Source organism: Phyllobates terribilis, unplaced genomic scaffold (assembly GCF_046119375.1).
Source record: "Phyllobates terribilis strain yellow unplaced genomic scaffold, ASM4611937v1 Scaffold_205__1_contigs__length_3507201, whole genome shotgun sequence".
NCBI classification, from domain to species: Eukaryota; Metazoa; Chordata; class Amphibia; order Anura; family Dendrobatidae; genus Phyllobates; species Phyllobates terribilis.
Window position 1 is genome coordinate 724,576 of NW_027362965.1, and position 72,089 is coordinate 796,664.

Genomic DNA, 72,089 nt, shown 5'->3' on the forward strand with positions numbered 1-72,089 from the left:
TACCTTTGGGTTGTCGTGGTCAGACTGCAGTACGGTGTAGGGTTTCCTTTCCCACTGGTCGTCCAACTTATGTAGCCTTCTCTTCCGCTTCAGGACCTGCTCACCAGGTTCTAGGGGACCAGCAGGGGCGTGTTGGTTGAAGAGTCTTTCTTGCCTTTCTCTCACCTGGGCCAGGCTCTTCTCCACACTCTCCTGTACCTTCTTGTACTGCAGTTGCCTTTCCGTATCCCAATCCGCATCCGGAGAGGTGTCCTCAGGCGTTAGGACTCCCATCTCCAGGTCTATGGGCAGCTTACCTGGTCTGGCTCGCATCAGGCAAGCCGGGGTGCAGTTTGTAGCATTCACCGGGATATTGTTGTATAGGTCTATCAGGTCCGGCAGTTTTTCTGGCCACAGGCTGCGTTCCTCCAGGGGCAACGTCTTCAGGAGATCAATGACTATATTGTTCATCTTCTCACACATCCCGTTGGTTTGTGGGTGGTAAGGCGTTGTACGAATTTTCTTACAGCCATAGAGGTTGCAGAACTCCTGGAAGATTTCAGCCTCGAATGCTGGACCCTGGTCTGTCAGAACCTGTTCCGGATACCGGTGTGGACGGCAGAAGTATTGTTGGAAGGCTCTGGCCGTTGCTTGGGCTGTCAAGTCCTTTACCGGGACCACCACTAGAAAACGGGAATAGTGGTCCACGATTGTCAGGGCATAGATGTATCCTGACCGGCTGGGAGCCAATTTGACATGGTCCAGAGCTACCAGCTCAAGAGGCTGCGTGGTGACGATGGGCCTCAACGGTGTCTTCTGGCTGGCACGGTCCTTCCTCCTTAGGTGACAAGGGCCACAGTCTCTGCACCATTTTTCTACTGCTCCTCTCATGCCGACCCAAAAGAATCTTCCTCTTAGCAGGAACTCCAGTTTCTTCCAACCGAAGTGCCCTGCTCTGTCATGGTAAGCCCCCAGGACCATAGCTGCATCCCGCCTTGGGACCACGACTTGCCAGGTCAGCTCGTGCGTCCGGTGGTTGACAATCCTTCTGCACAACTTGCCTTCGTAGAGGAACAGCTTGCTCTTCTCCTTCCATAGCTGCTTGGCTTCCTCTGGGGCATCTGGATCTAAGCGGGCGTCTTCCCGGGTCAGCAGATCTTTCACCAGGCGGACTGCAGGGTCACTATCTTGGGTCTCGGCCCAGCTGTGGTGAGGTAGGGGATTGATCATCACGGTTGTTAGATCCTCCTCCTTCACGCGGTGGGAGTATTGAGCGGCTCCATACCGGTGAAACGCGGGGAGTTCTACCTCCTCCAGCTCTTCTGGGTCTTCGTCACCTTCAGGTAAATGAGGCATCCTCGATAGGGCATTAGCGTTGGCATTGGTTTTGCCGGCCCGGTACTTGATCACAAAGTCATAGTTGGAGAGACGGGCCATCCACCGCTGTTCCAGGGCACCCAGTCTTGCATTGTCCAGGTGTGTCAACGGGTTGTTGTCCGTGTACACGGTGAACTTTGCGGAATTCCAGGTAATGCTTGAAGCATTCCGTCACGGCCCACACCACCGCCAAGAATTCTAGCTTGAAGGAGCTGTAATTCTCCGGGTTCCTCTCGGTGCGCCTCAGCTTCCGACTGGCGTATGCTTTCACCCGTTCTCTGCCCTGTTGGTTTTGGGACAGTACGGCTCCCAGTCCCACATTACTGGCGTCTGTGTGGAGAATGAAAGGCTGGCCGTAATCAGGGTAGGCCAGGATCTCATCCCCCGTGAGGGCCATCTTTAGCTAGCGGAAGGACTCCTCTTCCGGTTTATCCCACTTGAAGGGTGGCTTTTGGCTCCTGGACTTAGACTGTCCGATTAGGAGGTCCTGCATAGGAGCTGCCATCTTAGTGAACCCGGGGATGAACCTTCGGTAGTAGCCTACCAACCCGAGAAACTGTCTCACCTCTTTGATGTTCAAGGGGCTTGGCCAGCTCTTGATTGCCGTGACCTTGTCAGGGTCGGGTGCCACTCCTTCCGCGCTTACCACGTGCCCTAGGTACTGGACCCTTGGTTTCAGCAGGTGACACTTCGATGGTTTCACCTTCAGGCCATAGCCTGCCAGGGCTTCGAACACCTCGGCCAGGTGCTTTAGGTGGTCCTCGTAGGTCTTCGAATAGACGATCACGTCGTCCAGGTAAAGGAGGACCGTCTCGAAGTTTCGGTGCCCTAGACAGCATTCCATCAGCCGCTGGAAGGTCCCTGGTGCGTTGCAGAGCCCGAAAGGCATACAGTTGAATTCGCTCAGTCCCATCGGGATGGTGAAGGCGGTCTTCTCCTTGTCAGCCTCTGCGACAGGAACCTGCCAGTACCCGCTAGTAAGGTCCAAAGTAGAAAAGAAGTTAGCAGATTTTAGTGCGGCTAAAGACTCCTGTTATGCACACGCCCGGACTGACTGGCGTGTGCGGGTGTTGTGGTTCCACTGGACCATGGACCGGAGAGTGCCTGGAGGGGCGTGACTAAGTATCTGGCCGATCCGACCAAGGTGGCACGACGGCATACGACGCCAGTGCACCAGGGGGAAACCGGGCAGAGGGACCAGGTGCTACTCCAGGTCAAACTCCGGACACGGGGGTTGACCCACACTGGGATTACTGGAACAGGCAGGTTAGGCTGGCACAGACTGGTGGATGTAAGCAAACACGGCAGGTATGCAGATGGGTGGATACAGGCGAGTATGCAGGCAGGGAGGTACTGGCCGAAAGGACGGGCTGGAGCACAGAAAGGTTAAGACCCAGTACAGACTGGGTCACAGAACCGCAGATGCGGTAGACAACCACAGCAGAGAGGGAACGCCCAAAGCGGTGGGCAAGAACAGAGCAGGACGGGGCTGCAGGAGCAGCGAGCACAAGCAGGGCAGGACAGGACTGCCGGAGCAGCGGGCAGAAGCAGGGCAGGACAGGACTGCCGGAGCAGCGGGCAGAAGCAGGGCAGGACAGGACTGCCGGAGCAGCGGGCAGAAGCAGGGCAGGACAGGACTGCCGGAGCAGCGGGCAGAAGCAGGGCAGGACAGGACTGCCGGAGCAGCGGGCAGAAGCAGGGCAGGACAGGACTGCCGGAGCAGCGGGCAGAAGCAGGGCAGGACAGGACTGCCGGAGCAGTGAACAAAAGGGTCAGAGCGGAGCAAGGCTGCCGGAGCAGTGAGCAAAAGGGTCAGAGCGGAGCAAGGCTGCCGGAGCAGTGAGCAAGGAGTCAGAGCAGGACGGACAGGGCTCTGTTCACACGGAACAGACAGGAAGGGAAAGGCAGAGCCAGATACCCACAGGGTATTTGCAGTGAAGTAGCAAGTGGACCACAAACTCACAAACGGGAGTACAGAGACAACAAGCAGGAGTTAGGTACGAGTTCAGACTCTGCAGAAAAAGGAAAGGAACGGACATAGAGGCAAAACAGGTAAAGGATAGGAGAGAGTTCAGACTGGAACTGAGTGTACGGAAGAGACCGACACTGCAGCGGGATACAGGAGCGGGTCTGGGAATACGGCCCCCAGAGAGGCGGGACAAACAGGCAAGGAGCGTGTTCAGACAGGACAGACAAGATACAGGAACGGATCTAGGTAATCGGCCCCTAGAAGGCGGGAGGAACAGGCTAGGAGCGTGTTCAGACAGGCCTGGAAATACAGCCTCCAGGAAAGGCAGCAGGCAAGAGTACACAGACAGGACTCAGTTCAGACACAGGAACTGATACCGCAAGGCAGGAGACATAGACAGGACTCAGTTCAGACAGGAACAGATACCGCAAGGCAGGGACACAAACAGGACTCTGTTCAGACGGGAACAGATACCACAAGGCAGAGACACAAACAGGACTCTGTTCAGACGGGAACAGATACCGCAAGGCACAGACAGGCAGATCTAGGAATACGGCCCTTAGAAGGCGAAAGAACAGGCAAGAAGCGTGTTCACAAGAACAGACCACAGTTCAGACACAGAACTGGAAAACAGGCAGGAAAACAGGATAGGACCTGGCATGTCAGAGACAAAAAGCCGACTGACAGGACACAATGCTCAGGCGCCATCTTGAGGAAGAAGGTGGTATAAATACCCAAAGATGGACAGCAATAGGCTGAAGGTGCAACAGGGGTGTGTCCGCAGCAGGTACAAGAAACAGGAAGTTCAGCGGGCGTAGCCCTATGCAGCCAAAACAGACAAACAGACAGCAAGGAGGGAAGCCAGAGAGACATTCTGGACTGGAGATCAAGTGCGCGCTCTTGCACAGTGGGAGATGGACCACCATGCAAGGACGCCGCCAGGTATGTTACAACTCCTCTATTCTAGGCAGCGGATATGCGTCTTTGTGGGTGATACGGTTGATTTGTCTATAGTCCATGCACATTCTCATGGTGCCGTCTTTCTTTTTCACCAGAACCAAGGGGGCTGCCCAGGGGCTACAGCTATCTCTAATGACCCCAGCTTCCTTCATTTCTCTTATCATGCCCTTTGCGTTCTGATAATGTGCAGGGGGTACAGGTCGGTGTCTTTCTTTTATCGGTGGGTGGCTCCCTATGGGGATGTGGTGTTCTATCCCTTTTACTCTGCCGAAGTCTAGCGGGTGCTTACTAAAGACTCTCTCGTACTCCTGTACCACCCGGTAGACTCCTTGTTTTTGGTGCAGGCGAGTGGAGTCAGCACCCACGTGGAGTTTCTGGCAACAGTCCTCCTTTTGTTTCTGGGAGCCATTACCCTCCGCCTGAGGAGATGGAGGCAAGGGTTCCACGGCCCTGATAGCTTTGTGTTCGACAACAAACAGTTTGGCGAGTGTAGCGTACCTGGGTAAGTGTACTTCCCTCTCCCCAATGTGGAGGATGCGGACGGGCACCCTCCCATGACGGACATCAACCACCCCCCGGGCTGTCAAAATGGTGGGCCTGCTGTCTGAGTACACGGGTTCTACCATGGCTTGGTAGTCTCTACCTCTCAACCCGATTGCAGTCCGACACCAGATCATCATTTCACTTTTGGGAGGCATGGAAATGGGGAATGGGTCACTCAGTCTTACGCTACCGATCTCACCACCAGACAGTTCTACCTGCTGCCATCTCATCAGGGCTTTTATCTCCTTGTTGAGGACTCTCTGTTGGCTGGAACTAGCATTCACCGCCACCTGTTGTAGAATTACAGTTACCTCTGAAAGACAATTTTCAATTACGTTAGTACCCACAGTTATTTTAGGGTGACTTTCACGACGGTCAATGTCCACAATAATCACTCCCTGTGCCGGTAGTTCAACTTTACCAATTTTAATGGTCATCTCCTTGAACCCCATCTGCGGCACGGGTAAGCCATTACTGGCGATGATGCTCAAATTACTGTCTGGATACCGTGTGATATCAGCATCAGTCCAATACTGGGTGAGTCAGCCTCTGGGGTGATCCTTATTGAGCACCGCTGCGGGTGACATGCACCCATGAGGATGACACCCATGTGAGTGAGTCAGCCTCTGGGGTGAACCTTCCTGAGCGCCGCTGCAGGTGACATGCACCTATGGGGATGACACCTCTCTGAGTGTGTCAGACTCTGGGGTGATCCTTACTGAGCACTGCCGCTGCGGTTGACATGCACCCGTGAGGATGACACCCCTGTGAGTGAGTCAGCCTCTGGGGTGATCCTTACTGAGCACTGCTGCAGGTGACATGCACCCTTGGGGATGACACCTCTCTGAGTGACTCTGCCTCTGGGGTGATCCTTTCTGAGCACCGCTGCAGGTGACATGCACCTGTTGGGATGACAACCCTGTGGGTGAGTCAGCCTCTGGGGTGACCCTTACTGAGTAGCGCTGCAGGTGACATCCACCCGTGGGGATGACACCCCTGTGCGTGAGTCAGTCTCTAGGGTGATCCTTACTGAGCACCGCTGCAGGTGACATGCACCCATGGGGATGACACCTCTGTGAGTGAGTCAGCCTCTGGGGTGATTCTTACTGAGCACCGCTGCAGGTGACATGCACCCATGGGGATGGCACCCCTGTGAGTGAGTCAGCCTCTGGGGTGATTCTTACTGAGCACCGCTGCAGGTGACATGCACCCATGGGGATGACACCTCTGTGAGTGAGTCAGCGTCTGAAGTGATCCTTACTGAGCATCGCTGCTGGTGACTTGCACCCATGGGGAAGACACCCCTGTGAGTGAGTCAGCCTCTGGGGTGATCCTTACTAAGCACCGCTGCAGGTGACATGCACCCGTGGGGATGACCACTCTGTGAGTGAGTCAGCCTCTGGTGTAATCCTTACTGAGCATCGCTGCTGGTGACTTGCACCCATGGGGAAGACACCCCTGTGAGTGAGTCAGCCTCTGGGGTGATCCTTACTAAGCACCGCTGCAGGTGACATGCATCCGTGGGGATGACACCTCTGTGGATGAATTAGCCTTTGGGGTGATCCTTACTGAGCATCGCTGCCGGTGACATGCACCCATGGGGATGTCATCTCTGTGAATGAGTCAGCCTCTGGGGTGATCCTTACTGAGCACCGCTGCAGACACCCATGGGGATGACACCCCTGTGAGTGAGACAGCCTCTGGGGTGATCCTTACTAAGCACCGCTGCAGGTAACATGCATCCATGGAGATGGCACCCCTGTGAGAAAGTTTGCCTCTGGGTTGATCCTTACTGAGCATCGCTGCAGGTGACATGCACCCATGGGGTTGACATCTCTGTGAGTGAGTCAGCCTCTGGGGTGATCCTTACTGAGCACCGCTGCAGGTGACATACACCCATGGGGATGACACCCCTGTGAGTGAGACAGCCTCTGGGGTGATCCTTACTAAGCATCGCTACCGGTGACATGCACCCATGAGGATGACACCCCTGTGAGTGAGTCAGCCTCTGAGGTGATCCTTACTGAGCACCGCTGCAGGTGACATACACCCATGGGGATGACACCCCTGTGAGTGAGTCAGCCTCTGAGGTGATGCTTACTGAGCACCGCTGCAGGTGACATACACCCATGGGGAAAACACCCTTGTCGTTGAGTCAGCCTCTGGGGTGATCTTTACTGAGCACCGCTGCAGGTGACATGCACTAGTGGGGATGACACTCCTGTGGGTGAGTCAGCCTCTGGGGTGATCCTTACTGAGCACCGCTGCAGGTGACTTGCACCCATGGGGATGACACCTCTGTGGGTGAGTCAGCCTCTGGGGTGATCCTTACTGACCACTGCTGCAGTTGACACGCACCTGTGTGGATGACACCCCTGTGAGTGAGTCAGCCTCTATGGTGATCCTTACTGAGCACCGCTGCAGGTGACATGCACCCATGGGGATGACAACCCTGTGGGTAAGTCAGCCTCTGGGGTGATCCTTACTGAGCACCGCTGCAGGCGACATGGGGATCACACCCCTGTGAGTGAGTCAGCCTCTGGGGTAATCCTTACTGAGCATCGCTGCTGGTGACTTGCACCCATGGGGATGACACCTCTGTGGGTGAGTCAAGCCTCTGGGGTGATCCTTTCTGAGCATCGCTGCCGGTGACATGCACTCATGGGGATGACATCTCTGTGAGTGAGTCAGCCTCTGGGGTGATCCTTACTGAGCACCGCTGCAGGTAACATACACCCATGGGGATGACACCCCTGTGAGTGAGTCAGCCTCTGAGGTGATCCTTACTGAGCACCGCTGCAGGTGACATACACCCATGAAGATGGCACCCCTGTGAGAAAGTTTGCCTCTGGGGTGAACCTTACTGAGCATCGCTGCAGGTGAAATGCACCCATGGGTATGACACCCCTGTGAGTGAGTCTGCCTCTGGGGTGATCCTTACTGAGCACCGCTGCAGGTAACATGCACCCATGAGGATGACACCCCTGTGAGTGAGTCAGCCTCTGGGGTGACCCTTTCTGAGCACCGCTGCAGGTGACATGCACCCTTGGGGATGACACCCCTGTGGGTGAGACAGCCTCTGGATTGATCCTTGCTGAGCACCGCTGCAGGTGACATGCACCCATGGGGATGACACCTCTGTGAGTGAGACAGCCTCTGGGGTGATCCTTACTGAGTACCGCTGCAGCTGACATGCACCCGTGGGGATGACCCCTCTGTGAGTGAGTCAGCCTCTGGGGTGATCCTTACTGAGCACCGCTGCAGTTTACGTGCTCCCATGAGGATGACACCCCTGTGAGTGAGTCAGCCTCTGGGGTGATCCTTACTGAGCACTGCTGCGGGTGACATGCACCCGTGGGGATGACACCCCTGTGAGTGAGTCAGCCTCTGGGGTGATCCTTACTGAGCACCGCTGCAGGTGACATGCACCTATGGGGATGACACCTCTCTGAGTGTGTCTGACTCTGGGGTGATCCTTACTGAGCACTGCCGCTGCGGGTGACATGCACCCGTGGGGATGACACCCCTGTGAGTGAGTCAGCCTCTGGTGTGATCCTTACTGAGCACTGCTGCAGGTGACATGCACCCGTGGGGATGACACCCCTGTGAGTGAGTCAGCCTCTGGAGTGATCCTTTCTGAGCACCGCTGCAGGTGACATGCACCTGTTGGGATGACACCCCTGTGGGTGAGTCAGCCTCTGGGGTGACCATTACTGAGCAGCGCTGCAGGTGACATGCACCCGTGGGGATGACACCCCTGTGCGTGAGTCAGTCTCTAGGGTGATCCTTACTGAGCACCGCTGCAGGTGACATGCACGCATGAGGATAACACCCCTGTGAGTGAGTCAGCCTCTGGGGTGATCCTTACTGAGCACCGCTGCGGGTGACATGCACCCATGAGGATGACACCCCTGTGAGTGAGTCAGCCTCTGGGGTGATCCTTACTGAGCACCGCTGCGGGTGACATGCACCCATGAGGATGACACCCCTGTGAGTGAGTCAGCCTCTGTGGTGAACCTTCCTGAGCGCCGCTGCAGGTGACATGCACCTATGGGGATGACACCTCTCTGAGTGTGTCAGACTCTGGGGTGATCCCTACTGAGCACTGCCGCTGCGGGTGACATGCACCCTTGGGGATGACACCTCTCTGAGTGACTCTGCCTCTGGGGTGATCCTTTCTGAGCACCGCTGCAGGTGACATGCACCTGTTGGGATGACAACCCTGTGGGTGAGTTAGCCTCTGGGGTGACCCTTACTGAGCAGCGCTGCAGGTGACATCCACCCGTGGGGATGACACCCCTGTGCGTGAGTCAGCCTCTGGGGTGATTCTTACTGAGCACCGCTGCAGGTGACATGCACCCATGGGGATGACACCTCTGTGAGTGAGTCAGCCTCTGGGGTAATCCTTACTGAGCATCGCTGCTGGTGACTTGCACCCATGGGGAAGACACCCCTGTGAGTGAGTCAGCCTCTGGGGTGATCCTTACTAAGCATCGCTGCAGGTGACATGCATCCGTGGGGATGACACCTCTGTGGGTGAGTTAGCCTCTGGGGTGATCCTTACTGAGCATCGCTGCCGGTGACATGCACCCATGGGGATGACATCTCTGTGAGTGAGTCAGCCTCTGGGGTGATCCTTACTAAGCACCGCTGCAGGTGACATGCATCTGTGGGGATGACACCTCTGTGGGTGAGTTAGCCTCTGGGGTGATCCTTTCTGAGCATCGCTGCCTGTGACATGCACCCATGGGGATGACATCTCTGTGAGTGAGTCAGCCTCTGGGGTGATCCTTACTGAGCACAGCTGCAGGTGACATGCAACCGTGGGAATGACACCTCTGTGGGTGAGTCAGCCTCTGGGGTGATCCTTACTGAGCACCGCTGCAGGTGACATGCACCCATGGGGATGACACCACTGTGAGTGTGTCAGCCTCTGGGGTGATTCTTACTGAGAACCGCTGCAGGTGACATGCACCCATGGTGATGACACCCCTGTGGGTGAGTCTGCCTCTGGGGTGATCCTTACTGAGAACCGCTGCAGGTGACATGCACCCATGGGGATCACACCCCTGTGAGTGAGTCAGCCTCTCGGGTGATCCTTACTGAGCACCGCTGCAGGTGACATGCACCCATGGGGATGACACCTCTGTGAGTGAGTCAGCTTCTGGGGTGATCCTTAATGAGCATCACTGCAGGTGACATGCACCCATGGAGATGACAAATCTGTGAGTGAGTCACCCTCTGGGGTGATCCTTACTGAGCACCGCTGCAGGTCGCATGCACCCATGGGGTTGACACCCCTGTGGGTGAGTCAGCCTCTGGGGTGATCCTTACTGAGCAATGCTGCAGGTGACATGCACCCATGGGGATGACACCTCTGTGAGTGAGTCAGTCTCTGGGGTGATCCTTACTGAGCACTGCTGCAAGTGACATGCACCCGTGGGGATGACACCCCTGTGAGTGAGTCAGCCTCTGGGGTGATCCTTACTGAGCACTGCTGCAGGTGACATGCACCAATGAGGATAACACCCCTGTGGGTGAGTCTGCCTCTGGGGTGATCCTTACTGAGCATCGCTGCAGGTGACATGCACCCATGGGGATGACACCTCTGTGGGTGAGTCAGCCTCTGGGGTGATCTTTACTGAGCACCGCTGCAGGAGACTTGCACCCATGGGGATCACACCCCTGTGAGTGAGTCAGCCTCTGGGGTGATCCTTACTGAGCTCCGCTGCAGCTTACATGCACCCGTGGGGATGACCCCTCTCTGAGTGAGTCAGCATCTGGGGTGATCCTTACTGAGCACCGCTACAGGTGACATGCACCCATGAGGATGACACCCCTGTGAGTGAGTGATCCTCTGGGGTGATCCTTCCTGAGCACTGCCGCTGCGGGTGACATGCACCCGTGGGAATGACATGCCTGTGTGTGAGTCAGCCTCTGGGGTGATCCTTACTGAGCACCGCTGCAGGTGACATGCACCCGTGGGGATGACACCCCTGTGAGTGAGTCAGCCTCTGGGGTGATCCTTACTGAGCACTGCTGCAGGTGACATGCACCCTTGGAGATGACACCCCTGTGCGTGAGTCAGTCTCTAGGGTGATCCTTACTGAGCACCGCTGCAGGTGACATGCACCCATGGGGATGACACCTCTGTGAGTGAGTCTGCCTCTAGGTTGATCCTTACTGAGCACCGCTGCAGGTGACATGCACCCATGGGGATGACACCCCTGTGAGTGAGTCAGCTTCTGGGGTGATCCTTACTGAGCACCGCTGCAGGTGACATGCACCCATGGGTATGACACCTCTGTGAGTGAGTCTGCCTCTGGGGTGATCCTTACTGAGCACTGCTGCAGGTGACATGCACCCCTGGGGATGACACCCTTGTGGGTGAGTCAGCCTCTGGGGTGATCCTTACTGAGCACCGCCGCAGGTGACATACAACCGTGGGGATGACACCCATGTGGGTGAGTCAGCCTCTGGGGTGATACTTACTGAGCACGGCTGCAGGGGACATGCACCCATGGGGATAACACCTCTGTGGATGAGTCAGCCTCTGGATTGATCCTTACTGAGCACCGCTGCAGGTGACAGGCGCACATGGGGATGACACCCTTGTGAGTGAGTTAGCCTCTGGGGTGATCCTTACTGAGCATCGCTGCAGGTGACATGCACCAGTGAGGATGACACCCCTGTGAGTGAGTCAGCCTCTGGGGTGATCCTTACTGAGCACCGCTGCAGGTGACATGCACCCATGAGGATTGCACCCCTGTGAGTGAGTCTGCCTCTGTGGTGATCCATACTGAGCACCGCTGCAGGTGACATGCACCCATGGGGATGACACCTCTGTGGGTGAGTCAGCCTCTGGGGTGATCCTTACTGAGCATGACTGCAGGTGACATGCACCCATGGGGATGACACCCTTGTGGGTGATTTAGTTTCTGGGGTGATCTTTACTGAGCATCCCTGCAGGTGACAAGCACCCATGGGGATGACACCTCTGTGGGTGAGTCAGCCTCTGGGGTCTCTGGGGTGAGCCTTACTGAGCACGACTGCAGGTGACATGCACCCATGGGGATGACACCCTTGTGGGTGATTTAGTTTCTGGGGTGATCCTTACTGAGCATCGCTGCAGGTGACATGCACCCATGGGGATGACACCCTTGTGGGTGATTTAGTTTCTGGGGTGATCTTTAGTGAGCATCCCTGCAGGTGACAAGCACCCATGGGGATGACACCTCTGTGGGTGAGTCAGCCTCTGGGGTGATCCTTACTGAGCACTGCTGCAGGCGACAAGCACCTGTGGGAATGACACCCCTGTGGGTGAGTCAGCCTCTTCTGTGATCCTTACTGAGCATCGCTGCAGGTGACATGCAACCATGGGAATGACACCTCTGTGGGTGAGTCAGCCTCTGGGGTGATTCTTACTGAGCACCGCTGCAGATGACAAGCACCCATGGGGATGACACCCCTGTGAGTGAGTCAGCCTCTGGGGTGATCCTTACTGAGCACCATTGCAGGTGACATGCACCCATGGGGATGACACCCCTGTGGGTGAGTTAGTTTCTGGGGTGATCCTTAGTGAGCACCGCTGCAAGTGACATGCAACCATGGGGATGACACCCCTGTGAGTGAGTCACCCTCTGGGGTGATTCTTACTGAGCACCGCTGCAGGTGACAAGCAACCATGGGGATGACACCCCTGTGAGTGAGTCAGCCTCTGGGGTGATCCTTACTGAGCACCGCTGCAGGTGACATGCATCCATGGGAATGACACCCCTGTGGGTGAGTCAGCCTCTGTGGTGATCCATACTGAGCACCGCTGCAGCTGACATGAACCCGTGGGGATGACACCTCTGTGGGTGAGTCAGCCTCTGGGGTGATCCTTACTAAGCACCGCTGTAGGTGACATGCACCCATGGGGATGACACCTCTGTGGGTGACTCAGCCTCTGGGGTGATCCTTACTCATCACCGCTGAAGGCGACAAGCACCTGTGGGAATGACACCCCTGTGGGTGAGTCAGCCTCTTCTGTGATCCTTACTGAGCACCATTGCAGGTGACAAGCACCCATGGGGATGACAACTCTGTGAGTGAGTTAGTTTCTGGGGTGATCCTTACTGAGCACCGCTGCAGGTGACATGCACCCATGGGGATGACACCTCTGTGGGTGAGTCAGCCTCTGGGGTGATCCTTACTGAGCACCGCTGCAGTTGATATGCAACCGTGGGAATGAAACCTCTGTGGGTGAGTCAGCCTCTGGGGTGATCCTTACTGAGCGCCGCTGCAGGTGACATGCACCCGTGGGGATGACCCCTCTGTGAGTGAGTCAGTATCTGGTGTGATCCTTACTGAGCACCGCTGCAGGTGACATGCACCCATGGGGATGACACCTCTGTGAGTGAGTCAGTATCTGGTGTGATCCTTACTGAGCACCGCTGCAGGTGACATGCACCTATGGGGATGACACCTCTGTGAGTGAGTCTGCCTCTGGGGTGATCCTTACTGAGCACCGCTGCAGGTGACATGCACCCATGGGTATGACACCCCTGTGAGTGAGTCAGCCTCTGGGGTGATACTTACTGAGCACGGCTGCAGGAGACATGCACCCATGGGGATGACACCTCTGTGGATGAGTCAGCCTCTGGATTGATCCTTACTGAGCACCGCTGCAGGTGACAGGCGCCCATGGGGATGACACCCCTGTGAGTGAGTTAGCCTCTGGGGTGATCCTTACTGAGCACCGCTGCAGGTGACAGGCGCCCATGGGGATGACACCTCTGTGAGTGAGTTAGCCTCTGGGGTGATCCTTACTGAGCACCGCTGCAGATGATATGCACCCATGGGGATGAAACCCCTGAGGGTGAGTCAGTCTCTGGGGTGATCTTTACTGAGCACCGATGCAGGTGACATGCACCAATGAGGATGACACCCCTGTGAGTGATTCAGCCTCTGGGGTGATCCTTACTGAGCACTGCTGCAGGTGACATGCACCCATGAGGATTGCACCCCTGTGAGTGAGTCTGCCTCTGTGGTGATCCATACTGAGCACCGCTGCAGGTGACATGCACCCATGGGGATGACACCCTTGTGGGTGATTTAGTTTCTGGGGTGATCTTTACTGAGCATGCCTGCAGGTGACAAGCACCCATGGGAATGACACCCCTGTGGGTGAGTCAGCCTCTGTGGTGATCCATACTGAGCACCGCTGCAGCTGACATGAGCCCGTGGGGATGACACCTCTGTGGGTGAGTCAGCCTCTGGGGTGATCCTTACTCAGCACCGCTGCAGGTGACATGCACCCATGGGGATGACACCTCTGTGGGTGAGTCAGCCTCTGGGGTGATCCTTACTCAGCACCGCTGCAGGCGACAAGCACCTGTGGGAATGACACCCCTGTGGGTGAGTCAGCCTCTTCTGTGATCCTTACTGAGCACCATTGCAGGTGACAAGCACCCATAGGGATGACAACTCTGTGAGTGAGTTAGTTTCTGGGGTGATCCTTACTGAGCACCGCTGCAGGTGACATGCACCCATGGGGATGACACCTCTTTGGGTGAGTCAGCCTCTGGGGTGATCCTTACTGAGCACCGCTGCAGGTGACATGCAACCGTGGGAATGAAACCTCTGTGGGTGAGTCAGCCTCTGGGGTGATCCTTACTGAGCGCCGCTGCAGGTGACATGCACCCATGGGGATGACACCTCTGTGGGTGAGTCAGCCTCTGGGGTGATCCTTACTGAGCACCACTGCAGGTGACATGCAAGCGTGGGAATGACACCTCTGTGGGTGAGTCAGCCTCTGGGGTGATCCTTACTGAGCACCACTGCAGGTGACATGCATGCGTGGGGATGACACCTCTGTGAGTGAGTCAGCCTCTGAGGTGATCCTTACTGAGCACCGCTGCAGGTGCCATGCATCCATGGGAATGACACCCCTGTGGGTGAGTCAGCCTCTTCTGTGATCCTTACTGAGCACCATTGCAGGTGACAAGCACCCATGGGGATGACACCCTTGTGAGTGAGTCAGCCTCTGAGGTGATCCTTACTGAGCACTGCTGCAGGTGACATGCACCCATGGGGATGACACCCTTGTGAGTGAGTCAGCCTCTGGGGTGATCCTTACTGAGCACCGCTGCAGGTGACATGCAACCGTGGGAATGACACCCCTGTGAGTGAGTCAGCCTCTGGGGTGATCCTTACTGAGCACCATTGCAGGTGACAAGCACCCATGGGGATGACACCCTTGTGAGTGAGTCAGCCTCTGAGGTGATCCTTACTGAGCAAAGCTGCAGGTGACATGCACCCATGGAGATGACACCCTTGTGGGTGAGTCAGCCTCTGGTGTGATCCTTACTGAGCACCGCTGCAGGTGACATGCACCCATGGGGATGACACCTCTGTGAGTGAGTCAGCCTCTGGGTGATCCTTACTGAGCACCACTGCAGGTGACATGCACCCGTGGGGATGACTCCCCTGTGAGTGAGTCAGCCTCTGGGTAATCCTTACTGAGCACTGCTGCAGGTGACATGCACCCATGGGGATGACACCTCTGTGAGTGAGTCAGCCTCTGGGGTGTTCCTTACTGAGCACCGCTGCAGGTGACATGCACCCATGGGGATCACAGCCCTGTCAGTGAGTCAGCCTCTGGGGTGATCCTTGCTGAGCACCGCTGCAGGTGACATGCACCCATGTGGATGACACCCCTGTGAGTGAGTCAGCCTCTGGGGTGATCCTTGCTGAGCACCGCTGCAGGTGACATGCACCCATGTGGATGACACCCCTGTGAGTGAGTCCGCCTCTGGGGTGATCCTTACTGAGCACCGCTGCAGGTGACATGCACCCATTGGGATGACACCCCTGTGGGTGAGACAGCTTCTGGGTTGATCCTTATAGAGCACCGCTGCAGATGACATGCACCCATGGGGATGACACCCTTGTGGGTGAGTTAGTTTCTGGGGTGATCCTTACTGAGCATCGCTGCAGGCGACAAGCACCAGTGGGAATGACACCCCTGTGGGTGAGTCAGCCTCTTCTGTGATCCTTACTGAGAACCATTGCAGATGACAAGCACCCATGGGGATGACAACTCTGTGAGTGAGTTAGTTTCTGGGGTGATCCTTACTGAGCACCGTTGCAGGTGACATGCACCCATGGGGATGACACCTCTGTGGGTGAGTCAGCCTCTGGGGTGATCCTTACTGAGCACCGCTGCAGTTGATATGCAACCGTGGGAATGAAACCTCAGTGGGTGAGTTTGACTCTGGGGTGATCCTTACTGAGTGCCGCTGCAGGTGACATGCACCCATGGGGATGACACCTCTGTGGGTGAGTCAGCCTCTGGGGTGATCCTTACTGAGCACCGCTGCAGTTGATATGCAACCGTGGGAATGAAACCTCAGTGGGTGAGTTTGCCTCTGGGGTGATCCTTACTGAGCACCACTGCAGGTGACATGCAAGCGTGGGAATGACACCTCTGTGGGTGAGTCAGCCTCTGGGGTGATCCTTACTGAGCACCACTGCAGGTGACATGCATGCGTGGGGATGACACCTCTGTGAGTGAGTCAGCCTCTGAGGTGATCCTTACTGAGCAAAGCTGCATATGACAAGCACCCATGCGGATGACACCTCTGTGAGCGAGTCAGCCTCTGGGGTGATCCTTACTGAGCAAAGCTGCAGATGACAAGCACCCATGGGGATGACACCTCTGTGAGTGAGTCGGCCTCTGGGGTGATCCTTACTGAGCACTGCTGCAGGTGACATGCACCCATGGGGATGACACCCTTGTGAGTGAGTCAGCCTCTGGGGTGATCCTTACTGAGCACCGCTGCAGGTGACATACAACCGTGGGAATGACACCCCTGTGAGTGAGTCAGCCTCTGGGGTGATCCTTACTGAGCAAAGCTGCAGGTGACATGCACCCATGTGGATGACACCCCTGTGAGTGAGTCAGCCTCTGGGGTGATCCTTACTGAGCACCGCTGCAGGTGACTTGCACCCATGTGGATGACACCCCTGTGAGTCAGCCTCTGGGGTGATCCTTAGTGAGCACCGCTGCAGGTGACATGCACCCATGGGGATGACACCCCTGTGGGTGAGACAGCTTCTGGGTTGATCCTTATAGAGCACCGCTGCATGTGACATGCACCCGTGGGGATGACACCCATGTTGGTGAGACAGCTTCTGGGTTAATACTTATAGAGCACCGCTGCATGTGACATGCACCCGTGGTGATGACACCCATGTGGGTGAGTCAGCCTCTGGGGTGAGCCTTACTGAGCACCGCTGCAGGTGACATGCACCCATGGGGATGACACCTCTGTGAGTGAGTCAGCCTCTGGGTGATCCTTACTGAGCACCGCTGTAGGTGACATGCACCCGTGGGGATGACTCCCCTGTGAGTGAGTCAGCCTCTGGGGTGATCCTTACTGAGCACCGCTGCAGGTGACATGCACCCATGGGGATGACAGCCCTGTCAGTGAGTTAGCCTCTGGGGTGATCCTTGCTAAGCACCGCTGCAGGTGACATGCACCCATGTGGATGACACCCCTGTGAGTGAGTCAGCCTCTGGGGTGATCCTTACTGAGCACCGCTGCAGGTGACATGCACCCGTGGGGATGACACCCCTGTGGTGAGACAGTTTGTGGGGTGATCCTTACTGAGCATCGCTGAAGGTGACATGCACCCATGGGGATGACACCTCTGTGGGTGAGTCAGCCTCTGGGGTGATCCTTACTGAGCACCGCTGCAGGTTACATGCACCCATGAGGATGACACCCCTGTGACTGAGTCAGCCTCTGGTGTAATCCTTACTGAGCATCGCTGAAGGTGACATGCACCCATGGGGATGACACCTCTGTGAGTGAGTCAGCCTCTGGGGTGATCCTTACTGAGCACTGCTGCAGGTGACATGCTCCCATGGAGATGACACCTCTGTGAGTGAGTCAGCCTCCGGGGTGATCCTTACTGAGCACCGCTGCAGGTGACATGCACCCATGGGGATGACACCCCTGTGAGTGAGTCAGCCTCTGGGGTGATCCTTACTGAGCACCGCTGCAGATGATATGCACCCATGGGGATGAAACCCCTGAGGGTGAGTCAGTGTCTGTGGTGATCTTTACTGAGCACCGCTGCAGGTGACATGCACCAATGAGGATGACACCCCTGTGAGTGAGTCAGCCTCTGGGGTGATCCTTACTGAGCACGACTGCAGGTGACATGCACCCATGGGGATGACACCCTTGTGGGTGAGTTAGTTTCTGGGGTGATCCTTACTGAGCATCGCTGCAGGTGACATGCACCCAGTCGATGAAACCCATGTGAGTGAGTCAGCCTCTGGAGTGATCCTTACTAAGCACAGCTGCAGGTGACATGCACCCATGGGGATGACACCTCTGTGGGTGAGTCAGCCTCTGGGGTGATCCTTACTGAGCACCGCTGCTGGCGACAAGCACCTGTGGGAATGACACCCTTGTGGGTGAGTCAGCCTCTTCTGTGATCCTTACTGAGCATCGCTGCAGGTGACATGCACCCATGTGGATGACAATTCTGTGAGTGAGTCAGCCTCTGGGGTGATCCTTACTGAGCACCGCTGCAGATGACAAGCACCCATGGGGATGACACCCCTGTGGGTGAGTTAGTTTCTGGGGTGATCCTTACTAAGCACCGCTGCAGGTGACAAGCACCCATGGGGATATGACACCCCTGTGAGTGAGTCATCCTCTAGGGTGATCCTTACTGAGCACCGTTGCAGATGACATGCACCCATGGGGATGACACCCCTGTGGGTGAGTTAGTTTCTGGGGTGATCCTTACTGAGCATCGCTGCAGGTGACATGCACCCGTGGGAATGACACCTCTGTGGGTGAGTCAGCCTCTGGGGTGATCCTTACTGAGTACCACTGCAGGTGACATGCACCCATGGGGATGACACCACTGTGAGTGAGTCAGCCTCTGAGGTGATCCTTACTGAGCACCGCTGCAGGTGACATGCACCCGTGGGGATGACACCCCTGTGAGTGAGTCAGCCTCTGAGGTGATCCTTACTGAGCACCGCTGCAGGTGACATGTACCCATGGGGATGACACCCCTGTGAGTGAGTCAGCTTCTGGGGTGATCCTTAATGAGCATCACTGCAGGTGACATGCACCCATGGAGATGACAAATCTGTGAGTGAGTCAGCTTCTGGGGTGATCCTTAATGAGCATCACTGCAGGTGACATGCACCCATGGAGATGACAAATCTGTGAGTGAGTCACCCTCTGGGGTGATCCTTACTGAGCACCGCTGCAGGTCGCATGCACCTGACGCGCCCCCTGGGACATATTCCTTTTTGAGGGGAATACCCGGCACCGGATCAGATGGGGGGTTGTAGTCTCCGAGCGGCTGGGACCCGGCCCGTGCCCAGGGCGTCAAGCTCAGTGTTATGTGGCAGTCCTACAGATGTTATTAAGAGTTCTTTTGTGTCGACTACGCCACCCGTTGTGATGCGGTCACTGTGGCCGCCGCTGCAGCAGGGTCCGCTGAGGCTGATGGTGGGTGCGCAGCTTGGTGGGATAACCCCCAACGGGAGGGGTAAAGCCTCAGGGGGGACAGGTGCAGAGGATGGGGGTTGTGGTGGTGCAGTGCAGCCGGCAATGAAGACAGAGTCGGGTTGTGCAGTTAAGGGTGTTTACTTACTGCAGATGTTGTACTGGTCACTCCAGCTTCGAGTGACCACCCGAGCCGTGCTGCGTCCACCAGGTCCTGGATCCAGCCAACCCCCAAACAAGTCCGGAGCGTGGCCCTGAGCTCTCCTTCTGTCCCGTTCTCTGGCCGTCCCCACCAGTGATCCACCTAGGTCCAGCTCCCTCGGGCCTTCTGTTGGGACACCCTTGGCCTTGGGTTCCCTGACCCTTCCTGTGGTGTGCCTTCGGGGTGGATGTGATGGGTGACCGTGACAAACGCTGCCCACGGTCTCCGGTCTCTGGCTGGGGTGTGTTTTGCCCCCCCACCAGCTTGGGTTCCGGTACCCTGTGCCGACTCTTCACCCGGGGATTTAAGTTGGGATCTTGGAGTCCTTTTCTGCTGTTTCCCCCTCTGGGTCTCTCTCTCTCTTCTCCTCTCTCACTCTGGGTCTTTCTTCTCTGCTCTCAGACTTCCTCTCCGCAACAGACTTGTTCTCTGCATCTGACCCTGTTCTTAGTTGGTGCCCACCTTATATACACCCTCTATGTGTGAGCTCAGGTGACCAGCACCCAATGAGCTCCTATCTTTACCCAGGCTGCTCCCCCTATCTGCCCCTACACTACTTGGGATGTACCACCCCCCTCCCACTCCAGCCAGGAACAGACTCGGTCGTACCTGCACATTTCTAAGTGGGAGTACCGTCGGTCTGCTCCTCGGAAATGGGATGTGTGTAGTGCATGCAGCCTACCGAGCTCAGTTCCACACTCCATCCTTACCCGGGAGTGGAATATCACACCTCTGGGTTGAGGTGCAATACCCCTGTAGCAGCCGAATCCTCAGGGTGCTACATTCCCCCCTGGTAAATCACAGCACGTCCTCGGGCTGTAAGACATAAATAACACCAAAAACATACATTTTTTTTTTTTTTTTTTTCATAAACATATAAAACAACATATATTAGCAAATAAAACATTCTCGTCGCCTCTGGCTCCTCCTCCGGTCACTGTGCAACGTGTGACCGGGTAAAGTGCGACAGTCTCTCTGGAAAACTGGTTTTCCTATAAAACCAGTAGGGGGCGCTTTAGGAAGCGCAACTATATACAGGGGAAGTTGGCCGCTCTCAGTCCTCGGCCAGATAAAGGGAAGGGAATGGCTGCTCACAGTCCTCAGCCTGGTATGGATTACGGAATAACGGGTGAAAAGTTCACTCATGCTGGTCCCAACGGGGACTATATATATGTAGCAACAGTTTCTTTGGTACCCGGTCGGGTAACTATTTACATCTACTGCTCTGCCGCACTCAACGGCGTCTTCCTCCTGCTCTTTGCTTGTAGCTGGTTGTAACTTCAGACCCGTCCGGGTCCTCTTGCTCCTCCTCCTCGCACCGCAACTCCTCCTCCGTCAGGCGGTGTACGTGGAGGGCATAAGGTCCTTTGGCACACTTGTGCCGGGTAAAGGTGACCTCGTCTCCGATGTAGAGGTCACGACCTCTGTGCCCCTCCGGCAGATGGGACTCCACGTCTCTGCGCGTGACAAAGACGTCGCCGGGGGTGTTGTTGTCTCGGATGAAGCCCCACCCATGCTGCTGGTTGAACTTGATCACTGTCCCGATGGTGCGGGGACAATGCGCTGCACGGGGGTCCCTCCTGGTCCGGCTCTTCTGCTCGGCGCTCCTTATTTGGGCCTGTTGTTCCCGGACCCGCCTCTCTCTCCGCTCCCTCGCAAACTCTTCGAGCTGCTGTCGGCAACACTCAGCGCGCTCTGCTGCAGCTGCCCTAGTTTCCTGAGTGAACCCCATTAGATCTTCTCCGGTGGGGTCCCACTCAAACTGTGCTTCCGCTAGCGGGGGCGAGATCCGTGCCACGGGCTTCGGAGCCGGAATCAGGGGTTCATCCAGGGGTCTTAGTCTCTGCTGCCGTTCCAGCTCATGGTATTCTTCGGGCCAGATGAAGGGCCGCCCGTCCGGCCATGTGAGCTGGCTGAACAAGTCCTCCCCCAGGTGTGGCACCCTTGGTTTTACGGGTGCGGGCGCGGTGGTGGTGGCGCCCGGGTTGCCCAGGCCTTGCGGCCAGGCCTGGGGCACCTGGAAGGTGAAGGGCACCGTTAGGACGGCGGCGCCCTGGGCTACCTGGCCCTGCGGCCAGGCCGGAGGCTCCGTGGAGGTAGGGGGCGCTGTTGGTGATGCGGCGCCCGGGGGTACTAGGCCTTGCGACCAGGCTGGTGGTATTTCCTGCTTTGTCACGCTCCGGGTCGAGGCGCGTGACGTCACAGGGGTCGCTGCGGCGGCTTCCGGTCGGGGCCTAGTCCATAGCGGTGACATGGCGGCTACGGGCACAGCAGGGGGACTTTCGGGCTCTGCGACGGGGAGCTGGGGCAGGTGGGCGGTTTCCCGGCTTGGGGTATAGGCGTCCCCTTTACCTGCCTCCATGCGTTCGGCTCCCTTCTCGGCGCCGTCTTCAGCCTTTGGTCCTCCCGCGCCATCCTCAGAGGCGGTCTGCTTCCTCTTCCAGGGTAGCGTGCTCCGTTGACTGGTCTCAGCTTGCTGGGCCATCTCCCGGCTCCATTCCGCCAATATCTCGCGCTGTACCCGGGCCATCCTCCGTGCGAGGCCCTCCAGGGCAGTCTGTGCACACTCCCGGTCTCGGGGGAGCTGTGCTAGGACCTCCACTAGGCCTAGTGGGGTCGTGGTGTCTAGCAGGCTCCTGACCAACGGGTCGGTGCTGCTCTGCTCTTCTTCCAGCAGGCTCCTGGCTAGCGGGCCGGTGCTGCTCTGCTCTCCTTCCTCGGTCTCTAGCAGACTCCTGGCCAGCGGGCCGGTGCTGTTCTGCTTTCTCTCCATATCCGGGTAAGCTCCTCCGCTACTCCTCGTTAGACTTCTTGCCTCCGGGTGCGCTCGCTCCAGACTGCTCCAGGCGGCACCCATCTTCGTTCTTTTCTTTCGTCTCCTCCCACTTAGAGGGCGGTCCCGGGGCAACTCGGTGACTGTCAGCTCCAGGGGCAGTTCTTTCACGCTGACAGACACCTCCAGCATCACAGTCTCTGTTGGTGGGGGCGGTTTCCACTTTTGGCGCCATTTTCTGTCCTGGCCCACGATGGGAGGTGGCCTCCTGCCCTCCTTTGGCACGCCCATAATGGCGTCCGCTGCTCTTCCAAGGCGGGAAATCTGCGGATTTGGCGGGAAGCGTCGCCCAGTGGCGGGAAACTCCGCAGATGGCGGGAACAAGCTGGAAATGGCGGACAATCGGCGGGAAACGACCTGTGATGGGGTCCGATGGCGTGGACCCTCCGGAACCGGCGGGAGACTTCTTTCTGAGGTAAACTTGCACTTTTCTTCAGGCACGCAGTACCCGGGTGTTGCGGGCACGTAATCCTGCCGACTACGCCAAAGTTGACGCGCCCCCTGGGACATATTCCTTTTTGAGGGGAATACCCGGCACCGGATCAGATGGGGGGTTGTAGTCTCCGAGCGGCTGGGACCCGGCCCGTGCCCAGGGCGTCAAGCTCAGTGTTATGTGGCAGTCCTACAGATGTTATTAAGAGTTCTTTTGTGTCGACTACGCCACCCGTTGTGATGCGGTCACTGTGGCCGCCGCTGCAGCAGGGTCCGCTGAGGCTGATGGTGGGTGCGCAGCTTGGTGGGATAACCCCCAACGGGAGGGGTAAAGCCTCAGGGGGGACAGGTGCAGAGGATGGGGGTTGTGGTGGTGCAGTGCAGCCGACAATGAAGACAGAGTCGGGTTGTGCAGTTAAGGGTGTTTACTTACTGCAGATGTTGTACTGGTCACTCCAGCTTCGAGTGACCACCCGAGCCGTGCTGCGTCCACCAGGTCCTGGATCCAGCCAACCCCCAAACAAGTCCGGAGCGTGGCCCTGAGCTCTCCTTCTGTCCCGTTCTCTGGCCGTCCCCACCAGTGATCCACCTAGGTCCAGCTCCCTCGGGCCTTCTGTTGGGACACCCTTGGCCTTGGGTTCCCTGACCCTTCCTGTGGTGTGCCTTCGGGGTGGATGTGATGGGTGACCGTGACAAACGCTGCCCACGGTCTCCGGTCTCTGGCTGGGGTGTGTTTTGCCCCCCCACCAGCTTGGGTTCCGGTACCCTGTGCCGACTCTTCACCCGGGGATTTAAGTTGGGATCTTGGAGTCCTTTTCTGCTGTTTCCCCCTCTGGGTCTCTCTCTCTCTTCTCCTCTCTCACTCTGGGTCTTTCTTCTCTGCTCTCAGACTTCCTCTCCGCAACAGACTTGTTCTCTGCATCTGACCCTGTTCTTAGTTGGTGCCCACCTTATATACACCCTCTATGTGTGAGCTCAGGTGACCAGCACCCAATGAGCTCCTATCTTTACCCAGGCTGCTCCCCCTATCTGCCCCTACACTACTTGGGATGTACCACCCCCCTCCCACTCCAGCCAGGAACAGACTCGGTCGTACCTGCACATTTCTAAGTGGGAGTACCGTCGGTCTGCTCCTCGGAAATGGGATGTGTGTAGTGCATGCAGCCTACCGAGCTCAGTTCCACACTCCATCCTTACCCGGGAGTGGAATATCACACCTCTGGGTTGAGGTGCAATACCCCTGTAGCAGCCGAATCCTCAGGGTGCTACACACCCATGGGGATGACACCCCTGTGGGTGAGTCAGCCTCTGTGGTGATCCTTGCTGAGCACCGCTGCAGGTGACATGCACCCTTGGGGATGACACCACTGTGAGTGAGTCAGCTTCTGGGGTGATCCTTACTGAGAACCGCTGCAGGTGACATGCACCCATGGGGATGACACCCCTGTGGGTGAGTCAGCCTCTGGGGTGATCCTTACTGAGCACTGCTGCAGGTGACATGCACCCATGGGGATGACACCCCTGTGGGTGAGTCAGCCTCTGGAGTGATCCTTACTGAGCACCGCTGCAGGTGACATGCACCCATGGGGATGACACCCCTGTGGGTGAGTCATCCTCTGGGGTGATCCTTACTGAGCACTGCTGCAGGTGACATGCACCCATGGGGATGACACCTCTGTGAGTGAGTCAGTCTCTGGGGTGATCCTTACTGAGCACTGCTGCAGGTGACATGCACCTGTGGGGATGACACCCCTGTGGGTGAGTCAGCCTCTGGGGTGATCCTTACTGAGCACCGCTGCAGGTGACATGCACCCGTGGGGATGACACCTCTGTGGGTGAGTCAGCCTCTGGGGTGATCCTTACTGAGCACCACTGTAGGTGACATGCAAGCGTGGGAATGACACCTCTGTGGGTGAGTCAGCCTCTGGGGTGATCCTTACTGAGCACCGCTGCAGGTGACATGTACCCAGTCGATGAAACCCATGTGAGTGAGTCAGCCTCTGGAGTGATCCTTACTAAGCACCGCTGCAGGTGACATGCACCCATGGGGATGACACCTCTGTGGGTGAGTCAGCCTCTGGGGTGATCCTTACTGAGCACCGCTGCAGGCGACAAGCACCTGTGGGAATGACACCCCTGTGGGTGAGTCAGCCTCTTCTGTGATCCTTAATGAGCATCGCTGCAGGTGACATGCACCCATGTGGATGACAACTCTGTGAGTGAGTCAGCCTCTGGGGTGATCCTTTCTGAGCACCGCTGCAGATGACAAGCACCCATGGGGATAACACCCCTGTGGGTGTGTCAGCCTCTGGGGTGATCCTTACTGAGAACCGCTGCAGGTGACATGCACCCATGGGGATGACACCTCTGTGGGTGAGTCACCCTCTGGGGTGATCCTTACTGAGAACCGCTGCAGGTGACATGCAGCCATGGGGATGACACCCCTGTGGGTGAGTTAGTTTCTGGGGTGATTCTTACTGAGCACTGCTGCAGGTGACATGCACCCATGGGGATGACACCCCTGTGGGTGTGTCAGCCTCTGGGGTGATCCTTACTGAGCACCATTGCAGGTGACATGCACCTATGGGGATGACACCCCTGTGGGTGAGTTAGTTTCTGGGGTGATCCTTACTGAGCACCGCTGCAGGTGACATGCAACCGTGGGAATGACACCTCTGTGGGTGAGTCCGCCTCTGGGGTGATCCTTACTGAGCACTGCTGCAGCTGACATGCACCCATGGGGATGACACCCCTGTGGGTGAGATAGCTTCTTGGGTGATCCTTACTGAGCACAGCTGCAGGTGACATGCAACCGTGGGAATGACACCCCTGTGGGTGAGTCAGCCTCTGGGGTGATCCTTACTGAGCACCGCTGCATGTGACATGCACCCGTGGGGATGACACCCCTGTGGGTGAGTCAGCCTCTGGGGTGATTCTTACTGAGCACCGCTTCAGGTGACAAGCACCCATGGGGATGACACCCCTGTGAGTGAGTCAACTCTGGTGTGATCCTTACTGAGCACCGCTGCAGGTGACATGCACCCATGGGGATGACACCCCTGTGAGTGAGTCAGCCTCTGTGGTGATCCTTACTGAGCACCGCTGCAGGTGACATGCACCCATGGGGATGACACCCCTGTGGGTGAGTCAGCCTCTGTGGTGATCCTTTCTGAGCACCGCTGCAGGTGACAAACACCTGTGAGAATGACACCCCTGTGAGTGAGTCAGCCTCTGGGGTGATCCTTTCTGAGCACCACTGCAGGTGACAAGCACCTGTGGGAATGACACCCCTGTGGGTGAGTCAGCCTCTGGGGTGATCCTTACTGAGTAATGCTGCAGGTGACAAGCACCTGTGGGTATGACACCCCTGTGAGTGAGTCATCCTCTGGGGTGATGCTTACTGAGTACCGTTGCAGGAGACATGACACCCCTATGGGTAAGTGAGCCTTGGGGTGATCCGTACTGTGCACCGCTGCAGGTGACATGCATCCATGGGGATGACAACCCTGTGCGTGAGTCAGCCTCTGGGGTGATCCTTACTGACCACTGCTGCAGGTGACACGCACCTGTGTGGATGACACCCCTGTGAGTGAGTCAGCCTCTGGGGTGATCCTTACTGAGCACTGCTGCATGTGACATGCAACCGTGGGGATGACACCCCTGTGGGTGATCCTTACTGAGCATCGCTGAAAGTGACATACACCCATGGGGATGACACCTCTGTGGTTGAGTCAGCCTCTCGGGTGATCCTTACTGAGCACCGCTGCAAGTGACATGCACCCATGGGGTGACACCCCTGTGAGTGAGTCAGCCTCTGGGGTGAACCTTCCTGAGCGCCGCTGCAGGTGACATGCACCTATGGGGATGAAACCTCTCTGAGTGTGTCAGACTCTGGGGTGATCCTTACTGAGCACTGCCGCTGCGGGTGACATGCACCCGTGGGGATGACACCCCTGTGAGTGAGTCAGCCTCTGGGGTGATCCTTTCTGAGCACCGCTGCAGGTGACATGCACCTGTTGGGATGACAACCCTGTGGGTGTGTCAGCCTCTGGGGTGACCCTTACTGAGCAGCTCTGCAGGTGACATGCACCCGTGGGGATGACACCAATGTGCGTGAGTCAGTCTCTAGGGTGATCCTTACTGAGCACCGCTGCAGGTGACATGCACCCATGGGGATGACACCTCTGTGAGTGAGTCTGCCTCTAGGGTGATCCTTACTGAGCACCGCTGCAGGTGACATACACCTATGAGGATGACACCCCTGTGAGTGAGTCAGCCTCTGGGGTGATCCTTACTGAGCACCGCTGCAGGTGACATGCACCCATGGGGATGACACCCTTGTGAGTGAGTCAGACTCTGGGGTAATCCTTACTGAGCATCGCTGCTGGTGACTTGCACCCATGGGGATGACACCCCTGTGAGTGATACAGCCTCTGGGGTGATCCTTACCAAGCACCGCTGCAGGTGACATGCATCCGTGCGGATGACACCTCTGTGGGTGAGTTAGCCTCTGGGGTGATCCTTACTGAGCATCGCTGCCGGTGACATGCACCCATGGGGATGACATCTCTGTGAGTGAGTCAGCCTCTGGGATGATCCTTACTAAGCACCGCAGCAGGTGACATGCACCCATGGGGATGACACCTCTGTGGGTGAGTCAGCCTCTGGGGTGATCCTTACAGAGCACCGCTGCAGGTGACATACACCCATGGGGATATGACACCCCTGTGAGTGAGTCAGCCTCTGGGATGATCCTTACTGAGCACCACTGCATGTGACATGCAAGCGTGCGGATGACACCTCTGTGGGTGAGTTAGCCTCTGGGGTGATCCTTGCTGAGCATCGCTGCAGGTGACATGCACCCATGGGGATGACACCTCTGTGGGTGAGTCAGCCTCTGGGGTGATCCTTACTGAGCACTGCTGCAGGTGACATGCACCCATGGGGATGACACCCTTGTGAGTGAGTCAGCCTCTGGGGTGATCCTTACTGAGCACCACTGCATGTGACATGCAAGCGTGGGAATGGCACCCCTGTGAGTGAGTCAGCCTCTGGGGTGATCCTTGCTGAGCATCGCTGCAGGTGACATGCACCCATGGGGATGACACCTCTGTGGGTGAGTCAGCCTCTGGGGTGATCCTTACTGAGCACTGCTGCAGGTGACATGCACCCATGGGGATGACACCCTTGTGAGTGAGTCAGCCTCTGGGGTGATCCTTACTGAGCACCGCTGCAGGTGACATGCAACCGTGGGAATGACACCCCTGTGAGTGAGTCAGCCTCTGGGGTGATCCTTACTGAGCAAAGCTGCAGGTGACATGCACCCATGGGGATGACACCTCTGTGAGTGAGTGAGCCTCTGGGTGATCCTTATTGATCAACGCTGCAGGTGACATGCACCCGTGGGGATGACTCCCCTGTGAGTGAGTCAGCCTCTGTGGTGATCCATACTGAGCACCGCTGCAGCTGACATGAACCCGTGGGGATGACACCTCTGTGGGTGAGTCAGCCTCTGGGGTCTCTGGGGTGATCCTTACTGAGCACGACTGCAGGTGACATGCACCCATGGGGATGACACCCTTGTGGGTGAGTTAGTTTCTGTTGTGATCTATACTGAGCATCGCTGCAGGTGACAAGCACCCATGGGGATGACACCTCTGTGGGTGAGTCAGCCTCTGGGGTGATCCTTACTGAGCACTGCTGCAGCTGACATGCACCCATGGGGATGACACCCCTGTGGGTGAGATAGCTTCTTGGGTGATCCTTACTGAGCACAGCTGCAGGTGACATGCAACCGTGGGAATGACACCCCTGTGGGTGAGTCAGCCTCTGGGGTGATCCTTACTGAGCACCGCTGCATGTGACATGCACCCGTGGGGATGACACCCCTGTGGGTGAGTCAGCCTCTGGGGTGATTCTTACTGAGCACCGCTTCAGGTGACAAGCACCCATGGGGATGACACCCCTGTGAGTGAGTCAACTCTGGTGTGATCTTTACTGAGCACCGCTGCAGGTGACATGCACCCATGGGGATGACACCCCTGTGAGTGAGTCAGCCTCTGTGGCGATCCTTACTGAGCACCGCTGCAGGTGACATGCACCCATGGGGATGACACCCCTGTGGGTGAGTCAGCCTCTGTGGTGATCCTTTCTGAGCACCGCTGCAGGTGACAAACACCTGTGAGAATGACACCCCTGTGAGTGAGTCAGCCTCTGGGGTGATCCTTTCTGAGCACCACTGCAGGTGACAAGCACCTGTGGGAATGACACCCCTGTGGGTGAGTCAGCCTCTGGGGTGATCCTTACTGAGTAACGCTGCAGGTGACAAGCACCTGTGGGTATGACACCCCTGTGAGTGAGTCATCCTCTGGGGTGATGCTTACTGAGTACCGTTGCAGGAGACATGACACCCCTATGGGTAAGTGAGCCTTGGGGTGATCCTTACTGTGCACCGCTGCAGGTGACATGCATCCATGGGGATGACAACCCTGTGCGTAAGTCAGCCTCTGGGGTGATCCTTACTGACCACTGCTGCAGGTGACACGCACCTGTGTGGATGACACCCCTGTGAGTGAGTCAGCCTCTGGGGTGATCCTTACTGAGCACTGCTGCATGTGACATGCAACCGTGGGGATGACACCCCTGTGGGTGATCCTTACTGAGCATCGCTGAAAGTGACATACACCCATGGGGATGACACCTCTGTGGTTGAGTCAGCCTCTCGGGTGATCCTTACTGAGCACCGCTGCAAGTGACATGCACCCATGGGGTGACACCCCTGTGAGTGAGTCAGCCTCTGGGGTGAACCTTCCTGAGCGCCGCTGCAGGTGACATGCACCTATGGGGATGAAACCTCTCTGAGTGTGTCAGACTCTGGGGTGATCCTTACTGAGCACTGCCGCTGCGGGTGACATGCACCCGTGGGGATGACACCCCTGTGAGTGAGTCAGCCTCTGGGGTGATCCTTTCTGAGCACCGCTGCAGGTGACATGCACCTGTTGGGATGACAACCCTGTGGGTGTGTCAGCCTCTGGGGTGACCCTTACTGAGCAGCTCTGCAGGTGACATGCACCCGTGGGGATGACACCCCTGTGCGTGAGTCAGTCTCTAGGGTGATCCTTACTGAGCACCGCTGCAGGTGACATGCACCCATGGGGATGACACCTCTGTGAGTGAGTCTGCCTCTAGGGTGATCCTTACTGAGCACCGCTGCAGGTGACATACACCTATGAGGATGACACCCCTGTGAGTGAGTCAGCCTCTGGGGTGATCCTTACTGAGCACCGCTGCAGGTGACATGCACCCATGGGGATGACACCCTTGTGAGTGAGTCAGACTCTGGGGTAATCCTTACTGAGCATCGCTGCTGGTGACTTGCACCCATGGGGATGACACCCCTGTGAGTGATACAGCCTCTGGGGTGATCCTTACCAAGCACCGCTGCAGGTGACATGCATCCGTGCGGATGACACCTCTGTGGGTGAGTTAGCCTCTGGGGTGATCCTTACTGAGCATCGCTGCCGGTGACATGCACCCATGGGGATGACATCTCTGTGAGTGAGTCAGCCTCTGGGATGATCCTTACTAAGCACCGCAGCAGGTGACATGCACCCATGGGGATGACACCTCTGTGGGTGAGTCAGCCTCTGGGGTGATCCTTACAGAGCACCGCTGCAGGTGACATACACCCATGGGGATATGACACCCCTGTGAGTGAGTCAGCCTCTGGGGTGATCCTTACTGAGCACCACTGCATGTGACATGCAAGCGTGGGAATGACACCCCTGTGAGTGAGTCAGCCTCTGGGGTGATCCTTGCTGAGCATCGCTGCAGGTGACATGCACCCATGGGGATGACACCTCTGTGGGTGAGTCAGCCTCTGGGGTGATCCTTACTGAGCACTGCTGCAGGTGACATGCACCCATGGGGATGACACCCTTGTGAGTGAGTCAGCCTCTGGGGTGATCCTTACTGAGCACCGCTGCAGGTGACATGCAACCGTGGGAATGACACCCCTGTGAGTGAGTCAGCCTCTGGGGTGATCCTTACTGAGCAAAGCTGCAGGTGACATGCACCCATGGGGATGACACCTCTGTGAGTGAGTGAGCCTCTGGGTGATCCTTATTGATCAACGCTGCAGGTGACATGCACCCGTGGGGATGACTCCCCTGTGAGTGAGTCAGCCTCTGTGGTGATCCATACTGAGCACCGCTGCAGCTGACATGAACCCGTGGGGATGACACCTCTGTGGGTGAGTCAGCCTCTGGGGTCTCTGGGGTGATCCTTACTGAGCACGACTGCAGGTGACATGCACCCATGGGGATGACACCCTTGTGGGTGAGTTAGTTTCTGTTGTGATCTATACTGAGCATCGCTGCAGGTGACAAGCACCCATGGGGATGACACCTCTGTGGGTGAGTCAGCCTCTGGGGTGATCCTTACTGAGCACTGCTGCAGGCGACAAGCACCTGTGGGAATGACACTCCTGTGGGTGAGTCAGCCTCTTCTGTGATCCTTACTGAGCATCGCTGCAGGTGACATGCAACCATGGGAATGACACCTCTGTGGGTGAGTCAGCCTCTGGGGTGATCCTTACTGAGCACCGCTGCAGGTGACATGCACCCATGTGAATGACACCTCTGTGAGTGAGTCAGCCTCTGGGGTGATTCTTACTGAGCACCGCTGCAGATGACAAGCACCCATGGGGATGACACCCCTGTGAGTGAGTCAGCCTCTGGGGTGATCCTTACTGAGCACCATTGCAGGTGACATGCACCCATGGGGATGACACCCCTGTGGGTGAGTTAGTTTCTGGGGTGATCCTTACTGAGCACCGCTGCAAGTGACATGCAACCATGGGAATGACACCCCTGTGGGTGAGTCACCCTCTGGGGTGATTCTTACTGAGCACCGCTGCAGGTGACATGCACCCATGGGGATGACACCCCTGTGAGTGAGTCAGCCTCTGGACTGATCCTTACTGAGCACCGCTGCAAGTGACATGCAACCATGGGAATGACACCCCTGTGAGTGAGTCAGCCTCTGGGGTGAACCTTCCTGAGCGCCGCTGCAGGTGACATGCACCCATGGGGATGACACCCTTGTTGGTGAGTTAGTTTCTGGGGTGATCCTTACTGAGCATCGCTGCAGGTGACAAGCACCCAGTCGATGAAACGCATGTGAGTGAGTCAGCCTCTGGAGTGATCCTTACTAAGCACCGCTGCAGGTGACATGCACCCATGGGGATGACACCTCTGTGGGTGAGTCAGCCTCTGGGGTGATCCTTACTCAGCACCGCTGCATGCGACAAGCACCTGTGGGAATGACACCCCTGTGGGTGAGTCAGCCTCTTCTGTGATCCTTATTGAGCACCATTGCAGGTGACAAGCACCCATGGGGATGACAACTCTGTGAGTGAGTTAGTTTCTCGGGAGATCCTTGCACCGCTGCAGGTGACATGCACCCATGGGGATGACACCTCTGTGGGTGAGTCAGCCTCTGGGGTGATCCTTTCTGAGCACCACTGCAGATGACAAGCACCCATGGGGATGACACCCCTGTGGGTGTGTCAGCCTCTGGGGTGATCCTTACTGAGCACCATTGCAGGTGACATGCACCCATGGGGATGACACCCCTGTGGGTGAATTAGTTTCTGGGGTGATCCTTACTGAGCACCGCTGCAAGTGACATGCAACCATAGGAATGACACCCCTGTGGGTGAGTCAGCCTCTGGGGTGATTCTTACTGAGCACCCCTGCAGGTGACATGCACCCAGTCGATGAAACCCATGTGAGTGAGTCAGCCTCTGGAGTGATCCTTACTAAGCACCGCTGCAGGTGACATGCACCCATGGGGATGACACCTTTGTGGGTGAGTCAGCCTCTGGGGTGATCCTTACTCAGCACCGCTGCAGGCGACAAGCACCTGTGGGAATGACACCCCTGTGGGTGAGTCAGCCTCTTCTGTGATCCTTACTGAGCACCATTGCAGGTGACAAGCACCCATGGGGATGACAACTCTGTGAGTGAGTTAGTTTCTGGGGTGATCCTTACTGAGCACCGCTGCAGGTGACATGCACCCATGGGGATGACACCTCTGTGGGTGAGTCAGCCTCTGGGGTGATCCTTACTGAGCATCGCTGCAGGTGACAAGCACCCAGTCGATGAAACCCATGTGAGTGAGTCAGCCTCTGGAATGATCCTTACTAAGCACCGCTGCAGGTGACATGCACCCATGGGGATGACACCTTTGTGGGTGAGTCAGCCTCTGGGGTGATCCTTACTCAGCACCGCTGCAGGCGACAAGCACCTGTGGGAATGACACCCCTGTGGGTGAGTCAGCCTCTTCTGTGTTCCTTACTGAGCACCATTGCAGGTGACAAGCACCCATGGGGATGACAACTCTGTGAGTGAGTTAGTTTCTGGGGTGATCCTTACTGAGCACCGCTGCAGGTGACATGCACCCATGGGGATGACACCTCTGTGGGTGAGTCAGCCTCTGGGGTGATCCTTTCTGAGCACCGCTGCAGATGACAAGCATCCATGGGGATGACACCCCTGTGGGTGTGTCAGCCTCTGGGGTGATCCTTACTGAGCACCATTGCAGGTGACATGCACCCATGGGGATGACACCCCTGTGGGTGAGTTAGTTTCTGGGGTGATCCTTACTGAGCACCGCTGCAAGTGACATGCAACCATAGGAATGACACCCCTGTGGGTGAGTCAGCCTCTGGGGTGATTCTTACTGAGCACCCCTGCAGGTGACATGCACCCATGGGGATCACAGCCCTGTCAGTGAGTTAGCCTCTGGGGTGATCCTTACTGAGCACTGCTGCAGGTGACATGCACCCATGGGGATGACACCTCTGTGGGTGAGTCAGCCTCTGGGGTGATCCTTACTGAGCGCCGCTGCAGGTGACATGCACCCATGGGGATTACACCTCTGTGGGTGAGTCAGCCCCTGGGGTGATGCTTACTGAACACTGCTGCAGGTGACATGCACCTATGGGGATCACAGCCCTGTCAGTGAGTTAGCCTCTGGGGTGATCCTTGCTGAGCACCGCTGCAGGTGACATGCACCCATGGGGATGACACCCCTGTGAGTGAGTCTGCCTCTGGGGTGATCCTTACTGTGCTCCGCTGCAGGTGACATGCAACCGTGGGAATGACTCCCCTGTGAGTGAGTTAGCCTCTGGGGTGATCCTTACTGAGCAAAGCTGCAGGTGACATGCACCCATGGAGATGACACCCCTGTGGGTGAGTCAGCCTCTGGTGTGATCCTTACTGAGCACCGCTGCAGGTGACATGCACCCATGGGGATGACACCACTGTGAGTGAGTCAGCCTCTGGGGTGATCCTTACTGAGCACCACTGCAGGTGACATGCACCCATGGGGATCACAGCCCTGTCAGTGAGTTAGCCTCTGGGGTGATCCTTGCTGAGCACCGCTGCAGGTGACATGCACCCATGGGGATGACACCCCTGTGAGTGAGTCTGCCTCTGGGGTGATCCTTACTGAGCACCGCTGCAGGTGACTTGCACCCATGGGGATGACACCTCTGTGAGTGAGACAGCTTCTGGGTTGATCCTTATAGAGCACCGCTGCATGTGACATGCACCCGTGGGGATGACACCCATGTGGGTGAGACAGCTTCTGGGTTAATCCTTATAGAGCACCGCTGCATGTGACATGCACCCGTGGGGATGACTCCCCTGTGAGTGAGTCAGCCTCTGGGGTGATCCTTACTGAGCACCGCTGCAGGTGACATGCACCCATGGGGATGACACCCTTGTGGGTGAGTCAGCCTCTGGGGTGATCCTTACTGAGCAACGCTGCAGGTGACAAGCACCCGTGGGGATGACTCCCCTTTGAGTGAGTCAGCCTCTGGGGTGATCCTTACTGAGCACCGCTGCAGATCACATGCACCCATGGGGATGAAACCCCTGAGGGTGAGTCAGCCTCTGGGGTGATCCTTACTGAGCACCGCTGCAGGTGACATACACTCTTGGGGATGACACCCCTGTGGGTGAGTCAGCCTCTGGGGTGATCCTTTCTGAGTACAGCTGCAGGTGACATGCACTCGTGGGGATGACACCCCTGTGGGTGAGTCTGCCTCTGTGGTGATCCATACTGAGCACCGCTGCAGCTGACATGAACCCGTGGGGATGACACCTCTGTGGGTGAGTCAGCCTCTGGGGTGATCCTTACTGAGCACGACTGCAGGTGACATGCACCCATGGGGATGACACCCTTGTGGGTGAGTTAGTTTCTGGGGTGATCCTTACTGAGCATCGCTGCAGGTGACATGCACCCAGTCGATGAAACCCATGTGAGTGAGTCAGCCTCTGGTGTGATCCTTACTGAGCACCGCTGCAGGTGACATGCACCCGTGGGGATGACACCTCTGTGGGTGAGTCAGCCTCTGGGGTGATCCTTACTGAGCACCGCTGCAGGCGACATGCACCCATGTGGATGACAACTCTGTGAGTGAGTCAGCCTCTGGGGTGATCCTTTCTGAGCACTGCTGCAGATGACAAGCACCCATGGGTATGACACCCCTCTGGGTGTGTCAGCCTCTGGGTTGATCCTTACTGAGCACCGATGCAGGTGACATGCACCCATGGGGATGACACCTCTGTGGGTGAGTCAGCCTCTGGTGTGATCCTTACTGAGCACCGCTGCAGGTGACATGCATCCATGGGGATGACACCCCTGTGAGAAAGTTTGCCTCTGGGGTGATCCTTACTGAGCACTGCCGCTGCGGGTGACATGCACCCGTGAGGATGACACCCCTGTGAGTGAGTCAGCCTCTGGGGTGATCCTTTCTGAGCACCGCTGCAGGTGACATGCACCCGTGGGGATGACACCCCTGTGCGTGAGTCAGTCTCTAGGGTGATCCTTACTGAGCACCGCTGCACGTGACATGCACCCATGGGGATGACACCTCTGTGAGTGAGTCTGCCTCTAGGGTGATCCTTACTGAGCACCGCTGCAGGTGACATGCACCTATGAGGATGACACCCCTGTGAGTGAATCAGCCTCTGGGGTGATTCTTACTGAGCACCGCTGCAGGTGACATGCACCCATGGGGATGACACCTCTGTGAGTGAGTCAGCGTCTGGGGTGATCCTTACTGAGCACCGCTGCAGCTGACATGCACCCGTGGAGATGACACCTCTGTGAGTGAGTCTGCCTCTAGGGTGATCCTTACTGAGCACCGCTGCAGGTGACATGCACCTATGAGGATGACACCCCTGTGAGAGAATCAGCCTCTGGGGTGATCCTTACTAAGCACCGCTGCAGGTGACATGCATCCGTGGGGATGACACCTCTATGGGTGAGTCAGACTCTGGGGTGATCCTTACTGAGCATCGCTGCCGGTGACATGCACCCATGGGGATGACATCTCTGTGAGTGAGTCAGCCTCTGGGGTGATCCTTACTAAGCACCGCTGCAGGTGACATACACCCATGGGGATGACACCCCTGTGACTGAGTCAGCCTCTGGGGTGATCCTTACTGAGCACCGCTGCAGGTGACATGCATCCGTGGGGATGACACCTCTGTGGGTGAGTTAGCCTCTGGGTTGATAATTACTCAGCATCGCTGCAGGTGACATGCACCCATGGGGATGACACCCCTGTGAGTGAGTCAGCCTCTGGGGTGATCCTTACTGAGCACTGCTGCAGGTGACATGCACCCATGCGGATTTCACCCCTGTGACTGAGTCAGCCTCTGGGGTGATCCTTACTGAGCACCGCTGCAGGTGACATGCACCAATGGGGATGACACCCCTGTGGGTGAGATAGCTTCTTGGGTGATTCTTACTGAGCACAGCTGCAGGTGACATGCAACCGTGGGAATGACACCCCTGTGAGTGAGTCAGCCTCTGGGGTGATCCTTACTGAGCACGGCTGCAGGTGACATGCACCCATGGGGTTGACACCTTTGTAAGTGAGTCAACTCTGGTGTGATCCTTACTGAGCACCGCTGCAGGTGACATGCACCCATGGGGATGACACCCCTGTGAGTGAGTCAGCCTCTGGGGTGATGCTTACTGAGTACCTCTGCAGGAGACATGACACCTCTATGGGTAAGTCAGCCTTGGGGTGATCCTTACTCTGCTCCGCTGCAGGTGACATGCACCCATGGGGATGACACCTCTGTGGGTGAGTCAGCCTCTGGAGTGATCCTTACTGAGCACTGCTGCAGGTGACATGCACCCATGGGGATGACACCCTTGTGAGTGAGTCAGCCTCTGGGGTGATCCTTACTGAGCACCGCTGCAGGTGACATGCAACCGTGGGAATGACACCCCTGTGAGTGAGTCAGCCTCTGGGGTGATCCTTCCTGAGCGCCGCTGCAGGTGACATGCACCCATGGGGATGACACCCCTGTGAGTGAGTCAGCCTCTGGGGTGATCCTTACTGAGCACCGCTGCAGGTGACATGCATCCGTGGGGATGACACCTCTGTGGGTGAGTTAGCCTCTGGGGTGATCCTTACTGAGCACCGCTGCAGGTGACATGCATCCATGGAGATGGCACCCCTGTGAGAAAGTTTGCCTCTGGGTTGATAATTACTCAGCATCGCTGCAGGTGACATGCACCCATGGGGATGACACCCCTGTGAGTGAGTCAGCCTCTGGGGTGATCCTTACTGAGCACTGCTGCAGGTGACATGCACCCATGCGGATTTCACCCCTGTGACTGAGTCAGCCTCTGGGGTGATCCTTACTGAGCACCGCTGCAGGTGACATGCACCCATGGGGATGACACCCCTGTGGGTGAGATAGCTTCTTGGGTGATTCTTACTGAGCACATCTGCAGGTGACATGCAACCGTGGGAATGACACCCCTGTGAGTGAGTCAGCCTCTGGGGTGATCCTTACTGAGCACGGCTGCAGGTGACATGCACCAATGGGGTTGACACCTTTGTAAGTGAGTCAACTCTGTTGTGATCCTTACTGAGCACCGCTCCAGGTGACATGCTCCCATGGGGATGACACCCCTGTGAGTGAGTCAGCCTCTGGGGTGATGCTTACTGAGTACCTCTGCAGGAGACATGACACCTCTATGGGTAAGTCAGCCTTGGGGTGATCCTTACTGTGCTCCGCTGCAGGTGACATGCACCCATGGGGATGACACCTCTGTGGGTGAGTCAGCCTCTGGAGTGATCCTTACTGAGCACTGCTGCAGGTGACATGCACCCATGGGGATGACACCCTTGTGAGTGAGTCAGCCTCTGGGGTGATCCTTACTGAGCACCGCTGCAGGTGACATGCAACCGTGGGAATGACACCCCTGTGAGTGAGCCAGCCTCTGGGGTGATCCTTCCTGAGCGCCGCTGCAGGTGACATGCACCCATGGGGATGACACCCCTGTGAGTGAGTCTGCCTCTGGGGTGATCCTTACTGAGCACCGCTGCAGGTGATATGCACCCATGGGGATGACACCCCTGTGGGTGAGTCAGCCTCTGGGGTGATCCTTACTGAGAACCGCTGCAGGTGACATGCACCCATGGGGATGACACCCCTGTGGGTGAGTCAGCCTCTGGGGTGATCCTTACTGAGAACCGCTGCAGGTGACATGCACCCATGGGGATGACACCCCTGTGGGTGAGTCTGCCTCTGGGGTGATCCTTACTGAGCACCGCTGCAGGTGATATGCACCCATGGGGATGACACCCCTGTGAGTGAATCAGCCTCTGGGGTGATTCTTACTGAGCACCGCTGCAGGTGACATGCACCCATGGGGATGACACCTCTGTGAGTGAGTCAGCGTCTGGGGTGATCCTTACTGAGCACCGCTGCAGCTGACATGCACCCGTGGAGATGACACCTCTGTGAGTGAGTCTGCCTCTAGGGTGATCCTTACTGAGCACCGCTGCAGGTGACAAGCACCTATGAGGATGACACCCCTGTGAGTGAATCAGCCTCTGGGGTGATCCTTACTAAGCACCGCTGCAGGTGACATGCAACCGTGGGAATGACACCCCTGTGAGTGAGTCAGCCTCTGGGGTGATCCTTTCTGAGCACCGCTGCAGATGACAATCACCCATGGGGATGACACCCCTGTGGGTGAGTTAGTTTCTGGGGTGATCCTTACTGATCACTGCTGCAGGTGACATGCACCCATGAGGATGACACCCCTGTGAGTGAGTCAGCCTCTGGGGTGATCCTTCCTAAGCGCCGCTGCAGGTGACATGCACCCATGGGGATGACACCCCTGTGAGTGATTCAGCCTCTGGGGTGATCCTTACTGAGCACTGCTACAGGTGACATGCACCCGTAGGGATGACACCCCTGTGGGTGAGTCAGCCTCTGTGGTGATCCTTACTGAGCACCTCTGCAGGTGACATGCACCCGTGGGGATGACACCCCTGTGAGTGAGTCAGCCTCTGGGGTGATCCTTACTGAGCACCGCTGCAGGTGACATGCACCCATGAGGATGACACCCCTGTGAGTGAGTCAGCCTCTGAGGTGATCCTTACTGAGCACCGCTGCAGGTAACATGCATCCATGAAGATGGCACCCCTGTGAGAAAGTTTGCCTCTGGGGTGATCCTTACTGAGTATCGCTGCAGGTGAAATGCACCCATTGGGGATGACACCTCTGTGCGTGAGTCTGCCTCTGGGGTGATCCTTACTGAGAACCGCTGCAGGTGACATGCACCCATGGGGATCACACCCCTGTGAGTGAGTCAGCCTCTGGGGTGATACTTACTGAGCATCGCTGCAGGTGACATGCACCCATGGGGATGACACCCCTGTGGGTGAGTCAGCCTCTGGGGTGATCTTTACTGAGCACCGCTGCAGGAGACTTGCACCCATGGGGATCACACCCCTGTGAGTGAGTCAGCCTCTGGATTGATCCTTGCTGAGCACCGCTGCAGGTGACATGCACCCATGGGGATGACAACTCTGTGGGTGAGTCAGCCTCTGGGGTAATCCTTACTGAGCACCGCTGCAGCTGACATGCACCCGTGGGGATGACCCCTCTGTGAGTGAGTCAGCATCTGGGGTGATCCTTACTGAGCACCGCTACAGCTGACATGCACCCATGAGGATGACACCCCTGTGAGTGAGTCAGCCTCTGGGTTGATCCTTACTGAGCACTGCCGCTACAGGTGACATGCACCTATGGGGATGACACCCCTGTGAGTGAGTCAGCCTCTGGGGTGATCCTTACTGAGCACTGCTGCAGGTGACATGCACCCTTGGGGATGACACCTCTCTGAGTGAGTCTGCCTCTGGGGTGATCCTTTCTGAGCACCGCTGCAGATGACATGCACCCGTTGGGATGACACCCCTGTGGGTGAGTCAGCCTCTGGGGTGACCCTTATTGAGCAGCGCTGCAGGTGACATGCACCCGTGGGGATGACACCCCTGTGCGTGAGTCAGTCTCTAGGGTGATCCTTACTGAGCACCGCTGCAGGTGACATGCACCCATGGGGATGACACCTCTGTGAGTGAGTCTGCCTCTAGGGTGATCCTTATTGAGCACCGCTGCAGGTGACATGCACCCATGGGGATGACACCCCTGTGATTGAGTCAGCTTCTGGGGTGATCCTTACTGAGCACTGCTGCAGGTGACATGCACCCATGGGGATGACACCTCTGTGAGTGAGTCAGTATCTGGGGTGATCCTTACTGAGCACTGCTGCAGGTGACATGCACCCATGGGGATGACACCCCTGTGAGTGAGTCAGCTTCTGGGGTGATCCTTACTGAGCACCGCTGCAGGTGACAGGCGCCCATGGGGATGACACCCCTGTGAGTGAGTTAGCCTCTGGGGTGATCCTTACTGAGCACCGCTGCAGATCACATGCACCCATGGGGATGAAACCCCTGAGGGTGAGTCAGCCTCTGGGGTGATCCTTACTGAGCACCGCTGCAGGTGACATACACTCTTGGGGATGACACCCCTGTGGGTGAGTCAGCCTCTGGGGTGATCCTTTCTGAGTACAGCTGCAGGTGACATGCACTCGTGGGGATGACACCCCTGTGGGTGAGTCTGCCTCTGTGGTGATCCATACTGAGCACCGCTGCAGCTGACATGAACCCGTGGGGATGACACCTCTGTGGGTGAGTCAGCCTCTGGGGTGATCCTTACTGAGCACGACTGCAGGTGACATGCACCCATGGGGATGACACCCTTGTGGGTGAGTTAGTTTCTGGGGTGATCCTTACTGAGCATCGCTGCAGGTGACATGCACCCAGTCGATGAAACCCATGTGAGTGAGTCAGCCTCTGGTGTGATCCTTACTGAGCACCGCTGCAGGTGACATGCACCCATGGGGATGACTCCACTGTGAGTGAGTCAGCCTATGGGTGATCCTTACTGAGCACCGCTGCAGGTGACATGCACCCGTGGGGATGACACCTCTGTGGGTGAGTCAGCCTCTGGGGTGATCCTTACTGAGCACCGCTGCAGGCGACATGCACCCATGTGGATGACAACTCTGTGAGTGAGTCAGCCTCTGGGGTGATCCTTTCTGAGCACTGCTGCAGATGACAAGCACCCATGGGTATGACACCCCTCTGGGTGTGTCAGCCTCTGGGTTGATCCTTACTGAGCACCGATGCAGGTGACATGCACCCATGGGGATGACACCTCTGTGGGTGAGTCAGCCTCTGGTGTGATCCTTACTGAGCACCGCTGCAGGTGACATGCATCCATGGGGATGACACCCCTGTGAGAAAGTTTGCCTCTGGGGTGATCCTTACTGAGCACTGCCGCTGCGGGTGACATGCACCCGTGAGGATGACACCCCTGTGAGTGAGTCAGCCTCTGGGTTGATCCTTTCTGAGCACCGCTGCAGGTGACATGCACCCGTGGGGATGACACCCCTGTGCGTGAGTCAGTCTCTAGGGTGATCCTTACTGAGCACCGCTGCACGTGACATGCACCCATGGGGATGACACCTCTGTGAGTGAGTCTGCCTCTAGGGTGATCCTTACTGAGCACCGCTGCAGGTGACATGCACCTATGAGGATGACACCCCTGTGAGTGAATCAGCCTCTGGGGTGATTCTTACTGAGCACCGCTGCAGGTGACATGCACCCATGGGGATGACACCTCTGTGAGTGAGTCAGCGTCTGGGGTGATCCTTACTGAGCACCGCTGCAGCTGACATGCACCCGTGGAGATGACACCTCTGTGAGTGAGTCTGCCTCTAGGGTGATCCTTACTGAGCACCGCTGCAGGTGACATGCACCTATGAGGATGACACCCCTGTGAGAGAATCAGCCTCTGGGGTGATCCTTACTAAGCACCGCTGCAGGTGACATGCATCCGTGGGGATGACACCTCTATGGGTGAGTCAGACTCTGGGGTGATCCTTACTGAGCATCGCTGCCGGTGACATGCACCCATGGGGATGACATCTCTGTGAGTGAGTCAGCCTCTGGGGTGATCCTTACTAAGCACCGCTGCAGGTGACATACACCCATGGGGATGACACCCCTGTGACTGAGTCAGCCTCTGGGGTGATCCTTACTGAGCACCGCTGCAGGTGACATGCATCCGTGGGGATGACACCTCTGTGGGTGAGTTAGCCTCTGGGTTGATAATTACTCAGCATCGCTGCAGGTGACATGCACCCATGGGGATGACACCCCTGTGAGTGAGTCAGCCTCTGGGGTGATCCTTACTGAGCACTGCTGCAGGTGACATGCACCCATGCGGATTTCACCCCTGTGACTGAGTCAGCCTCTGGGGTGATCCTTACTGAGCACCGCTGCAGGTGACATGCACCAATGGGGATGACACCCCTGTGGGTGAGATAGCTTCTTGGGTGATTCTTACTGAGCACAGCTGCAGGTGACATGCAACCGTGGGAATGACACCCCTGTGAGTGAGTCAGCCTCTGGGGTGATCCTTACTGAGCACGGCTGCAGGTGACATGCACCCATGGGGTTGACACCTTTGTAAGTGAGTCAACTCTGGTGTGATCCTTACTGAGCACCGCTGCAGGTGACATGCACCCATGGGGATGACACCCCTGTGAGTGAGTCAGCCTCTGGGGTGATGCTTACTGAGTACCTCTGCAGGAGACATGACACCTCTATGGGTAAGTCAGCCTTGGGGTGATCCTTACTCTGCTCCGCTGCAGGTGACATGCACCCATGGGGATGACACCTCTGTGGGTGAGTCAGCCTCTGGAGTGATCCTTACTGAGCACTGCTGCAGGTGACATGCACCCATGGGGATGACACCCTTGTGAGTGAGTCAGCCTCTGGGGTGATCCTTACTGAGCACCGCTGCAGGTGACATGCAACCGTGGGAATGACACCCCTGTGAGTGAGTCAGCCTCTGGGGTGATCCTTCCTGAGCGCCGCTGCAGGTGACATGCACCCATGGGGATGACACCCCTGTGAGTGAGTCAGCCTCTGGGGTGATCCTTACTGAGCACCGCTGCAGGTGACATGCATCCGTGGGGATGACACCTCTGTGGGTGAGTTAGCCTCTGGGGTGATCCTTACTGAGCACCGCTGCAGGTGACATGCATCCATGGAGATGGCACCCCTGTGAGAAAGTTTGCCTCTGGGTTGATAATTACTCAGCATCGCTGCAGGTGACATGCACCCATGGGGATGACACCCCTGTGAGTGAGTCAGCCTCTGGGGTGATCCTTACTGAGCACTGCTGCAGGTGACATGCACCCATGCGGATTTCACCCCTGTGACTGAGTCAGCCTCTGGGGTGATCCTTACTGAGCACCGCTGCAGGTGACATGCACCCATGGGGATGACACCCCTGTGGGTGAGATAGCTTCTTGGGTGATTCTTACTGAGCACATCTGCAGGTGACATGCAACCGTGGGAATGACACCCCTGTGAGTGAGTCAGCCTCTGGGGTGATCCTTACTGAGCACGGCTGCAGGTGACATGCACCCATGGGGTTGACACCTTTGTAAGTGAGTCAACTCTGTTGTGATCCTTACTGAGCACCGCTCCAGGTGACATGCTCCCATGGGGATGACACCCCTGTGAGTGAGTCAGCCTCTGGGGTGATGCTTACTGAGTACCTCTGCAGGAGACATGACACCTCTATGGGTAAGTCAGCCTTGGGGTGATCCTTACTGTGCTCCGCTGCAGGTGACATGCACCCATGGGGATGACACCTCTGTGGGTGAGTCAGCCTCTGGAGTGATCCTTACTGAGCACTGCTGCAGGTGACATGCACCCATGGGGATGACACCCTTGTGAGTGAGTCAGCCTCTGGGGTGATCCTTACTGAGCACCGCTGCAGGTGACATGCAACCGTGGGAATGACACCCCTGTGAGTGAGCCAGCCTCTGGGGTGATCCTTCCTGAGCGCCGCTGCAGGTGACATGCACCCATGGGGATGACACCCCTGTGAGTGAGTCTGCCTCTGGGGTGATCCTTACTGAGCACCGCTGCAGGTGATATGCACCCATGGGGATGACACCCCTGTGGGTGAGTCAGCCTCTGGGGTGATCCTTACTGAGAACCGCTGCAGGTGACATGCACCCATGGGGATGACACCCCTGTGGGTGAGTCTGCCTCTGGGGTGATCCTTACTGAGCACCGCTGCAGGTGATATGCACCCATGGGGATGACACCCCTGTGAGTGAATCAGCCTCTGGGGTGATTCTTACTGAGCACCGCTGCAGGTGACATGCACCCATGGGGATGACACCTCTGTGAGTGAGTCAGCGTCTGGGGTGATCCTTACTGAGCACCGCTGCAGCTGACATGCACCCGTGGAGATGACACCTCTGTGAGTGAGTCTGCCTCTAGGGTGATCCTTACTGAGCACCGCTGCAGGTGACAAGCACCTATGAGGATGACACCCCTGTGAGTGAATCAGCCTCTGGGGTGATCCTTACTAAGCACCGCTGCAGGTGACATGCAACCGTGGGAATGACACCCCTGTGAGTGAGTCAGCCTCTGGGGTGATCCTTTCTGAGCACCGCTGCAGATGACAATCACCCATGGGGATGACACCCCTGTGGGTGAGTTAGTTTCTGGGGTGATCCTTACTGATCACTGCTGCAGGTGACATGCACCCATGAGGATGACACCCCTGTGAGTGAGTCAGCCTCTGGGGTGATCCTTCCTAAGCGCCGCTGCAGGTGACATGCACCCATGGGGATGACACCCCTGTGAGTGATTCAGCCTCTGGGGTGATCCTTACTGAGCACTGCTACAGGTGACATGCACCCGTAGGGATGACACCCCTGTGGGTGAGTCAGCCTCTGTGGTGATCCTTACTGAGCACCTCTGCAGGTGACATGCACCCGTGGGGATGACACCCCTGTGAGTGAGTCAGCCTCTGGGGTGATCCTTACTGAGCACCGCTGCAGGTGACATGCACCCATGAGGATGACACCCCTGTGAGTGAGTCAGCCTCTGAGGTGATCCTTACTGAGCACCGCTGCAGGTAACATGCATCCATGAAGATGGCACCCCTGTGAGAAAGTTTGCCTCTGGGGTGATCCTTACTGAGTATCGCTGCAGGTGAAATGCACCCATTGGGGATGACACCTCTGTGCGTGAGTCTGCCTCTGGGGTGATCCTTACTGAGAACCGCTGCAGGTGACATGCACCCATGGGGATCACACCCCTGTGAGTGAGTCAGCCTCTGGGGTGATACTTACTGAGCATCGCTGCAGGTGACATGCACCCATGGGGATGACACCCCTGTGGGTGAGTCAGCCTCTGGGGTGATCTTTACTGAGCACCGCTGCAGGAGACTTGCACCCATGGGGATCACACCCCTGTGAGTGAGTCAGCCTCTGGATTGATCCTTGCTGAGCACCGCTGCAGGTGACATGCACCCATGGGGATGACAACTCTGTGGGTGAGTCAGCCTCTGGGGTAATCCTTACTGAGCACCGCTGCAGCTGACATGCACCCGTGGGGATGACCCCTCTGTGAGTGAGTCAGCATCTGGGGTGATCCTTACTGAGCACCGCTACAGCTGACATGCACCCATGAGGATGACACCCCTGTGAGTGAGTCAGCCTCTGGGTTGATCCTTACTGAGCACTGCCGCTACAGGTGACATGCACCTATGGGGATGACACCCCTGTGAGTGAGTCAGCCTCTGGGGTGATCCTTACTGAGCACTGCTGCAGGTGACATGCACCCTTGGGGATGACACCTCTCTGAGTGAGTCTGCCTCTGGGGTGATCCTTTCTGAGCACCGCTGCAGATGACATGCACCCGTTGGGATGACACCCCTGTGGGTGAGTCAGCCTCTGGGGTGACCCTTATTGAGCAGCGCTGCAGGTGACATGCACCCGTGGGGATGACACCCCTGTGCGTGAGTCAGTCTCTAGGGTGATCCTTACTGAGCACCGCTGCAGGTGACATGCACCCATGGGGATGACACCTCTGTGAGTGAGTCTGCCTCTAGGGTGATCCTTATTGAGCACCGCTGCAGGTGACATGCACCCATGGGGATGACACCCCTGTGATTGAGTCAGCTTCTGGGGTGATCCTTACTGAGCACTGCTGCAGGTGACATGCACCCATGGGGATGACACCTCTGTGAGTGAGTCAGTATCTGGGGTGATCCTTACTGAGCACTGCTGCAGGTGACATGCACCCATGGGGATGACACCCCTGTGAGTGAGTCAGCTTCTGGGGTGATCCTTACTGAGCACCGCTGCAGGTGACAGGCGCCCATGGGGATGACACCCCTGTGAGTGAGTTAGCCTCTGGGGTGATCCTTACTGAGCACCGCTGCAGGTGACAGGTGCCCATGGGGATGACACCTCTGTGAGTGAGTTAGCCTCTGGGGTGATCCTTACTGAGCACCGCTGCAGATGATATGCACCCATGGGGATGAAACCCCTGAGGGTGAGTCAGTCTCTGGGGTGATCTTTACTGAGCACCGCTGCAGGTGACATGCACCAATGAGGATGACACCCCTGTGGGTGAGTCAGCCTCTGGGGTGATCCTTACTGAGCACCGCTGCAGGTGACATGCACCCATGAGGATTGCACCCCTGTGAGTGAGTCTGCCTCTGTGGTGATCCATACTGAGCACCGCTGCAGCTGACATGAACCCGTGGGGATGACACCTCTGTGGGTGAGTCAGCCTCTGGGGTCTCTGGGGTGATCCTTACTGAGCACGACTGCAGGTGACATGCACCCATGGGGATGACACCCTTGTGGGTGATTTATTTTCTGGGGTGATCTTTACTGAGCACCGCTGCAGGTGACATGCACCCATGGGGATGACACCCCTGTGAGTGAGTCAGCCTCTGGGGTGATCCTTACTGAGCACTGCTGCAGGTGACATGCACCCATGAGGATGACACCCCTGTGAGTGAGTCAGCCTCTGGGGTGATCCTTACTGAGCACCGCTGCAGGTGACATGCATGCATGGGAATGACACCCCTGTGGGTGAGTCAGCCTCTGTGGTGATCCATACTGAGCACCGCTGCAGCTGACATGAACCCGTGGGGATGACACCTCTGTCAGTGAGTCAGCCTCTGGGGTGATACTTACTCAGCACCGCTGCAGGCGACAAGCACCTGTGCGTATGACACCCCTGTGAGTGAGTCAGCCTCTGGGGTGATCCTTACTGAGCACCACTGCAGGTGACATGAACCCATGGGGATGACACCCCTGTGAGTGAGTCAGCCTCTGGGGTGATCCTTACTGAGCAAAGCTGCAGGTGACATGCACCCATGGGGATGACACCTCTGTGGGTGAGTCAGCCTCTGGGGTGATTCTTACTGAGCACCGCTGCAGGTGACAAGCACCTGTGCGTATGACACCCCTGTGAGTGAGTCAGCCTCTGGGGTGATCCTTACTGAGCACCGCTGCAGGTTACATGCACCCATGGGGATGACACCTCTGTGAGTGAGTCTGCCTCTGGGGTGATTCTTACTGAGCACCGCTGCAGGTGACATGCACCCATGGGGATCACAGCCCTGTCAGTGAGTCAGCCTCTGGGGTGATCCTTGCTGAGCACCGCTGCAGGTGACATGCACCCATGTGGATGACACCCCTGTGAGTGAGTCAGGCTCTGGGGTGATCCTTGCTGAGCACCGCTGCAGGTGACATGCACCCATGTGGATGACACCCCTGTGAGTGAGTCCGCCTCTGGGGTGATCCTTACTGAGCACCGCTGCAGGTGACATGCACCCATGGGGATGACACCCCTGTGGGTGAGACAGCTTCTGGGTTGATCCTTATAGAGCACCGCTGCATGTGACATGCACCCGTGGGGATGACACCCATGTGGGTGAGACAGCTTCTGGGTTAATCCTTATAGAGCACCGCTGCATGTGACATGCACCCGTGAGGATGACACATCTGTGAGTGAGTCAGCCTCTGGTGTGACCCTTACTGAGCACCGCTGCAGGTGACATGCACCCGTGGGGATGACTCCCCTGTGAGTGAGTCAGCCTCTGGGGTGATCCTTACTGAGCACCGCTGCAGGTGACATGCACCCATGGGGATGACAGCCCTGTCAGTGAGTTAGCCTCTGGGGTGATCCTTGCTGAGCACCGCTGCAGGTGACATGCACCCATGGGGATGACACCGCTGTGAGTGAGTCAGCCTCTGGGGTGATCCTTACTGAGCACCGCTGCAGGTGACATGCACCCATGGGGATGACACCCCTGTGGGTGAGACAGCTTCTGGGTTGATCCTTATAGAGCACCGCTGCATGTGACATGCACCCGTGGGGATGACACCTATGTGGGTGAGTCAGCCTCTGGGGTGATCCTTACTGAGCATCGCTGAAGGTGACATGCACCCATGGGGATGACACCCCTGTGACTGAGTCAGCCTCTGGTGTAATCCTTACTGAGCACTGCTGCAGGTGACATGCGCCCATGGAGATGACACCTCTGTGAGTGAGGCAGCCTCCGGGGTGATCCTTACTGAGCACCCCTGCAGATGATATGCACCCATGGGGATGACACCCCTGTGACTGAGTCAGCCTCTGGTGTAATCCTTACTGAGCACCGCTGCAGGTAACATGCACCCATGGGTATGACACACCTGTGGGTGAGTCAGTCTCTGAGGTGATCCTTACTGAGCACCGCTGCAGGTGACATGCACCCATGGGGATGACACCTCTGTGAGTGAGTCAGCCTCTGGGGTGATCCTTACTGAGCACCCCTGCAGATGATATGCACCCATGGGGATGAAACCCCTGAGGGTGAGTCAGTCTCTGGGGTGATCTTTACTGAGCACCGCTGCAGGTGACATGCACCAATGAGGATGACACCCCTGTGAGTGAGTCAGCCTCTGGGGTGATCCTTACTGAGCACCTCTGCAGGTGACATACACTCGTGGGGATGACACCCCTGTGGTTGAGTCAGCCTCTGGGGTGATCCTTTCTGAGAACTGCTGCAGGTGACATGCACCCATGAGGATGACACCCCTGTGAGTGAGTCTGCCTCTGTGGTGATCCATACTGAGCACCGCTGCAGCTGACATGAACCCGTGGGGATGACACCTCTGTGGGTGAGTCAGCCTCTGGGGTCTCTGGGGTGATCCTTACTGAGCACGACTGCAGGTGACATGCACCCATGGGGATGACACCCTTGTGGGTGAGTTAGTTTCTGGGGTGATCCTTACTGAGCATCGCTGCAGGTGACATGCACCCATGGGGTTGACTCCTCTGTGAGCGAGTCTGCCTCTGGGGTGATCCTTACTGAGCACCCCTGCAGATGATATGCACCCATGGGGATGAAACCCCTGAGGGTGAGTCAGTCTCTGGGGTGAATTTTACTGAGCACTGCTGCAGGTGTCATGCACCCATGGGGTTGACACCTCTGTGAGTGAGTCAGCCTCTGGGGTGATCCTTACTGAGCACCGCTGCAGGTGACATGCATCCATGAGGATGACACCCCTGTGAGTGAGTCAGCCTCTGGGGTGATCCTTACTGAGCACCGCTGCAGGTGACATGCATCCATGGGAATGAGACCCCTGTGGGTGAGTCAGCCTCTGTGGTGATCCATACTGAGCACCGCTGCAGCTGACAGGAACCCGTGGGGATGACACCCCTGTGAGTGAGTCAGCCTCTGGGGTGATCCTTACTGAGCACCGCTGCAGGTGACATGCACCCATGGGGATGACACCCCTGTGAGTGAATTAGCCTCTGGGGTGATCCTTACTCAGCACCGCTGCAGGTGACATGCACCCATGGGGATGACACCTCTGTGGGTGAGTCAGCCTCTGGGGTGATCCTTACTCAGCACCGCTGCAGGCGACAAGCACCTGTGGGAATGACACTCCTGTGGGTGAGTCAGCCTCTGGGGTGATCCTTACTGAGCACCACTGCAGGTGACATGCAAGCGTGGGAATGACACCTCCTCTGTGGGTGAGTCAGCCTCTGGGGTGATCCTTACTGAGCACCACTGCAGGTGACATGCACCCATGGGGATGACACCCCTGTGAGTGAGTCAGCCTCTGGGGTGATCCTTACTGAGCAAAGCTGCAGGTGACATGCACCCATGGGGATGACACCTCTGTGGGTGAGTCTGCCTCTGGGGTGATTCTTACTGAGCACCGCTGCAGGTGACAAGCACCTGTGCGTATGACACCCCTGTGAGTGAGTCAGCCTCTGGGGTGATCCTTACTGAGCACCGCTGCAGGTGACATGCAACCGTGGGGATGACACCCATGTGGGTGAGTCAGCCTCTGTGGTGATCCATACTGAGCACCGCTGCAACTGACATGAACCCGTGGGGATGACACCTCTGTGGGTGAGTCAGCCTCTGGGGTCTCTGGGGTGATCCTTACTGAGCACGACTGCAGGTGACATGCACCCATGGAGATGACACCTCTGTGAGTGAGTCAGTCTCTGAGGTGATCCTTACTAAGCTCCGCTGCAGGTGACATGCACCCATGGAGATGACACCTCTGTGAGTGAGTCAGTCTCTGAGGTGATCCTTACTGAGCACCGCTGCAGGTGACATGCACCCATGGGGATGACAGCCCTGTGGGTGTGTCAGCTTCTGGGTTGATCCTTATAGAGTACCGCTGCATGTGACATGCACCCGTGGGGATGACATCCCTGTGAGTGAGTCTGCCTCCGTGGTGATCCTTACTGAGCACCGCTGCAGGTGACATGCACCCATGGGGATGACACCCCTGTGAGTGAGTCAGCCTCTATGGTGATCCTTACTGAGCACCGCTGCAGGTGACATGCAACCGTGGGAATGACACCCCTGTGGTGAGACAGTTTGTGGGGTGATCCTTACTGAGCTCCGCTGCAGGTGACATGCACCCATGGAGATGACACCTCTGTGAGTGAGTCAGTCTCTGAGGTGATCCTTACTAAGCTCCGCTGCAGGTGACATGCACCCATGGAGATGACACCTCTGTGAGTGAGTCAGTCTCTGAGGTGATCCTTACTGAGCACCGCTGCAGGTGACATGCACCCATGGGGATGACAGCCCTGTGGGTGAGTCAGCTTCTGGGTTGATCCTTATAGAGTACCGCTGCATGTGACATGCACCCGTGGGGATGACACCCCTGTGACTGAGTCAGCCTCTGGTGTAATCCTTACTGAGCACTGCTGCAGGTGACATGCGCCCATGGAGATGACACCCCTGTGAGTGAGTCAGCCTCCGGGGTGATCCTTACTGAGCACCGCTGCAGGTGACATGCACCCATGGGGATGACACCCCTGTGAGTGAGTCAGCCTCTATGGTGATCCTTACTGAGCACCGCTGCAGGTGACATGCAACCGTGGGAATGACACCCCTGTGGTGAGACAGTTTGTGGGGTGATCCTTACTGAGCTCCGCTGCAGGTGACATGCACCCATGGAGATGACACCTCTGTGCGTGAGTCAGTCTCTGAGGTGATCCTTACTGAGCTCCGCTGCAGGTGACATGCACCCATGGAGATGACACCTCTGTGAGTGAGTCAGCCTCCGTGGTGATCCTTACTGAGCACCGCTGCAGGTGACATGCACCCATGGGGATGACACCCCTGTGAGTGAGTCAGTCTCTATGGTGATCCTTACTGAGCACCGCTGCAGGTGACATGCAACCGTGGGAATGACACCCCTGTGGTGAGACAGTTTGTGGGGTGATCCTTACTGAGCTCCGCTGCAGGTGACATGCACCCATGGAGATGACACCTCTGTGAGTGAGTCAGTCTCTGAGGTGATCCTTACTGAGCTCCGCTGCAGGTGACATGCACCCATGGAGATGACACCTCTGTGAGTGAGTCAGTCTCTGAGATGATCCTTACTGAGCACCGCTGCAGGTGACATGCAACCGTGGGAATGACACCCCTGTGGTGAGACAGTTTGTGGGGTGATCCTTACTGAGCTCCGCTGCAGGTGACATGCACCCATGGAGATGACACCTCTGTGAGTGAGTCAGTCTCTGAGGTGATCCTTACTAAGCTCCGCTGCAGGTGACATGCACCCATGGAGATGACACCTCTGTGAGTGAGTCAGTCTCTGAGGTGATCCTTACTGAGCACCGCTGCAGGTGACATGCACCCATGGGGATGACAGCCCTGTGGGTGAGTCAGCTTCTGGGTTGATCCTTATAGAGTACCGCTGCATGTGACATGCACCCGTGGGGATGACACCCCTGTGACTGAGTCAGCCTCTGGTGTAATCCTTACTGAGCACTGCTGCAGGTGACATGCGCCCATGGAGATGACACCCCTGTGAGTGAGTCAGCCTCCGGGGTGATCCTTACTGAGCTCCGCTGCAGGTGACATGCACCCATGGAGATGACACCTCTGTGAGTGAGTCAGTCTCTGAGGTGATCCTTACTGAGCTCCGCTGCAGGTGACATGCACCCATGGAGATGACACCTCTGTGAGTGAGTCAGCCTCCGTGGTGATCCTTACTGAGCACCGCTGCAGGTGACATGCACCCATGGGGATGACACCCCTGTGAGTGAGTCAGTCTCTATGGTGATCCTTACTGAGCACCGCTGCAGGTGACATGCAACCGTGGGAATGACACCCCTGTGGTGAGACAGTTTGTGGGGTGATCCTTACTGAGCTCCGCTGCAGGTGACATGCACCCATGGAGATGACACCTCTGTGAGTGAGTCAGTCTCTGAGGTGATCCTTACTGAGCTCCGCTGCAGGTGACATGCACCCATGGAGATGACACCTCTGTGAGTGAGTCAGTCTCTGAGGTGATCCTTACTGAGCACCGCTGCAGGTGACATGCACCCATGGGGATGACACCCCTGTGAGTGAGTCAGCCTCTATGGTGATCCTTACTGAGCACCGCTGCAGGTGACATGCAACCGTGGGAATGACACCCCTGTGGTGAGACAGTTTGCGGGGTGATCCTTACTGAGCTCCGCTGCAGGTGACATGCACCCATGGAGATGACACCTCTGTGAGTGAGTCAGTCTCTGAGCTGATCCTTACTAAGCTCCGCTGCAGGTGACATGCACCCATGGAGATGACACCTCTGTGAGTGAGTCAGTCTCTGAGGTGATCCTTACTGAGCACCGCTGCAGGTGACATGCACCCATGGGGATGACAGCCCTGTGGGTGTGTCAGCTTCTGGGTTGATCCTTATAGAGTACCGCTGCATGTGACATGCACCCGTGGGGATGACACCCCTGTGAGTGAGTCTGCCTCCGTGGTGATCCTTACTGAGCACCGCTGCAGGTGACATGCACCCATGGGGATGACACCCCTGTGAGTGAGTCAGCCTCTATGGTGATCCTTACTGAGCACCGCTGCAGGTGACATGCAACCGTGGGAATGACACCCCTGTGGTGAGACAGTTTGTGGGGTGATCCTTACTGAGCTCCGCTGCAGGTGACATGCACCCATGGAGATGACACCTCTGTGAGTGAGTCAGTCTCTGAGGTGATCCTTACTAAGCTCCGCTGCAGGTGACATGCACCCATGGAGATGACACCTCTGTGAGTGAGTCAGTCTCTGAGGTGATCCTTACTGAGCACCGCTGCAGGTGACATGCACCCATGGGGATGACAGCCCTGTGGGTGAGTCAGCTTCTGGGTTGATCCTTATAGAGTACCGCTGCATGTGACATGCACCCGTGGGGATGACACCCCTGTGACTGAGTCAGCCTCTGGTGTAATCCTTACTGAGCACTGCTGCAGGTGACATGCGCTCATGGAGATGACACCCCTGTGAGTGAGTCAGCCTCCGGGGTGATCCTTACTGAGCACCGCTGCAGGTGACATGCACCCATGGGGATGACACCCCTGTGAGTGAGTCAGCCTCTGGGGTGATCTTTACTGAGCACCGCTGCAGGTGACATGCACCCATGGGGATGACACCCCTGTGAGTGAGTCAGCCTCTATGGTGATCCTTACTGAGCACCGCTGCAGGTGACATGCAACCGTGGGAATGACACCCCTGTGGTGAGACAGTTTGTGGGGTGATCCTTACTGAGCTCCGCTGCAGGTGACATGCACCCATGGAGATGACACCTCTGTGAGTGAGTCAGCCTCCGTGGTGATCCTTACTGAGCACCGCTGCAGGTGACATGCACCCATGGGGATGACACCCCTGTGAGTGAGTCAGTCTCTATGGTGATCCTTACTGAGCACCGCTGCAGGTGACATGCAACCGTGGGAATGACACCCCTGTGGTGAGACAGTTTGTGGGGTGATCCTTACTGAGCTCCGCTGCAGGTGACATGCACCCATGGAGATGACACCTCTGTGAGTGAGTCAGTCTCTGAGGTGATCCTTACTGAGCTCCGCTGCAGGTGACATGCACCCATGGAGATGACACCTCTGTGAGTGAGTCAGTCTCTGAGATGATCCTTACTGAGCACCGCTGCAGGTGACATGCACCCATGGGGATGACACCCCTGTGAGTGAGTCAGCCTCCCGGGTGATCCTTACTGAGCACCGCTGCAGGTGACATGCACCCATGGGGATGACACCCCTGTGAGTGAGTCAGCCTCTGGGGTGATCCTTACTGAGCACCCCTGCAGATGATATGCACCCATGGGGATGAAACCCCTGAGGGTGAGTCAGTCTCTGGGGTGATCTTTACTGAGCACCGCTGCAGGTGACATGCACCAAAGAGGATGACACCCCTGTGAGTGAGTCAGCCTCTGGGGTGATCCTTACTGAGCACCTCTGCAGGTGACATACACTCGTGGGGATGACACCCCTGTGGTTGAGTCAGCCTCTGGGGTGATCCTTTCTGAGTACCGCTGCAGCTGACATGAACCCGTGGGGATGACACCTCTGTGGGTGAGTCAGCCTCTGGTGTCTCTGGGGTGATCCTTACTGAGCACGACTGCAAGTGACATGCACCCATGGGGATGACACCCTTGTGGGTGAGTTAGTTTCTGGGGTGATCCTTACTGAACATCGCTGCAGGTGACATGCACCCAGTCGATGAAATCCACGTGAGTAAGTCAGCCTCTGGAGTGATCCTTACTGAGCACAGCTGCAGGTGACATGCACCCATGGGGATGACACCCCTGTGGGTGAGATAGCTTCTTGGGTGATCCTTACTGAGCACAGCTGCAGGTGACATGCAACCGTGAGAATGACAATCCTGTGGGTGAGTCAGCCTCTGGGATGATTCTTACTGAGCACCGCTTCAGGTGACAAGCACCTGTGCGTATGACACCCCTGTGATTGAGTCAGCCTCTGGGGTGATCCTTACTGAGCACAGCTGCAGGTGACATGCACCCATGGGGTTGACACCTCTGTGAGTGAGTCAGCCTCTGGGGTGATCCTTACTGAGCACCGCTGCAGGTGACATGCACCCATGGGGTTGACACCTCTGTGGGTGAGTCAGCCTCTGGGGTGATCCTTACTGAGCACCGCTGCAGGTGACATGCACCCATGGGGATAATACCCCTGTGAGTGAGTCAGCCTCTGGGGTGATCCTTACTAAGTAACGCTGCAGGTGACAAGCACCTGTGGGAATGACACCCCTGTGAGTGAGTCAGCCTCTGGGGTGATGCTTACTGAGTACCGCTGCAGGAGACATGACACCCCTATGGGTAAGTCAGCCTTGGGGTGATCCTTACTGTGCACCGCTGCAGGTGACATGCATCCATGGAGATGACAACCCTGTGCGTGAGTCAGCCTCTGGGTTGATCCTTACTGAGCACTGCTGCAGGTGACATGCATCCATGGGGATGACTCCCCTGCGAGTGAGTCAGCCTCTGGTGTGATCCTTACTGAGCACCGCTGCAGTTGATATGCACCCATGGGGATATGACACCTCTGTGAGTGAGTCAGCCTCTGGGGTGATCCTTACTGAGCACCGTTGCAGATGACATGCACCCATGGGGATGACACCCCTGTGGGTGAGTTAGTTTCTGGGGTGATCCTTACTGAGCACCGCTGCAGTTGACATGCACCCATGTGGATGACACCTCTGTGAGTGAGTTAGCTTCTTGGGTGATCCTTACTGAGCACAGCTGCAGGTGACATGCAATCGTAGGGATGACACCCCTGTGAGTGAGTCAGCTTCTTGGGTGATCCTTACTGAGCACAGCTGCAGGTGACATGCAACCGTGGGAATGACACCTCTGTGGGTGAGTCAGCCTCTGGGGTGATCCTTACTGAGCACCGCTGCAGGTGACATGTGTAGCACCCTGAGGATTCGGCTGCTACAGGGGTATTACACCTCAACCCAGAGGTGTGGTATTCCACTCCCGGGTAAGGATGGAGTGTGGAACTGAGCTCAGTAGGCTGCATGCACTACATACATCCCATTTCCGGGGGACAGATCAATGGTACTCCCACTAGAGAAATGTGCAGGTACGACAGTGTCTGTCCCTGGCTGGAGTGGGAGGGGGGTGGAACACCCCAGTAGTGTAGGGGCAGATAGGGGGAGCAGTCTGTGCAATGCTAGGAGCTCATTGGGTGCTGGTCACCTGAGCTCACACATAGAGGGAGTATATAAGGTGGCAACCATCTTAGAACAGGGTCTTTTGTAGAGGTTTGGTCAGTCAGTCTGTCAGTCTTTGGTAGAGTGAGTCAGAGGAAGAGAGCAGAGGAGGAGAGCAGCTCCAAGGCCCAGAGAGAGAGAGGAGAAAGAAGGACCCAGAGGGGGAGAAGAGAGAACTCCAAGAACCCAAGATTAGATCAGAGGGTGAAGAGTTGGCACAAGGGTACCGGATCCCAAGCTGGTGGAGGGCCCTAATCCTTAGCCAGAGACCAGAGGTCGTGGGCAGGATCTGCCACGACCACCCACTAAATCCACCCGGAAGGCAAACCAAGAATAGGGTCAGGGAACCCAGAGACAAGGGTTTACCAACAAGAGGCCCGAGGGAGCCGGACTTAGGTGGATCCCTGGTGGGGAAGGCCAGAGAGAAGGACAAGTCAGAAAGGGAGCTCAGGACCACGCTCCAGAATCACCTGGGGGTTGGCCGAGTCCAGGACCTGGTGGACGCAGCACGGCTCGGGCGGTCACTCAAGGCCGGGGTGACCAGAACAACAGCAGTAAGTAAAAACCCTGAACTGCACAGCCCGACTCTGAGTTTCATTACCATCCTCACTGCACCTCCACAACCACCATCCTCTGCAACTGACCCCCTGAGGCTATACCCCTCCCGTTGGGGGTTATACTACCCGAAGCTGCACACACACCACCAGCCTCAGCGGACCCTGCTGCAGCGGCGGCCGTAGTGACCGCAAATCAACGGGTGGCGTAGTCGACACGAAAGAACATTCAGTAACATCTGTAGGACTGCCACACACTGAGCTTGACACCCTGGGCACGGAACGGGTCACCGCCATTCGGAGACTACAACCCCCATCTGATCCGGCTCCGGGTATCCCCCAAACAACACGGGCCCAGGGGGCGCGTCAACTTTGGCGTAGTCGGCAGGATAACGTGCCCGCAACAACCGGGTACTGCGTGCCTGAAGAAAAGTTCACCGTTACCTTAAAAAGAAGTCTCCCGCCGGTTCCGGAGGGTCCCCGCCAACGGACCCCATCACAGGTCGTTTCCCGCCGGTTGTCCGCCATTTGCAGCTTTTTCCCGCCATCCATGGAGTTTCCCGCCACTGGGAGACGATTCCCGCCATTTCCAAAGATTTCCCGCCTTGGAAGAGCGGACGCCATTATGGGCGTGCCAGAGGGTGGCAAAAGGCCACCTCCCATCGTGGGCCAGGTCGAAGAATGGCGCCAAAAGCGGAAACCGCGCCCACCAACAGAGACTGTGATGCTGGAAGTGTCCATCAGCGTGAGAGAACTGCCCCTGGAACTGAAGTTGCCCCGGGACCACCCTCAATGTGGGCGGAGACAGAACAAGAGAGCAAAGATGGGTGCCGCCTGGAGCAGGCTGGAGAGAGCGCACCCGGAGACAAGAAGTCTGGAGAGGAGTCCAGAGAAAGCCTACCCGGAGATGGAGGGAGAGTCAGGCAGCACCGACCCAGTGGTCAGGAGCCTGCTGCAAGCAACGACCCCACTAGGCTTAGTGGAGGTCCTGGCACAGCTCCCCCGAGACCGGGAGTGTGCACAGACTGCGCTGGAGAGCCTCGCACGGAGGATGGCCCGGGTACAGCGAGAGACGTTGGCGGAGTGGAGCCGAGAGATGGCCCAGCAGACCGGAACCCGTCAGCGGAGCACGCCACCCGAGACGAGGAGACAGACCGCCTCTGAGGATGGTGCAGGAGGACTCAAGGCCGGAGACGGCGCCGAGAAGGGAGCTGAACGGACGGAGGCAGGTAAAGGGGACGTCTCTACCCCGAGCCGGGAAACCGTGTGCCTGCCCCAGCTCCCCGTCGCAGAGCCCGAAGTTCCCCCTGCCGTGCCCGTCGCTGCATCGTCACCGCCGCCAACTAGGCCTCAACCGGAAACCGCGGCCGCGACCCCTGTGACGTCACGCGCCTCAACCCTGAGCGCGGCGAAGCAGGAAATACCATCGGCCTGGTCGCAAGGTCTAGTACCTCCGGGCGACGCAATTCCAACAGCGCCCCCTACCTCCGCGGAGCCACCGGCCTGGTCGCAGGGCCGAGTAACCCAGGGCGCCGCCGTTCTTACGGTGCCCTTTGCCTTTAGGGTGCCCCAAGCCTGGTCGCAAGGCCTGGTCAACCCGGGCGCCGCTACCATCAACGCGCCCTCAACATCTAGAGTGCCGCACCTGGGTGAAGATCTATTTGCCCAGCATACGTGCCCGGATGGGCAGCCCTTTGTATGGCCCCAGGAGTACATTCAGCTGGAACTCCAGAGAGCAAGGCCCATGTGCGAGCCCCTAATTCCGGCTCCGAAGCCTGTAAAGAGGACCTCACCCCCGCTGGAGGAGGCACAGTTTGAGTGGGACCCCACCGGAGAAGACCTCATGGGGTTCACTCAGGAGACTCGGGCGGCCGCAGCGGAGCGTGCAGAGTGCTGCCGCCAGCAGCTCGAAGTCTTCGAGAAGGAGCGGAGAGAGAGGCGGGTCCGAGAGCAGCGGCTGCAGGAACAGAGCGCAGGGCAGAAGAGCCGGACCAGGAGGAATCCCCGTGCAGCTCATGGTCCCCCTTCCACCGGGACTGTGATAAAATTCAACATGCAGCATGGGTGGGGCTTCATTAGAGACCATCATACCCCCGGCGACGTCTTTGTGACCCGCAGAGACGTAGAAAGCCATCTGCCGGAGGGACACAGAGGTCGTGACCTGTATGTAGGGGACGAGGTCACCTTCACCCGGCACAAGTGTGCCAAAGGACCCTACGCCCTCCATGTGCATCGCCTGACGGAGGAGGAGCTGCGGTGTGAGGAGGAGCAAGAGGACCCGGACGGGTCTGAAACTGAAACCAACCAACAAGAAAGAGCAGGAGGACGCCGTCGTTGAAGTACGGTAGAGAGAGACTGTATAAAGTTGCCCGTCGGGGTACCAAGAGCTGTTACTTATTTAAAATATGTTCCCCGTTGGGACAAAGTGTGAACTGATGCCCGTGTGTCCCTAGTTCCTAATACCTGGCCGAGGACTCAGAGCGGCCATATCCCCTTTGTATATAGTTGCGCTTCCTAAAGCGCCCCCTACTGGTTTTATGGGAAAACCATTTTTCTTCAAGAGACTGTCGCACTTTACCCGGTCACAAGTTGCACCGTGACCGGAGGAACCAGAGACAGGAATGTTTACAAGAATGTTATTTATGAAAACGTTTTATTGCTGATATATATATGATGTTTTATATGTTTATATGTTGATGTTTATGAAAAATAATTGTATGTTTTGGATGTTTTTATCTTTAACAGCCCGAGGACGTGCTGTGATTTACCAGGGGGGAATGTAGCACCCTGAGGATTCGGCTGCTACAGGGGTATTACACCTCAACCCAGAGGTGTGGTATTCCACTCCCGGGTAAGGATGGAGTGTGGAACTGAGCTCAGTAGGCTGCATGCACTACATACATCCCATTTCCGGGGGACAGATCAATGGTACTCCCACTAGAGAAATGTGCAGGTACGACAGTGTCTGTCCCTGGCTGGAGTGGGAGGGGGGTGGAACATCCCAGTAGTGTAGGGGCAGATAGGGGGAGCAGTCTGGGTAATGCTAGGAGCTCATTGGGTGCTGGTCACCTGAGCTCACACATAGAGGGAGTATATAAGGTGGGAACCATCTTAGAACAGGGTCTTTTGTAGAGGTTTGGTCAGTCAGTCTGTCAGTCTTTGGTAGAGTGAGTCAGAGGAAGAGAGCAGAGGAGGAGAGCAGCTCCAAGGCCCAGAGAGAGAGAGGAGAAAGAAGGACCCAGAGGGGGAGAAGAGAGAACTCCAAGAACCCAAGATTAGATCAGAGGGTGAAGAGTTGGCACAAGGGTACCGGATCCCAAGCTGGTGGAGGGCCCTAATCCTTAGCCAGAGACCGGAGGTCGTGGGCAGGATCTGCCACGACCACCCACTAAATCCACCCGGAAGGCAAACCAAGAATAGGGTCAGGGAACCCAGAGACAAGGGTTTACCAACAAGAGGCCCGAGGGAGCCGGACTTAGGTGGATCCCTGGTGGGGAAGGCCAGAGAGAAGGACAAGTCAGAAAGGGAGCTCAGGACCACGCTCCAGAATCACCTGGGGGTTGGCCGAGTCCAGGACCTGGTGGACGCAGCACGGCTCGGGCGGTCACTCAAGGCCGGGGTGACCAGAACAACAGCAGTAAGTAAAAACCCTGAACTACACAGCCCGACTCTGAGTTTCATTACCATCCTCACTGCACCTCCACAACCACCATCCTCTGCAACTGACCCCCTGAGGCTATACCCCTCCCGTTGGGGGTTATACTACCCGAAGCTGCACACACACCACCAGCCTCAGCGGACCCTGCTGCAGCGGCGGCCGTAGTGACCGCAAATCAACGGGTGGCGTAGTCGACACGAAAGAACATTCAGTAACATCTGTAGGACTGCCACACACTGAGCTTGACACCCTGGGCACGGACCGGGTCACCGCCACTCGGAGACTACAACCCCCATCTGATCCGGCTCCGGGTATCCCCCAAACAACACTGGCCCAGGGGGCGCGTCAACATGCACCCGTGGGAATGACACCTCTGTGGGTGAGTCAGCCTCTGGGGTGATCCTTACTGAGCACCGCTGCAGGTGACATGCACCCGTGGGGATGACACCCCTGTGAGTGAGTCAGCCTCTGGTGTGATCCTTACTGAGCACCGCTGCAGATGACAAGCACCCATGGGGATGACACCCCTGTGGGTGAGTTAGTTTCTGGGGTGATCTTTACTAAGCACCGCTGCAGGTGACATGCACCTGTGCGTATGACACCCCTGTGATTGAGTCAGCCTCTGGGGTGATCCTTACTGAGCACAGCTGCAGGTGACATGCACCCATGGGGTTGACACCTCTGTGAGTGAGTCAGCCTCTGGGGTGATCCTTACTGAGCACCGCTGCAGGTGACATGCACCCATGGGGTTGACACCTCTGTGGGTGAGTCAGCCTCTGGGGTGATCCTTACTGAGCACCGCTGCAGGTGACATGCACCCATGGGGATAATACCCCTGTGAGTGAGTCAGCCTCTGGGGTGATCCTTACTGAGTAACGCTGCAGGTGACAAGCACCTGTGGGAATGACACCCCTGTGAGTGAGTCAGCCTCTGGGGTGATGCTTACTGAGTACCGCTGCAGGAGACATGACACCCCTATGGGTAAGTCAGCCTTGGGGTGATCCTTACTGTGCACCGCTGCAGGTGACATGCATCCATGGGGATGACAACCCTGTGGGTGAGTCAGCCTCTGGGGTGATCCTTACTGAGCACTGCTGCAGGTGACATGCATCCATGGGGATGACACCCCTGCGAGTGAGTCAGCCTCTGGTGTGATCCTTACTGAGCACCGCTGCAGTTGATATGCACCCATGGGGATATGACACCCCTGTGAGTGAGTCAGCCTCTGGGGTGATCCTTACTGAGCACCGTTGCAGATGACATGCACCCATGGGGATGACACCCCTGTGGGTGAGTTAGTTTCTGGGGTGATCCTTACTGAGCACCGCTGCAGTTGACATGCACCCATGTGGATGACACCTCTGTGAGTGAGTTAGCTTCTTGGGTGATCCTTACTGAGCACAGCTGCAGGTGACATGCAATCGTAGGGATGACACCCCTGTGAGTGAGTCAGCTTCTTGGGTGATCCTTACTGAGCACAGCTGCAGGTGACATGCAACCGTGGGAATGACACCTCTGTGGGTGAGTCAGCCTCTGGGGTGATCCTTACTGAGCACCACTGCATGTGACATGCATGCGTGGGGATGACACCTCTGTGAGTGAGTCAGCCTCTGAGGTGATCCTTACTGAGCACTGCTGCAGGTGACATGCAAGCGTCGGAATGACACCTCTTTGAGTGAGTCAGCCTCTGGGGTGATCCTTACTGAGCACCGCTGCAGGTGACATGCACCCATGGGGATGACACCTCTGTGAGTGAGTCAGCCTCTGAGGTGATCCTTACTGAGCAATGCTGCAGGTGACATGCACCCATGGGGATGACACTCCTGTGAGTGAGTCAGCCTCTGGGGTGATCCTAACTGAGCACCGCTGCAGGTGACATGCACCCATGGGGATGACATCTCTGTGAGTGAGTCAGCCTCTGGGGTGATCCTTACTGAGCACCGCTGCAGGTGACATGCACCCATGGGGATGACACCACTGTGGGTGAGTCAGCCACTGGGGTTATCCTTACTGAGCACTGCTTCAGGTGACATGCACGCATGGGGATGACACCCCTGTGATTGAGTCAGCCTCTGGGGTGATCCTTTCTGAGCACCGCTGCATTTGACATGCACCCATGGGGATGACACCTCTGTGAGTGAGTCAGCCTTTGGGGTGATCCTTACTGAGCACTGCTGTAGGTGACATGCACCCATGGGGGAGACATCCCTGTGGGTGAGCCAGCCTCTGGGGTGATCCTTACTGAGCACCTCTGCAGGTGACATGCACCCATGGGGATGACACCTCTCTGGGTGAGTCAGCCTCTGGGGTGATCCTTACTGAGCACCGCTGCAGGTGACATGCACCCATGAGGATGACACCTCTGTGAGTGAGTCAATCTCTTGGGTGATCCTTACAGAGCACTGCTGTAGGTGACATGCACCCATGGGGATGACACCCCTGTGAGTGAGTCATCCTCTGAGGTGATCCTTACTGAGCACAGCTGCAGGTGAAATGCACCCATGGGGACGACACCTGTGTGGGTGAGACGGCCTCTGGGGTGATCCTTACTGAGCACCGCTGCAGGTGACATGCACCCATGGGGATGACACCCCTTTGTGTGAGTCAGCCTATGTGGTTATCCTTACTGAGCACCGCTGCAGGTGACATGCACCCATGGGGATGACACCCCTGTGAGTGAGTCAGCCTCTGGGGTGATCCTTACTGAGCACTGCCGCAGGAGACATGCACCAATGGGGATGACACCCCTGAGAGTGAGTCATCCTCTGGGGTGATCCTTACTGAGCAGTGCTGCAGGTGACATGCACCCATGGGGATGACACCGCTCTGATTGAATCTGCCTCTGGGGTGATCCTAACTGAGCACCGCTGCAGTTGACATGTACCCATGGGGATGACACCCCTGTGAGTGAGTCAGCCTCTGGGGTGATCCTTACTGAGCACCGCTGCAGGTGACATGCACCCATGGGGATGCCACCTCTGTGAGTGAGTCAGCCTCTGGGGTGATCCTAACTGAGCACCGCTGCAGTTGATATGTACCCATGGGGATGACACCCCTGTGAGTGAGTCAGCCTCTGGGGTGATCCTTACTGAGCACCGCTGCAGGTGACATGCACCAATGGGGATGACACCCCTGTGAGTGAGTCATCCTCTGGGGTGATCCTTACTGAGCACTGCTGCAGATGACAAGCACCCATGGGGGATGACACCCCTGTGAGTGAGTCAGCCTCTGGGGTGATCCTTACTGACCATTGCTGCAGGTGACATGCACCCATGGGGATGACACCCCTGTGAGTGAGTCATCCTCTGGGGTGATCCTTACTGAGCACAGCTGCAGGTGAAATGCACCCATGGGGACGACACCTGTGTGGGTGAGACGGCCTCTGGGGTGATCCTTACTGAGCACCGCTGCAGGTGACATGCACCCATGGGGATGACACCCCTGTGTGAGAGTCAGCCTCTGGGGTGATCCTAACTTAGCACCGCTGCAGGTGACATGCACCCATGGGGATGACACCCCTGTGAGTGAGTCAGCCTCTGGGGTGATCCTTACTGAGCACCGCTGCAGGTGACATGCACCCATGGGGATGACACCTCTGTGAGTGAGTCAGCCTCTGGAGTGATCCTTACTGAGCACTGCCGCAGGTGACATGCACCAATGGGGATGACACCCCTGTGAGTGAGTCAGCCTCTGGGGTGATCCTTACTGAGCAGTGCTGCAGGTGACATGCACCCATGGGGATGACACCTCTGTGAGTGAGTCAGCCTCTGGAGTGATCCTTACTGAGCACTGCCGCAGGAGACATGCACCAATGGGGATGACACCCCTGTGAGTGAGTCATCCTCTGGGGTGATCCTTACTGAGCAGGGCTGCAGGTGACATGCACCCATGGGGATGACACCGCTCTGAGTGAGTCTGCCTCTGGGGTGATCCTAACTGAGCACCGCTGCAGTTGATATGTACCCATGGGGATGACACCCCTGTGAGTGAGTCAGCCTCTGGGGTGATCCTTACTGAGCACCGCTGCAGGTGACATGCACCCATGGGGATGACACCTCTGTGAGTGAGTCAGCCTCTGGGGTTATCCTTACTGAGCACCGCTGCAGGTGACATGCACCCATGGGGATGACACCACTGTGGGTGAGTCAGCCTCTGGGGTGATCCTTACTGAGCACCGCTGCAGGTGACATGCACCCATGGGGATGACACCACTGTGGGTGAGTCAGAGTCTGGGGTGATCCTTACTGAGCACCGCTGTAGGTGACATGCACCCATGGGGATGACACCCCTGTGATTGAGTCAGCCTCTGGGGTGATCCTTACTGACCATTGCTGCAGGTGATATGCACCCATGGGGATGACACCCCTGTGAGTGAGTCAGCCTCTGGGTTGATCCTTACTGAGCACTGCTGTAGGTGACATGCACCCATGGGGGTGACACCCCTGTGGGTGAGTCAGCCTCTGGGGTGATCCTAACTGACCACTGCTGCAGATGACAAGCACCCATGGGGGATGATACCTCTGTGAGTGAGTCAGGCTCTGGGGTGATCCTTACTGAGCACAGATGCAGGTGACATGCACCCATGGGGATGACACCTCTGTGACTGAGTCAATCTCTGGGGTGATCCTTACTGACCATTGCTGCAGGTGACATGCACCCATGGGGATGACACCCCTGTGAGTGAGTCATCCTCTGGGGTGATCCTTACTGAGCACAGCTGCAGGTGAAATGCACCCATGGGGATGCCACCTCTGTGAGTGAGTCAGCCTCTGGAGTGATCCTTACCGAGCACTGCGGCAGGTGACATGCAACCATGGCGATGACACCGCTCTGAGTGAGTCTGCCTCTGGGGTGGTCCTTACTGAGCACCGCTGCAGGTGACATGCACCCGTGGGGATGACACCCCTGTGAGTGAGTCAGCCTCTGGGGTGATCCTTACTGAGCACCGCTGCAGGTGACATGCACCCATGGGGATGACACCTCTGTGAGTGAGTCAGCCTCTGGGGTGATCCTTACTGAGCACTGCTTCAGGTGACATGCATCCATGGGGATGACACCCCAGTGATTGAGTCAGCCTCTGGGGTGATCCTTACTGAGCACCGCTGCAGGTGACACGCACCCATGGGGATGACATCCCTGTGAGTGAGACAGCCTCTGGCGTGATCCTAACTGAGCACCGCAGTAGTTGACATGTACCCATGGGGATGACGCCCCTGTGAGTGAGTCAGCCTCTGGGGTGATCCTTACTGAGCACCGCTGCAGGTGACATGCACCCATGGGGATGACACCCCTGTGAGTGATTCAGCCTCTGGGGTGATGCTTACTGAGCACTGCTGCAGGTGACATGCACCAATGGGGATGACACCCCTGTGAGTGAGTCAGCCTCTGGGGTGATCCTTACTGACCATTGCTGCAGGTGACATGCACCCATGGGGATGACACCCCTTTGAGTGAGTCAAACTCTGGGGTGATCCTTACTGAGCACAGCTGCAGGTGAAATGCACCCATGGGGACGACACCTGTGTGAGTGAGTCAGCCTCTGGGGTGATCCTTACTGAGCACCGCTGCAGGTGACATGCACCCATGGGGATGACACCTCTGTGAGTGAGTCAGCCTCTGGGGTGATCCTTACTGAGCACCGCTGCAGGTGACATGCAACCATGGGGATGACACCCCTGTGTGTGAGTCAGCCTCTGGGGTGATCCTTACTTAGCACCGCTGCAGGTGACATGCACCCATGGGGATGACACCCCTGTGAGTGAGTCAGCCTCTGGGGTGATCCTTACTGAGCACCGCTGCAGGTGACATGCACCCATGGGGATGACACCTCTGTGAGTGAGTCAGCCTCTGGAGTGATCCTTACTGAGCACTGCCGCAGGTGACATGCACCAATGGGGATGACACCCCTGTGAGTGAGTCAGCCTCTGGGGTGATCCTTACTGAGCAGTGCTGCAGGTGACATGCACCCATGGGGATGACACCTCTGTGAGTGAGTCAGCCTCTGGAGTGATCCTTACTGAGCACTGCCGCATTAGACATGCACCAATGGGGATGACACCCCTGTGAGTGAGTCATCCTCTGGGGTGATCCTTACTGAGCAGGGCTGCAGGTGACATGCACCCATGGGGATGACACCGCTCTGAGTGAGTCTGCCTCTGGGGTGATCCTAACTGAGCACCGCTGCAGTTGATATGTACCCATGGGGATGACACCCCTGTGAGTGAGTCAGCCTCTGGTGTGATCCTTACTGAGCACCGCTGCAGGTGACATGCACCCATGGGGATGACACCACTGTGGGTGAGTCAGCCTCTGGGGTGATCCTTACTGAGCACCGCTGCAGGTGACATGCACCCATGGGGATGACACCACTGTGGGTGAGTCAGCCTCTGGGGTGATCCTTACTGAGCACCGCTGCAGGTGACATGCACCCATGGGGATGACACCCCTGTGATTGAGTCAGCCTCTGGGGTGATCCTTACTGACCATTGCTGCAGGTGATATGCACCCATGGGGATGACACCCCTGTGAGTGAGTCAGCCTCTGGGTTGATCCTTACTGAGCACTGCTGTAGGTGACATGCACCCATGGGGGTGACACCCCTGTGGGTGAGTCAGCCTCTGGGGTGATCCTAACTGACCACTGCTGCAGATGACAAGCACCCATGGGGGATGATACCTCTGTGAGTGAGTCAGGCTCTGGGGTGATCCTTACTGAGCACAGATACAGGTGATATGCACCCATGGGGATGACACCTCTGTGACTGAGTCAATCTCTGGGGTGATCCTTACTGACCATTGCTGCCGGTGACATGCACCCATGGGGATGACACCCCTGTGAGTGAGTCATCCTCTGGGGTGATCCTTACTGAGTACAGCTGCAGGTGAAATGCACCCATGGGGATGCCACCTCTGTGAGTGAGTTAGCCTCTGGAGTGATCCTTACCGAGCACTGCGGCAGGTGACATGCAACCATGGCGATGACACCGCTCTGAGTGAGTCTGCCTCTGGGGTGGTCCTTACTGAGCACCGCTGCAGGTGACATGCACCCGTGGGGATGACACCCCTGTGAGTGAGTCAGCCTCTGGGGTGATCCTTACTGAGCACCGCTGCAGGTGACATGCACCCATGGGGATGACACCTCTGTGAGTGAGTCAGCCTCTGGGGTGATCCTTACTGAGCACTGCTTCAGGTGACATGCATCCATGGGGATGACACCCCAGTGATTGAGTCAGCCTCTGGGGTGATCCTTACTGAGCACCGCTGCAGGTGACATGCACCCATGGGGATGACATCCCTGTGAGTGAGACAGCCTCTGGCGTGATCCTAACTGAGCACCGCAGTAGTTGACATGTACCCATGGGGATGACGCCCCTGTGAGTGAGTCAGCCTCTGGGGTGATCCTTACGGAGCACCGCTGCAGGTGACATGCACCCATGGGGATGACACCTCTGTGAGTGATTCAGCCTCTGGGGTGATCCTTACTGACCATCGCTGAAGGTGACATGCACCCGTGGGGATGACACCTCTGTGAGTGAGTCAGCCTCTGGGGTGATCCTTACTGAGCACCGCTGCAGGTGACATGCACCCATGGGGATGCCACCTCTGTGAGTCAGTCAGCCTCTGGGGTGATCCTAACTGAGCACTGCTGCAGATGACATGCACCCATTTGGATGCCACCTCTGTGAGTGAGTCAGCCTCTGGGGTGATCCTAACTGAGCACCGCTGCAGTTGATATGTACCCATGGGGATGACACGCCTGTGAGTGAGTCAGCCTCTGGTGTTATCCTTACTGAGCACCGCTGCAGGTGACATGCACCCATGGGGATGACATCTCTGTGAGTGAGTCAGCCTCTGGTGTTATCCTTACGGAGCAGCGCTGCAGGTGACATTCACCCATGGGGATGACACCTCTGTGAGTGAGTCAGCCTCTGGGGTGATCCTTACTGAGCACCGCTGCAGGTGACATGCACCCATGGGGATGACACCTCTCTGAGTGAGTCAACCTCTGGGGTGATCCTTACTGAGCACCGCTGCAGGTGACATGCACCCATGGGGATGACACCTCTGTGAGTGAGTCAGCCTCTGGGGTGATCCTAACTGAGCACCGCTGCAGTTGATATGTAGCCATGGGGATGACACCCCTGTGAGTGAGTCAGCCTCTGGGGTGATCCTTACTGAGCACCGCTGCAGGTGACATGCACCCATGGGGATGACACCTCTGTGAGTGAGTCAGCCTCTGGGGTGATCCTTACTGAGCACCGCTGCAGGTGACATGCACCCACGGGGATGACACCACTGTGGGTGAGTCAGCCTCTGGGGTGATCCTTACTGAGCACTGCTTCAGGTGACATGCACCCATGGGGATGACACCTCTGTGAGTGAGTTAGCCTCTGGGTTGATCCTTACTGAGCACTCCTGTAGGTGACATGCACCCATGGCGGTGACAACCCTGTGGGTGAGCCAGCCTCTGGGATGATCCTTACTGAGCACCACTGAAGGTGACAGGCACCCTTTGGTATGACACCTCTCTGGGTGAGTCAGCCTCTGGGGTGATCCTTACTGAACACTGCTGCAGGTGACATGCACCCATGGTCATGACACCTCTGTGAGTGAGTCAGGCTCTGGGGTGATCCTTACTGAGCACAGATGCAGGTGACATGCACCCATGGGGATGACACCTCTGTGAGTGAGTCAATCTCTGGGGTGATCCTTACTGACCATTGCTGCAGGTGACATGCACCCATGGGGATGACACCCCTGTGAGTGAGTCATCCTCTGGGGTGATCCTTACTGAGCACAGCTGCAGGTGAAATGCACCCATGGGGATGACACCCCTGTGAGTGAGTCAGCATCTGGGGTGATCCTAACTGAGCACTGCCGCAGGTGACATGCACCAATGGGGATGACACCCCTGTGAGTGAGTCAGCATCTGGGGTGATCCTAACTGAGCACCGCTGCAGGTGACATGCACCCATGGGAATGACACCTCCGTGGGTGAGTCAGCCTCTGGGGTGATCCTTACTGAGCACCACTGCCTTTGACATGCACCCGTGGGGATGACACCTCTGTGGGTGAGTAAGCCTCTGGGGTGATCCTTACTGACCATCGCTGCAGGTGACATGCACCCATGGGGATGACACCTCTGTGGGTGAGACAGCCTCTGGAATGATCCTTACTGAGCACTGCCGCAGGTGACATGCACCCGTGAGGATGACACCACTGTGAGTGAGTCAGCCTCTGGGGTGATCCTTACTGAGCAGTGCTGCAGGTGACATGCACCCATGGGGATGACACCCCTGTGAGTGAGTCAGCCTCTGGAGTGATTCTTACTGAGCACTGCCGCAGGAGACATGCACCAATGGGGATGACACTCCTGTGAGTGAGTCATCCTCTGGGGTGATCCTTACTGAGCAGGGCTGCAGGTGACATGCACCCATGGGGATGACACCGCTCTGAGTGAGTCTGCCTCTGGGGTGATCCTAACTGAGCACCGCTGCAGTTGACATGTACCCATGGGGATGACACCCCTGTGAGTGAGTCAGCCTCTGGGGTGATCCTTACTGAGCACCGCTGCAGGTGACATGCACCCATGGGGATGACACCTCTATGAGTGAGTCAGCCTCTGGGGTGATCCTTACTGAGCACCGCTGCAGATGACATGCACCCATGGGGATGCCACCTCTGTGAGTGAGTCAGCCTCTGGGGTGATCCTAACTGAGCACCGCTGCAGTTGATATGTACCCATGGGGATGACACCCCTGTGAGTAAGTCAGCCTCTGGGGTGATCCTTACTGAGCACCGCTGCAGGTGACATGCACCCATGGGGATGACACCTCTGTGAGTGAGTCAGCCTCTGGGGTGATCCTTACTGAGCACCGCTGCAGGTGACATGCACCCATGGGGATGACACCACTGTGGGTGAGTCAGCCTCTGGGGTGATCCTTACTGAGCACTGCTTCAGGTGACATGCACCCATGGGGATGACACCCCTGTGATTGAGTCAGCCTTTGGGGTGATCCTTACTGAGCACCGCTGCAGGTGACATGCACCAATGGGGATGACACCTCTGTGAGTGAGTCAGCCTCTGGGTTGATCCTTACTGAGCACTGCCGCAGGTGACATGCACCCGTGAGGATGACACCCCTGTGTGTGAGTCAGCCTCTGGGGTGATCCTTACTGAGCACCGCTGCAGGTGAAATGCATCCATGGGGATGACACCTCTGTGAGTGAGTCAGCCTCTGGGGTGATCCTTACTGAGCACCGCTGCAGGTGACATGCACCCATGGGGATGACACCACTGTGGGTGAGTCAGCCTCTGGGGTGATACTTACTGAGCACTGCTGCAGGGGACATGCACCCGTGGGGATAACACCCCTGTGGGTGAGTCAGCCTCTGGGGTGATCCTTACTGACCATCGCTGTAGTTGACATATACTATATGGAGGACTATGGTCTGTGCATCATGCTACATGGATGACTGAGCTGTGCTGTACATTATATGGAGCACTATGTGATGCATTATACTATATGGAGGACTAGACGGACTACACCTCAACAAACCCGGGAAACACACATTCGCCAGGAGACTCGCAACACTCATCAGGAGGGCGTTAAACTAGAAGAAGAGGGGATGGGAAGAAAAACGCCGGACACGAACATGCAACCAGAGAACATACTAATGAAAGATATGAAGTGCGACAAAGAAGGTCCAAGACAAGATACTTGGAAGGGAGGTAAGAAAATGTCTAATACAATCCACAGGGAGAAGATTGGAACAAAACAAAATCATGTAAACTGCGTGCTAGCAAATGCCAGGAGCCTGACAAACAAGATGGATGAACTGGAAGCAGAAATATCTACAGGTAACTATGACATAGTGGGAATAACCCAGACATGGTTAGATGAAAGCTATGACTGGGCAGTTAACTTACAGGGTTACAGTCTGTTTAGAAGGGATCGAATAAGTCGGAAAGGGGGTGGAGTCTGTCTATATGTAAAGACGTGTCTAAAGCCTACAATACGGGAGGATGTATGGGAGGGACATGAGGAGGTCGAGTCCTTATGGGTGGAGATACATGGGGCAAAAAACAAGAATAAAATTATCATAGGAGTCTGTTATAAACCACCAAATATAGCAGAAGCCACGGAAAGTCTATTAATGAGACAAATAGACGAAGTAGCAAAAAATAACCAGGTGATTATTATGGGGGACTTCAACTACCCCGATATAGA